General features: G+C 39.0%; 3 protein-coding genes across 3 annotated transcripts in view; all 3 read right to left on the reverse strand.

Moving 5' to 3' along the window:
* Positions 1-2,747: 2,747 nt before the first annotated feature.
* On the reverse strand, positions 2,748-6,956 carry lum (lumican). The gene is made up of 3 exons (XM_044186744.1): positions 6,824-6,956; positions 4,856-5,734; positions 2,748-4,385 (listed from the first exon to the last, which is right to left on the reverse strand). The coding sequence occupies exons 2-3, from the start codon at positions 5,727-5,729 to the stop codon at positions 4,231-4,233; spliced, it is 1,029 nt and encodes a 342-aa protein (XP_044042679.1). The 5' UTR covers positions 5,730-5,734; positions 6,824-6,956; the 3' UTR covers positions 2,748-4,230.
* Positions 6,957-18,298: 11,342 nt separating this feature from the next.
* dcn (decorin) lies at positions 18,299-39,777 on the reverse strand. Its single transcript, XM_044186745.1, has 8 exons — positions 39,159-39,777; positions 30,393-30,625; positions 25,901-26,013; positions 24,638-24,851; positions 23,302-23,415; positions 22,790-22,883; positions 21,399-21,537; positions 18,299-19,773 (listed from the first exon to the last, which is right to left on the reverse strand). Exons 2-8 carry the CDS (start codon positions 30,604-30,606, stop codon positions 19,573-19,575), a joined length of 1,089 nt encoding a protein of 362 aa, XP_044042680.1. The 5' UTR covers positions 30,607-30,625; positions 39,159-39,777; the 3' UTR covers positions 18,299-19,572.
* Positions 39,778-63,298: 23,521 nt separating this feature from the next.
* The window catches only part of LOC122871106, a 9,455-nt gene continuing 4,181 nt past the window's right edge, over positions 63,299-68,572 (reverse strand). The window contains exons 3-4 of the mRNA XM_044185750.1: positions 68,194-68,572; positions 63,299-67,095 (exon numbers count right to left, since the gene is read on the reverse strand). The exon at positions 68,194-68,572 is cut by the window's right edge and continues 1,434 nt beyond it. Coding sequence (XP_044041685.1) covers positions 66,003-67,095; positions 68,194-68,572 — 1,472 coding nt within the window. The 3' untranslated portion in view covers positions 63,299-66,002. The remainder of the gene's footprint in view (positions 67,096-68,193) is intronic.

Below are 68,572 nucleotides of genomic sequence, written 5' to 3' on the forward strand. Positions count from 1 at the left end.
ACACGGCAGCCGGAGCTCCACTCAGGATTTAAATAAGGGCGACTCAGGAGGAAGAGAAGGAAATTGTCCTAGATTGGGAATCGGTACAAATGACCATATAAAAACATGTGAAATGTGAAAAAAGCTGTTAAAACAAACATGTTACATGTTATTATGGAAGTGGCAGTGAGTACACTGCTAATGCTTTTACCTCCCGACTTGTATTAGATGGCATAGGGAAGTGTTGGGTATTTAAATTACCAGCACCTACTGACAGACTACTACTATCTTTCATTCACATATGTGGGTAAGTATAACTGAACTTCACAGCTGGATCTAATTACAAACACCTAACAGGAATCAAATGGGACATCTGGAATCCATTTACATAATAACTATGAATGCCACGTATCTAATCAACTAACCTACCTTTAAATAATATCTGCTCTAATAAGGAACTCTTGACTAAAAAGAAGAATCTAGTAGTTCCAGCACATGTGGTGCACATCAGCCAGGATTATTGGTGTTGTTGATGTGCACAGCTCTAGAAAGGCGCCATTGATACTGTAAAAAGAAGTGACAAGTGAATGTCAAGTATACACCCAAAGACAATGACTATGAAACTTTGCTCCTGATTTATTATCCACAGTGTCAGTGCATCCATATATCACAAGGAACATTTTAGAGGATGTAACAGGGAGTTGTAGTGTAAAGTAGCTTCAAGGGAACATAGTTTTTATGTCATCTCCAGCAGCAATGACAGTTATCTGTCTTTACTGTTTTTTATTATATACAGTTGAGAGGAGGGATGAGAGCAAAAGATCTAAAAGACTAGAACTTGCATTATTTCAAATCTTACGATTCCAAAAAGAGCACAACTTGTGTATTTTGAAAATGGTCTGCTGTGGCTTCCAGACTTCATGGACACTGACTCACTTTGGAACACATGAACTGATAATGAATGGCAGACTTTTTAGGCTTTGACAGTATCCAGTCCAGTATCCTGTCTTTTTCTGATGATGTAGGCACAATTTGGTCCAGTTTGTGGCCATACTAAATAATACAACACTACATGCACAATAGCTTGTTTTGAGCTACAGTTAAATCCACAACACACAATCTCCAATTTACTGTATATAACTGTATTGTGGATTAGTTATAAATGTTCATAAAAAGTTAGAAATATTCAAAATACAGATTGTACAGGAGCTGCTAACTGCACTAACAGATATAGGTTTGGATGGTACCCTTTTGAAAAATGGTGCAGAAACCAAAAGGAATGTGCCGATTTTATTGTTTTATTTCCCCCTGGCACACCATGAAACACACATTTCTCAGACTCCTCCAATTACAAGACTAAGAGCATCTCACCTTCAAGACGGGGCCAAAAATCTGAACACAATTTCCAAGAATTCTTATTCTTCTCTACTTGTTTTGAAGTGACCCACTGAGATGCAAAATAAACAGTAGAGCAAAAATGTCTAGCTTTGGTTTTCTCTACAGGAAAATAACCATGCAGTTGCAAAACCTTTTGATGAACTGGCATGAATCGTTGAAACAGTTCAGTATTGATTGTAAAAGAAAACTTCAAGATTATTTTATCACTTTTGACCACAAGTGGTGGCAACGTGCACACAGAGCCCCTGACAGGCCAAATATGCAGCCTAAAATATATCTTATTGGAAACAGTATACTAGGACAGTGCTCCCTTAAGGAAACTTTAACTGTTTGTAATGAAGCTCCACAGGGAGGCTTTACTGAAAAAATTAAATACTTTGAAATTGTCATGGGACATTTGTGGTTTCTGTCCGAAACAGTTGGAAGGGTAGATTTACACAGAAAGCATCTTAAAGCTGTGGTATTAAGCAAAACCCTGCAACCCCTGCATCCCTCCAGGACCAGCAGTTTTTTGCTTCACTCTGCAGTTACAGTACATTGAAATGTAAGCCAAAGATGATAGCTTCTCTATGTCACTACAGTAAATTAGTGACTTGAGAGATACAATACAATACAGATGAAGAACACAATGTATGGCTCTTTGAAAACAGTTGGGACATGAATGTTAACAGTATATGTGAAACACACCAACAGGACTTGGAAAATAAATACATGGATCTTCCATCCATCTTAAAAACTTTTTTCCTTTTGTAAATCACAGGAAACATTATGACTTCATCCCAAAGATTTAGGCCAGAAAGGAAGATGTTAGCTACCAAAAAAGCAAGTACACTCCACAGAGTAGCAATGTGCAACTAATCATGCCCTTTAGTAATGCTCAGGTAAAATCTGATACAACATATCTTTACTGCTTGATATACTGTATTATCTCTGTGAACTGACTGTAGATTGTATGTTGTTTTATTTGTTCTAGGGTTGGGTACAGTAAATTCACTGTGTAGTCAGTGACATCAATGCAAAGATTTGCATAGAATACCCAAAGTTGGTTACTTAATTTACAGCATAAGTACTACTTTAAAACAAGGCATACTTTATAAATAGTTTATAATGTGTAATTAATGGTTTTATTACACCAGCCAAATGTTTTTGTTGTTTTTTTTTTTACAATTTGGCAACCCCAAAGTTATCTTCATTAGTGGCTAATTATGGATTAATTAATATTTTATATAGGATTTACTAATAATTAATAATCCATTAGTTACAAATTATAAACCATTTATAAAGGATACCTATAAAGATGGCTTTATCACTTTGTTTCCATACATGCTATAAATTAATTACAGCAGTCTTAATAAGCAATATCATACAAATATGTTGGAAATATAGTTTATTCAACTGTGTTTGGTTTCCTCACAGTAATCCAAGAGCAGTTACTGAGTCAAAGGCCACAAAAAATCACGATGAAATGAAAAATGACCTAAACAAAATGTGATATTCTAATAACATAACTTCAATCAACATGACACTGCTGCCAAGTTGACTTTGTATTGGTAAGAAGCATTTATCAAACATGGTAAACAACAACAACAACAACAACAACAACAACAACAACGTAACAATGAAAGCACCTTAACTGCAAAAGCTGTAGTTTATTATCAAAGAATGGTACCAATGGTTGCATGCAAGTAATGCAAATGTTGTATACAAATCAGAAATGTGCATGACAGTGGACAGCTAGGAATTAGGTAAAGTAAAGAAACAATTTGACTCGTGATTTCAAGAAAACATCATACTATCATCTCAAGGTTTAGCTGAGCAAAGTAATTTCAAGGATAACACCAATGTTCTTTAATAAGGTGTCATTTATTCTACTTTTTCACACCAAGTACCTCAGAAACATTCAAGTCCTACTTAAATTGGGCTTAAAGTTATTGCTTTAAGGAATTGGGAAGTTATTTTCAAGAAGAAATGGAAATTTCTTAGTTGGGTATATTTATTTTCTATAAGTCAATCAGTGGGACATCATGCTATTTGCATGAAGGCACCATTTGAATTTGAAGATGGCAGACAATGTCAGACACGAGTAAATAACACCGGCATTTTCCTTAAAACCACTTTGATTCATTCAAGATGTTGAAAATGTGACTGCTGTGTAACTGCTATTTTACATTTGTTCATCATTTCTCACATTAGGCATTATACACTGAAATCTGAGTACACAGTCCGTATTTGCTGGTCCTTCACACAGCAATGGATTAATTATTGTACCCACATTATATTATACATGCTTAACATTGGAACATACAAGACAGACAACAAAATGACACTACAATTGAATTGAGACATTAGAGCCATTGTTTACTCCATTGTGTCTGTATTCAATATAATCAAATGCACATTTGGAATGTTTGAAGTGTGTGTTTGATGTATGATTTAATTTTTATTCATAGAACTTTTTTGGTCATTCACTTTTTTCCCCTTTTTTTCCCTTCATGTTTATTTCAACAATGACAATATTCATGCATATCTAGAGCCAAATATTTGAAACACTTTTTGATGCTTGGTTAATTTAACAATCTGATTGCATATTTTGCAAGATATATTGCAAAAAGATTTGCAAAATTGTTGATAGCTTGTCTTGCGATCTATTGTATCTCAAATTTGCCCAGCTCTTGATTTACTCAAGATATATATTTAATTAATGTAGATGCCATTACAGTACCCCAGATTTGCATACTACTTATGTGCAAGGACATGTGAGTACTATAAAAGGACCCAGAAGGCTTTGGGCTGAGCTGTGCCATGGTAGTAGATAAGGGGGTCATGGAAAGGTCATAGATTTAAGGGAGGTCCTTATTCAAACATGATATCTGAAGCTTGGCGCAGGCAGTTGGAGGAGTCAGGGGGCATGCTGTTGTGTGTGATGTTGTTGGCGTCCAGACGCAGATGCTTCAGGCGGGAATAGTTGAGGGGTCCAATGAACTTGCAGAAACTTGCCAGGTCAAACTCTACAGAGAATCAAAAATGCAGAGAAAGTTATGAAGGTTGGTAGAAAGACCAAATACCTTTCAACCCCCTTACACTGGGGATCAAAGGAACCCTGTGGAGTTTTTGACCACTAATGGCGCTATGGTGCAATGTTTTTATGTGCATGTGCACTGTGGTTTCATGCTATTCTGCTGATCGACAGTCGGTGGCGATAACTCACAAAGAAGCATGGCAATGCGCCTGCAAAGGCAGTGAAGAGAAGAAGACTGCAAGCTAGCAAACATGGATGCAAAACAATGCATGATTTAAAATATTCAAAAAGGACTTGCAAATACTTCTGCTAGACCTAAAGAATACACACAGTGTGTTTTGGTGAGACATAATAATGTAAGCATAATTTTAAGTCCACAGGCCGCCTTTAAGAAACAATGCTTTTCAGAGAGTATCATAAAATACCAATACCAAGTAAAGATTGACAGTTGCCACTCACTGTTGATCTCGTTGGCCTGGAGGTAGAGTTGCTCCAGCTGCTCGTTGATCTCAGGGATGGACTGCAGTTTGTTGAAAGACAGATCCAGCTCCACTAGCGATGACGCATTGAACACTCCAGCAGGGAGTCCGGAGTCCACCAGCTTGTTGTGGGAGATCCTTAGGTACTGCAGTGAGGGCAGCTTGTTCAGGTATCCTGCTCCAACACCATCAATGTCGTTGTAGTCAGCATAGAGGATTTCCAGTGAACTGGGGATTCCGGCTGGCAGCTTCTTCAGCTTGTTGTGGCTCACATCCAGGGACAGCAGCTTCTTTGGCCCTTTGAATGCCCCCGCAATGGCATCAGAGGTAAGCTGATTGTGCTGAAGGTTGATGGAGGTCAAATTCTCTTTGTCGATCAAGAGTCCAGAGGGGAACTTGGACAATTTGTTGTGCATCATCTTCAGCTCATCAAGGGACTTTGAGGGAGGGACGACTGGCTCTGTCAGGTTGTTGTTGCTGAAGAATAGCTTCTCCAGGGCTGTGAGTTTGTCAATTGTGCCCTTTGCTATCTTAGCATTGGTAATCTGGTTGTTGTCAAGTACCAGCCATCGAAGTACATCAGTAACATTATCAAACACACCAGCCTTGATCTCTTCTATCTGGTTGTTCTGGAGGTACAGGTACTTGATCCCTGTTGGGACTATGGGAACAAACTTGAGCTTGCGGTTGTCGCAATACATGGCGCTGGGGAACATGATTGGGCAATCGCATTCTTGATTACAGTTGGGCCCTGAGGGTCCTAGAATGGAAAGAGGCTGGTAGTCGTCGTAATAATCCTGGCACAGGGCTACGCTGACCAATACAGCCAACAGGGGTCCACGGAGAGGAAACATGGCTTCTGGGGATCCAACATACAGAAGGGAAGGAGAGGCATGGAATAAGATAGAACTGTTAGAGGGGTCGAGAGCAACAAATCGATTGATTTGTTTTGTTAGAGCCTGTGTCATAGTTAAAATTCTGGTGGCAACATGGGCATTTTGACAATTTGAACTCATGTTCAGATCAGTCATACATCAAGGATTTATTAATAAAATGAAGAAAATTGAAGGACAAAAGAAATCTAAAACACAATTAAATGCTAAAAAGATCCTCCCTCCTCCCTACATACACCATATTGCCACACCCACTCCCCAGAGTATTATAAAGTATTATATAATCGGCCAAAAGTTCATGTCAACCGATTGGAGACCAATGAGTCCTAGATTCCTTGATTCAAATATCTGTGTTGAGCCACATCATTACAGCTGCAGCTTGAACCAAACTGCATTGCTCCCAGCACCACTTCATCTATCAATTTAATACATTTCTACGTAAACCAGCAATGGGAGCAATAATGCAACACAGATTAGAGAAGAGTGCACAATATATGAACATACAGGAATATTACACCAATCTTCAACATATGTTTTACTTGTGAAACACTAAAAAAAGTGATTTTTGCCCTTTGTTAGGTTTATAAACAACTAAGCCAACACATAGAGCAAGGAACTAAAAACAGCCATATAACTAGTTTAGGATCATAACTGTACAAAAGCAACCCTGCAGCCAATGCAAAACCAGAATGATTAATTCCAGACCCATGAAAAATGCAGACAGAAACTGGATCCAAGTGCAGCAGATTGTTTTCCAAAGTCTAAAGTCACCGAAATCTACGAAACAGTCTTAGAAATGCACTGTAGATCTATGTAAACATGCACGATCTAGGCAAGTACACTGTTGTTGGTTTTCCTAAAACAACATGCAAACCATCAAACTTCTATCACTTATTTTTTATTCCATGCACTGGTATTCTTGTCTTCTCTGTTGCAGCACTAGCCACTGCCCAAAAGCCTAGCAGTGACAGCTGATAATCCCATCCGGAAAACAGAAATAAAGTGGAATAATCAAACAGGAAATCACAAATCCATGCCTCCATATGCAAGCTTACCTGTGGTTCTCTCTCTTCGTGTTCGTGGGGTGGAGGGCCAGTAGGTAAGAACAGTGTTCAAAAACTGGAAGTCTCTGGAGAAAAACACAGAGGGAAAGAAGGAGAGAGGGGGAGGAGAGAGAGAGAGGGGTAGATGGAGAGACAGAGAGGGAAAAAGGGAGGGGGGAGGAGGGGGGGCTTCTTCAGCAAACTGGAGTCAGGTCGTCATATAAATTGAAGATGTCATCCATATGAATGTCTGCTGGAGCATCATCCAAAAACTGCTGTTAACTAACCAAGAGCAGGTGCAACAAGGAACACGAATATTATACCACAAAAAAGGTAAAAAATGTATGATGCTGTTAATATTACCTCCACCTTTTCCACTGTATGTCACCTTTACAAACCACCCGCTTCTAGTGCATTCTGGTAATTGTCCTCCAAACAACCACCCCAAAGTGTGCGCAAGCAAAAACTCAAGTTGAAGTTGGTTTGGCTGTTTGTGGAAAAGTCTTAAGAGTAGGAGAAGCTATGTGTGGAAAAATGAGAAAACGATCTCTGGCAGCCATTTAACCCAGACGCTGGTTATGAAGAAGAATAAATTCAGCTGTACCTCTTGAGCTGTGAATAAGGCTTTGGAAAATCTGACAAAAAGGTTATGAGACGGCTAGAGAAGACTTGCATAACACTTGACACATTTCTTCTCCTGTTTTTGACCAAAGGCATGGCACTGTAACTGTAGGTTAAAGCAGAGCCAATTGATCTCATATGTCTTTGCTATGAATTATTCTACTTTTCATTCTTGTACCCCCACATTTTTCTTCTCCACAAGCCCTGCAATCAGCCTCTGTGTTAAATACTTCTCTATGCAAATAGAGACAAATGAACAAAATGGACCCAAGGTGGTGTTCCACTTATCTGTTAAGTGCAGTTGAGGAAGGGGGTGGGGAAGATAAATGGCCAAATGTTTCTCCCATTTGTTGGTGGACGTCCATCACACCATCAGAGCATGCCGGGAATTGACGCCTGGATTTAATTGGCCACAGCGTGGTCTGTTACTCTACTCACATACCATTCTTGGCCATCTTGGATGCATTTCTTGTGTGTGGAAAACTTTCATAACTCACATTCTTGCTCAAGATATCTGATTTCTCAAGATATGTGAGAAAAAAATGCATTTGCTCCTTGTGCTACTTTTTTTTCTCCCACAGCAGAAAATCAATTTTCTGCAAAATTTTTGTTATTTGACTGCCTTCTTAGAATAATGTCCTTACTTGCATCTGCAGGCTCATGTGATCCACTAAATCATTTATTTCATTGACTTATGTATTTGTAAGAAATAATTCTTTAAAAGAAAAAAAAGTTTTTTGTTTGGGTTTTAATTGCGTAGATTTGGCCATTTGACTTTGATAACATATTACTCAGTAGAGTTCATGCTGTTTTATGATTTTTACTTTTGTATTGTATAAGTTTGAAATCTTAGTAAACCTGGTGCAATGGGTAATAATCTAACACAGCACTGCAAGACATTTTGAGAGTCATTTCATTTTCATGACCTCCCACAGACAGAGTGTAACAAAATGGAAGAGGAATGAGGCATGAAGGGGAGGGTTTAGGCTTGGGTTGATTGAACCAAAGGTTGCTGTTGTGAAACTGTGTTTAGCAGACTCCCCATGCATTTCCAAATCTGCTGAGTAAAATTATAAAAATTATAGGATTGACAAACTATGAGGTTGAAAATAAATGGAATGTTTCTTTAATGTAGATGGCATATTTTTCAAACATGGGAAAAGTGGTTGCAAACAATATGAAGACCAAAACACACTGTTTACACATGTACATAAAGCATCTAAAAACGTCCATAATGAGAAAGAAGTGGTAATTTCCAACAGTCATTCATCCAAACAAACTTAAGGTTTTCTCAGGTTTTTTTGTTGTGAGAAGGTGAAAAATGTCCTACAACTATTTCCTCTCTGTGTAACATTCAGTGAAGCCCTACATTTCATTTTTTTCTGACATTTCTCACTATCTAGAGAGCTTGTGTTTCTGAGTAATAGATACGAGATAACTCCCTCTTTGTACTGCCTGTGTGTCTCTACTGACACTCAGTGATAGAGGACTTTAGAGTCACAGTAGATGCCCCAAAGGCCATGTGAGAAAGTCATTAGTATTGTTGGGTCAATAGTTTAGAACCCCTTAAAGGTCATTTGTACACAATCAATTGAGAAACAATGAAGGTGTTTAACATGTACCAAAAACTTTTTAGAATCTCAGCAAACCTTGAAACCCACTGGGTACTGCGTTCACTCATTTTATCAAGTCATATTTTATCATAAATGTTATCAAATTCTTTAAATGTCTTCTGGTTTCATTTGAACAAACCAAACCAAAGTGTAGTGATATTAGGTTTATTTTAACTTACATGAATAAATCATAGACCTTAAAGTTTCTTACAGTGGTGATCCTTGAGTACCATGGCCCTGCTGATTATTGGTTCTAGTTAGCCAGAGGCACAATCTGTCAGAAAAATGTAAACATTAGAGTAAATTCTAAACCCTGAGTTGAAACCTGTTTATAGCTGACAGTCAGTGTATTGACCTGTCAAACATTAGAAAGCAAACTCCACTGTAAATTCTTCTGATGCCATCTTAGTTATTTTTTACGAGCAATATTTTGGAAACACACAAATACATCATTAATTTTGAATGATGTGGGTCTCTGTCATGTAAAGGGGTGGACCATACTATTAATTCCACTGAGAATCAACACCCCATACTGCAGCTTTCAGCTCACTAAGTTTAAATTGCTGGTCTCTGTCAACTAAAACTGGTTACTTTGCTGTGTCCCAATTCAGGGTCTGTACCCTAACTAATGGTGTGTTTGAATGGCAAGAACAAACAGTGGAGTTAATGTCTTCTATTGTTTACAACTTACTGTAGATTTAGTCTAGCTCTAGACATACTCTATATTTACTATCTTGACACAAAAACCTGATATGAAATAGTCATGTGGTATTTCCTGATTTTAAGAGTTTACAAAGATTTCCTGAACTCTCCGTTAAATAACTGACGGGTACACAATGGCCTTTTTGATGCAGAGGGCTGCAAAGGATGCATTTTTGTTGAATTTATGTCCTCCAAATTCAGGAAAAAGAAGGCTGCACTTTCGAAGAGCTAACCCTTGATTCCAACCCTTGATATAGACCTATACAGTAATACCTGCCCAGTGCAAAGGGCCAAGTTGCTAGTCTTTCATTATAGCTAATGAGCCACACCTGGTGTCATAAGCCCATACAGCCCAGGTGAAACAATTCTTTTTCTCTTTTCTCCAGGTTGGAAGGCACAAATCCTCATTCACTGCAGTCCATTTTAGCCAGCTCCACAACTGATCTGGGGAGAGAGAAGACAGATGTGTTACCTTTGTGACACATATATTGCCAAATGCTTCTTAACACATGAGCGGTACCTGCTATCTTGCATGCTCTCCACCCTAGGTTTCATGCACTTTGTGCAGACGCCACCAACCGACCTTAATACTGCAGTGACTCCAGTTATTAGGAATTAGGCAATTAATTGCAAATGTGTACATACAAATTGTTCATTAAAATCTGCACGAATAGATTATTTGGCCACCTGGGACCAACACAACAAGATGTAAACACTGCACTGACCTTTTATCTCCTTATAAAGTTATAGTGAACAGTTGCCAATTTACACATTCAGCACACACACACCAACATTAGCATTCATTTGGAGTTTGTGTTTCTGGCCACCTGGTAAATGCATATCTAATATTCACTCTCCTATCTAGCTCTGTAGCTGCTAAATGCTCCTCAATGTTCACCAGTCAGTTACTATGTCTGTTTGTTGTTTAGTGCTAGGCAGGCAGTGTACTATTTTTTTAAATTTTTTTGCTGTTTACTGCTGCTGGAAACAAAATTGATTAGAACAGTGAGACTGAACCAAAACAGTAAAGTTTCGGGCCATAAAACTAAAACAATGGGCTTAAAAAGTTAAAATGGTCCATAGAGCTGAGGGGAACTGCAGAGTCGGGTGATAATTCTCTGTGGGTTCATCACCATGAGCACATCTTTCACATTACACATTTTATCCATTGTTGTCAAACTTTTGATTGGAGCCACTTTCAGTAAAGGAGACACTAATTTATGTCTAATGTACTAATATCAAAAAATAACCCTTGATACTTGCTGTCCCTGTACATTTCAAAGAGCAAAGAATGGACAAGCCCCTCAGATACTGAATAAAAAGAGCTTTCTATTGGTCCTGACACAGTTAACATTTGTGCTCTTCATCAGGAAACTGCTCAAAATATTTATTTCTTTGAGGTTGGTGGTTTTTTACCTCTGTTATTGGCAGTGTTTTTATGTGAACCCAGATTTAAGCTGCTCCAGACTGTTTGCAGAGTGGAGGCTGGAAAGGAGACATTTTGTCATTGTGCTTAGCCACTGTGCTTCTTTTTCTTGAATATGTTGATGTCTGCCTTATGCTCTCACATCCTTTCCATTAGGTCAGATGGCAGACATTCGCTTTTAACTCTGTTTTCCTAATACTTTGTTTGTGCTCAAATGTAACTTGTTTAACTTCCCTGTAGTAATGCCAGATAATTCATTATATAAGAACATAAATTCAAGGACACTACGAACATTGTCTTTGGATTTCTTCAATGATGTTTTCTTACATACAGTACATGGGGTGTCCAGGTGGCCTAGACTTTTAGATGCTGACCATGCAATTGCACAATATCAGTTTATAAAATCCATGACAGCTCATGGTCATGAGCTAGTGCAAGTTAACTTTAAGTTAAGTTTTTCTCATTTGGTATCCTGTTTTTAAGTTCACTGATCTGAGTTTTTGTCTTTCTTTTCCAGTTCAGAAAAATGGGGATGCCCCATTATTTTCCACAACTTCTAATTTAAATTATCAACAAAGCAGGAAATGCATGAAAGTCATTGGTGGTGCTTGGACAGTTAGAACATTTCTTGTTGACACATCAAATAAAGGGGAGTTTGAGTGTAGTAATGTGTCCTTTATACAGGATATTATTTCATTTGAACTATGTCCTAAAAATTCCTGTAATACCATGTCCATTGGACAAGACTAACTGGAAGCTGTACTTTTTTATGACAATTTTATGGATGCAATGACATGGCCGTGGGATACTGGATATGTATTTATTTCTACAAGAGGTAAACTATAGACGAAAGCCTTCAGATAAAGGGGAAAAAAGAGATGTGCTTTCCACTAGTGTACACGCAATCAACATTGTGCTCTTCATCTGTAACTTGCTCAGAATGTTTGTTTCTTTGAGGGTTGCTTGCCTTTAACTGTGTTCCTGTCAGTGTTTTTGTGAACTAGAGTGAAGCTTATTGTGGAGGCTGGGAAACACACATGCTGACATTTTGCTTAGTCAGCCTGCTTCCTCCCCCCAAATGTGTTCTCACTGGCTTTTATTACTGTTTTTCTCATGATTTATTTGTCCTATTACAGTAATTTTGTTGAGTTCCTTGTAATAATGCCAAGTGATGGATGACATCCTTCAACAAAAAAAGTTAGAGGTTTGGGTCTGAACAGTTATAAACCTACTCATATTTCAAGTCTGATTTTTGACATTCTCTCTGCACAGATAAAGAATTATGTTCACAGCAAAGCAGTTCTGGTATATGCTCTAATACATCTAAATATTATACTTTAATTGCAGACTTCTTTTCACCATCTTATGTTAACACATGGTATCAGTCTGTGTAAGGTCTATGACATGTAAGAAAAATATTGTTTTTAAAGAAACAAACTTTTTATCATTACCAGAAAACAATCATGGAATTATTCCATGAAGAAGTTGAAATGTCTTTTCAATTAGTTTTATCAAAGGCAAACAAAAGTCAGATATACTGTAAATATAACCGAGATAGATATAACCGTTAGCTAAAACCCTTCCGCTAGTAGCAATCAAGCGGCAACCTCCGGGGCTGAAAAATTAAGCCGATGCGGAAGTGCCAAAAACTGCGGTTCCTCGAATGGCCACTTGAGGCTGGCTCCAAAAATGAGTCAATCTTCATAAGCCCCCATGTTGAAATACCCAACTTCACAGCAGAAATAAACATGTTTACAACCTGGTACAAAAAATGGTTTTGGTCTCTATAGCTAATTTCCCCATTCATGATAACTGTACACGGAGTGATTTTTTTTATATAACTCACCTGTTTGAAGTATATTAAGGCTTAAAGTTATGAATGATTAAGGATGTGGCCGCTTTGAGTGACAGGTAGGTGACCTATCAGGTGGCTAGGTGGTTTCATCAACCAGGCTTCATTCGGCCCATTTTTGGATTAGCTGGAGTCAGGGACTGCCTAGATGGCGACGGCTGGAGCCGCTCATTTTAAGCTTCACAGCGGCTCTTCAGAAACCTATAGGTGATGTCACGGACACTATGTCCATTTTTTATACAGTCTATGGCAGCAATGCAATTGTCCAGTTGGACAACATAAGATGATAGCATGTCCGGCTAACTAGCTTACTACTATTCTTTTTTGCGGTTACAGGGTATGTTAAAAACAACGACTAGCACATCCACTGTGAAGTTGCAAAGTTTAGGCTAATGTTAGCAACTTGGATTTAAGGAAGTTTACACTCCAGCAACATCACCCGAGATAGCGTTATGTTTGCCAATTACATCGGTTAGTCCTCATCCTAAAAGCCATTTCTCTTGTAATGTTAACAGTGAAAATATACAGTTTGAAAACATGTAGGGCCTAAGTAAAGCTAAAGAGGGTTATTGAGGGTTGTTGCTAAATGCCTTAGCAACACGCTGATCTGACGTTTTTATTCAAACTAGGCTAACTGTTATACTACTGTAGGACTAGCTCTGCATTGCGATACAAGAATAATGCTGTTTCTTTATTTCCATGTCTTATATTGTCTTACATTAGACATATGCAGCTTTAGCCTCAGTCTTTTAGCACAGTATCTAGATGTAGCCATCAAGTGTATATTTAAGACCCCTTTTATAGAGTTCTTGTTTTAGAACGAGTCAGCTGTTAACATAAGAATGGAGTCATGGAACTAACGTTCGCTTAATTACTAGCTACCCACCACCAGCTAGCTTGAAAAAAGCTGCTAATGACAGTTGTTATTTTGCAGGCTAGAAATGTGAAGCCTGTTTTAGTCATCCTCTGTCTGTAAAAAAAAGGGACCATTAGTAAAAAGTTCGAGGGGTAAATCTGTCCCGTTATCTTTGTAAACTGTGTATGTGTGGAACAGAAAGCTTGCAGGTGTAGCAACAGTAACTAAGGGGGATGGGCCTTAACAAGTGGTTTCCTCTTCTTCTTTGGAATTAAATCAGATTTGAGTAAATTACACTTTCTCACATTTTCTGTAATGCATGTGATGTTGGGAGACTATTGACATTTTTATTTAGCCCACACTGACCGTATGCAGTACGAAACTATGTCTCATTAGGTTGTGCAGTACTGTATGGACATTGTCTGGCTTGAGGTTTATACAGTCAGTTGTTAGAATGAACCTTTGTCTTTTCTGCATTATAATTATCTGATAATTTTAACTTCAAGGTTTATATTTTTTTTCCAGTGAAAAACACCCGCCTCACAGCATGACTGATTTGCAGGACTAGTGAGCCAACACTGAATATACTGTATATATCATAGATGAAACATAAGATTAAAACTGGCACGTGTGAAAGTGCAATGCAAATTATCTTCCCTGGATTTTTCTTCCTTGTCAGCACCACACACACACACACACACACACACACACACACACACACACACATTCACAGATAAAAATAAATGCAAGCAAATTAACAAAGAAAAAAAACTTTGCAACTAAGATGCACATGCTGTGACAGAGGTACACAGATGGAGATCCAAGCAAGCATATTAGCAAACAGGAATATTCTTGGACTTCTTGGCACAGACACACAGAGGCTTCTAATAAAATCTAAGACAGCACCCAGACACCACCTTCTGTTCCTACCATGTGGCCATGTGGTAAGTACTGCGCTTAAAACAGAGACTCATCCTCAGGCAGGCTAAGTGATTCTCTCACCTTGTCTCTCATGGTCTCACATGTGCTGCAAGAGTGAACCAGCGCTAAAATCAGACTAGAAGATCTGCTTAACACAACAGACCTCTGTATGTTTAAATCACCTACCTGTATCACACAAACCACCTTAGAATTTCCTTACAATCCCTAAATTAAGGGATATAGTGTAAACTACACCAGCTAAGTGTACTGTTTTCATATTAAATGTCTCATACACAGTAATTACAGGGCTTAACAAATTGCTGTGGTGTTGATAAGAGGATTTGATTGAGGAATTTAGTATCATATTGCAGGTAGTCAGACAGGTATGAGCCCAGGTACTTTTTTTTTGTGGCTACATTTGATTAATGTAGTTTGGTTTTGCAGTTTAGCTAACCATCTGCATAAATCTGTGACACATCTGCTTTTCGGCAGGATTTCACCAGTCTGCTTTCGACATGGTGTAGCAGCTCAGGTTACTTTGGTTGCATAAGCGCCACAAGGCAGGCACTTCACCTACACACACACACACACACACACACATACACACTCACATGTGCATGTGAAAACACACTAAGCAGCAATGAGTGTAAGAGTGAATGTGCAAATATGCTCTGAAGTAAGTCGATGGAAACACATTTGCACACAACTGATTTTCTCCAAACTATTTCCTCTCAAACTTTTTTCACATTAATTGAAACCTCGCAGACACACATACATCTCAATCCACATGCACCAACACACATAAATACTGGCAACGGGCCTCAAGCAATAAGTTTAAGTGCTTATGGTTTAGAAGATAGACATCTGTTCAGGAGATCAAGTTGCACCGTGCTTATGCATGTGTGTTTCGGGGGGAGACACAAAGAACATAAAGTGCTATACTAATAACCACCACATGGGGGCAACAGATTGAAGTACATTCAAATTGCAGTACTGCAGTGACTGAGGTGCTGTGATGAGCGCCAGTGCTCAAACACTGATGCTTCTCAGTCTGTCCGTGTCTGAACCGCCGCCCCCCAAGACCCAAGTCATATCATATTCATGTGTGCTTTTTTTTATAGCTTCTTTTTTTGAGCAGGCTGTTTGCATTATTTGTAATTTAACTCTACACAGTTAGTATTTTAAGTGAAGGAAGCAGTTTTCTATGGAGTACCGAAAGTGACAACTTTCACTGTTTAATTTATCAGTAAAGTTGATAAAAAAATTTAAAACTCAATTATACTTTTTCAGTCCAAGCACACGTTCAATCATTCATCATTACCCACGCTATTTTATTTATTTTCTCCATTTTCCTCCCAACATTTCCACTTAATCTCACATTTCCCATTTTCGTGTTGCTTATTTGATAATAAGAATAGTTTGATTGGTCTAGGTGTGTGTCTAACATTAGTGGTGTAGTGAATAAAAAAATAAAGAAACGGAAAACAGTGTCTTGATGGCCAAAAAAGAAAAGAAAAGTTAAAAATAAACAGCTGGTGGCAGTAATGCACTGATACATTTGGTATCAACAGCCCAATTAAAAAGAGAAAACAGTTGTGAGGAAAATTAAAAAAAGGAAAAACTTGTCATAGATATTAATCATGTGGTGGGACCAAAGAAAGGAAAAGCAAGGAGTTAGAAAATAAAAAGAGCTAGTCAAAGATAGTGCAGAAAAATACTGGTATTGTATTTCAGCTTTAGCTTTCTAGGGGTAAATAAAACAAAAATTTACTCCTATGTATTCACTTATTTTGATTAATCAGATAGCATGTTATTGACATTTGTCATTTCTGAGACTCCACACTATACAATATAATGAAAGAATTGGTGAATGCACAAAGTGAGAAAAACTAGATTCTTAGGAGCATTGATCATTAGACACTGTACTACCTGCTTCCAGTGCCAGGAGTCTCAATGGCTACATGTCTCAAGGGAGTTCCATTTCTTTAACCTAATTATTTCCATTACAGTCTCGTAAATGACTGAGGGATTATAAATAACTGGTGGCTCAGAGGCCAGAAATGGTCCTTGTGCAAATATTTTTTTACCTCAGTCCACAAAACCCATCAATATAAGTTAGAGGCTGCAGATGTAGCTAGAAGTGAAGTAATCTACCATAAGTTTGTTTTTTTAACTTTCTTTAGACCCTCCACCCAACTGTTTTCACTCACCATAGGACGTGGATGAGTTGGTACGATGGCTCAGTGATTCACATTGTCTCCCCACAACAAGAAAGTCTATTATCGAAACTGCTGACCTGTGTGGAGTTTGCATGTTCTCCCTGTATCAATTTGATTTCCTCAGGGGCTCACGTTTCCTCCCACAAACCATTGACATGGTGGACTGGAGACTCTAAACTGAATGCGTTGTCTGTCTGTTTGTATATATAGATGCATATATGTCCTGTAAATGTATACAGTACATCTTGTGATGGAGTGTACCCAGACTCTTGGCCAGTACATTCTGGGAATGGCTCCAGCGTGGAGGGAATACAGAAAATAGATGGTTAAACTGCACTTGGAACAAGTTCTGTATGTCACCCATTGGTAATATAATTAATTTTTTCAATCAAAAATAATTCTCAAAGGCTCAGTGGGATTAAATGAACTGTTAAAAATGTTTAGTTTCAGTGTAGTTTGCGATATCAGGACACTGTCATTGATTTAATTTACAATGCTGTTTTAAATAAAGGCAAAGAAGTAGCTAAGACACACCTATTCCTACAAGACTGATACTTGCGGCTCCATGAATTTCATATACTGACTGAATGAACTTGATGAATGGCCCCCATGCTGTAATTTTGTTGGTGACATTGGACGTACAAGAATACGACCCATATTTACTCTCTGATAGGAGTACAGTCTCGATGGTGTGTTGTAACATCTGTAATGTGACTTATTGTTACCAGATGACAGAAACTGGATAAAGTGTCTAATAAAAGTGAAACTAACTGATGACTTTTTAAAGTGCCTTGAGGCCAAAATGTGTTTGAAGCCAGAAGTATGTTTGTATTTCAAAAAGCAGTCGTCAGCTTGGCAGAAACCTTATGAAATATCTGTTGAAATGTGGAAAGAAATGTTGTTTGGGTCTTTACCATAAAATATGCGCCAATATCCCATAAAATAGCACATTTTCTAAACATTTAATTATCTTTGATTGAGTCAACCAAGGTAACCTTATTGAACATTTCAAGCCTTTGTCAAGGTTTACTATCATTAATATGTGCTTGAAGCACTTTCACCTTATGTGTGTGTTTGTTGTGTATACGTATTGGTGAAAGTGTCTCACCTGTTTCTCTGTACATTTTACCTGTGCCTCCTCTTGACCTTGTTCGCCAGGAAGCCGCTGCTCTCTTCGTATTTGTGCTGTAGTTATTGCAGTACCATTCAGTGACAAATCTCCATGCACATTATTGATAAAAATGCAAGTTCTGGTCATTACATCCATCAAAAACAGCTACTTTTTCCATTAGTATTTTTATTTTGTTTAGGACACCTTAGCTGGAGCCCCTGCTCCGGAAAAAAAGAAGAACACCTTTGTAGCTGATATATTAAGTCTGAGCTATGGTAAGTGCTTGTGCCTTTAAGCAATGAGAGGTTTTTATACAGCATTTATATACAGCGTCTATACATACAACATTCACACTAACATGGTTGCAGTGGGCATGCCAGTCCACATACACCCTCCAATTTTTCTTGACTCTTAAAAAAGGAAATAAAGGACAAGGAAACATGGAGAGAAATACATACACACATCAACAAGAAATTCCAGAAAGCACCAGGTTCAAGTTGAAAGGAAAAAAATAAGAGCATGCATATAAATCTTTGGGAATGGCTTCTGTTTAAAACATATATGGTTTATTCTACATTTTTTAGAAGCTATTTTCACCTTATTTTTTATGGATGGAACAAAATACACTAGGAGAGGAACAAGGGATGAAATGTGATAAAGAAAAAACACCCAGAAACTAAATCAACACTGAAGTAAGCACAAGAAATCACAATGTGACAGAAGTCACGGTTGCTTTTATCTCTACTTGAATTGAGTACAATACAAATAGAAACTCAGAGTTCTTTCACAGAGTGCAGCGTGGTAATGTTACACTCTGAATGCTATTCCTAGTACACAGGTAATATCTAGTACATTCTAGTATACCAGTTGTTAAAGGTATTGTAAAACACAAGTGAACCTTTTGCTGCCTGCTCTACAGGCCAGCTCTCTTATAATTCATACAATTGCTAAAGGTCGAGAAAGTTTATCAAACTGGGATTTATAACATTTTCCACTGAGTGAGATTTCAAATCTTTTTGGTTAGGGATCACTTCGGAATTTCAATTTGTCCACTGAATGAATTGCACATATTATGCACAAAAATATGTTACAGCATGTTTCTGAGAACATATTTGCAATGTTAATGCTTGCTTAACTGCTTCTATGAATGATGTGCTATGTGTGAGAGCATCACCATAGTATGCTGGTGTTTGCTGTAAGCTGTGTGTACTACTGTTGCACCAACCTTGAAGCTAAATAATGAATATGATATGTTGTGTTTGAGGTCCATGTCCACTAAAGTTTTGAAATGAGTGCATGGATTAATGACATCATCATTTGTGGGGAGGCAGTGTTGGTAGGGGTCAGTGTTGTGGGGCTGTGGTCAAACACACACGCTTACAAAACTTTCACACACTCATTTACAAACACACACTTCCTCTTAGAGGTGCGCGGGACACTCTACTTCTTCCTGTAGTTGCCAAGCTGAATGGCAGAGCGGTCGAAGACGCAGCGGAAGGTGATTGGCTGAACTTCCCAGTAAGGCACAGGGTTGCTGAACAGGCTGATGCCAGAGTACATGGCCTTCTTGCTGTTGAGGCCAGGAGGACAGAAATCCCCTGTTCCCACAGCAGCAATCTTGTTGACATGGAGGTAGACCACCTAGAGAAAGGATTTAAATAATGACAACCTTCGGTCACTGAGTGGGACGTGCACTGCGATAATTTAGTTTTTCCAAAATAAAGCAGATAAAGAAGGTAATAATAAGTCACCAAGTGAATAATAACAGCTCAAGAAAGCGTTTTCTCTCTCTCTCTCTGTTTAACTAAAAACAGTGGGAAGAGGACATCCTGCATGATCATACTCCAAAATAACAAGGAGTTGATGCACCTTGATGCTTGAGAACAAGCATGACTATAGATGCGTATAAAAAACAGAAGCATATAAAAAGCATATATGAACACAAGAGTGGCTAAAAACAATCATGAAGCTGTGCAGTGTGTTTTGAGCAGAGTAGCCCTCGTCATGCAGCACTGAGGGGGATGAGAAGGATCCTAGAAATAAGAACAAAAGGAGGGAAGTGCTACAGACTCACTGGGACAGACAATATAATGCTAATTACAGATTCCAAAAACACCCAGCTATACATGGAGAAAAGGTCATAACGAATTACACTTGCCATAATATGCAATGGAACATGCAAAGGACAGAAGACAAAGAACAAAAAGAGCTACAAATATAAAAAACATCACAAAAACGTGAAAAACGAAGCACCTCATTAAGTCCCTCTGGGTATGTAGTTCCAAAAATAAAAACCCTACTGAGTACCTGCTTTCAGTAGAACCACATTGTAGTCTCTTAGAGGAGGCTTGACCCTCTAATACTATAACTGTGATGTTGTAGTTTTTGTATTATTTTGTTTTCATATAAAACATCCCAAATTTGAAAGTGTTGGTTGTTATATTAAAGTATTCCCACATTCATATTTAAACCCTCTGTATTTTGGTATGCCATGTTACTACTACTGCAGTGTCCCAATCTGTACTGGGATACTGGGTGTTGCATGAACTGTGCACAACACCTTGTTGGGAGCCATTTCTCCAAACTCTGGGTCATTTCTTTCCATAGTTTGGTTTGTTGTGGCTGCTGAGAACAATGCCATTAAAATTTGGGTGCTCACAAAATAACAGCTAAAAGATGGCTGACAGGTGTTCAGTGCTGCGGTTCATGAGGAGTGAATATATAATCCCAACCAACAACAGGAAATTACCTCAAAAAGGTTTTTATGGGGATGGGATTGATGCAACAGCTACTCAGGCTTGAGAAGCCTAATGAAATGATGTAATAAACTGAAGGCAAACTAAAGTTAAAAGGCCTGGAATCAGGTCTGTTTACACTCCCCCCTACTGCTTAAATCTGTAACATTATAGTATGACAGGCTACCAACACTTTACTCAATAAACAAACTAAATGGATCCATGTGAATTGTATTATGGATGCCTGGGTTGACTTGTAATTGGGTAGTGTGAACCTAAACAAAGCAAATGCAAATATGCAGCATAAGTAAACTTTTCCAGTATGGTTTCTGTCAGAGAAAATGAGCTGTGTGTGATCACATTGTAAGAAAATGAGAAACATAACTGTAATGCTAAAGCAGAGTTAATTTGCTGGAACTAAATGGTTACAAAAACAATCTTCCTGTGATCCTGTTGTGTTTTCAAACCTAGATTAATAACACTGAGATGTACAAGTACTGCAATTATAACATTAATCAAACCAGTATGTACCTGGATGTACTTGTGGTCGGACAGGCCAGGAGGAACACTGGTCAGAGCGTTGTTGTTGAGGTGCAGCTCTCGCAGGTGGGGGACGTTAGCCATTGTGCCATTTTCCACAGAGCTGATCTCATTGAAGCTCAGACCCAGCCTGCAGGAAAAAGCAGCAAGTAGATGAAACATGGAAATGTGCAAATATGTAGAAGAAAAAGGAACACAAGAGCACAAATGGCATGAGTGGAGAAACCAAAATAGTGACATCAATGTTTGTTTCTGGCAGCCAAAATTATCATTAGCTAATAATATAGTGATGAGCATGAGGAAATGAGGATACTGAAAAGAATCTACACCTGACATTGAAGCTATCACTTTCCCAATTTCAGAATTATAAGCAAATGGAAATAAAAATGATCCATTGCTCATATCCTCTCCAGCATACTCTAATCATGCTGCATCAAAGCCCTCTTTGTTCTAGTTTGGTATGCCATCTTTGGCACAATCTGAGCAGTGATCTTATAAACACAGTGTATCCAAATTTTATGAGCAAACCAGTTATTTTCATTATTCAAAAACTACTATTTAGGTCTTAGGTTTTGTTATACAGTAAATCATAGAAGCGGTAATAGCAGAACTAGCCAAGTTCCAAGTAAAGCTAAAGAATGAAAACATGAGATAGCATGAAAAACTGTGATATAACATTTACAGAATAAGAAATGCATGTTGTCATGTTTCCAAAGAGGAGTTTTAAAGCCAGACTGTGTAACTTTTGAGAGATGAAATAAGCAATCTTCGACTTACAAATGAAAATCTAAGCAGCAATAAAGCGCAACTTGCTAAATACACTCAGGGGTTTTGCCACTACAACCTTACTTAGACTGGAATGACCAGTAACCTATGGTGACTAATGTTAGCAAGCTTTAGATAGATACAGTACAGCTGTGTAAGTGACATTATTGAAGTTGAAATAACACAAACTTCCTCTTACAAATAAAAAGCTGAATTTATAAGTAATAAAATGCACCTTGCTGAATTCAATACAGGTTATTTTTTTTGCTACAATTATACTTGGTCTGGATCAGTAGCTTGCTGTGGCTAATGTTAGCAAACTTGATATAGAGCTGTGTAACTGACATTATTCAGTCAATTTAATGACTTTATGGATCTCTACTGGTGATACGTGGCTCAGATAAACATTCATGACTATAGAACAAAGAAGTAAACGCACTGTATGTCACAAAGAGACATGATTCAGGAAATTAAGGGAAATTCAATGCACAATTATATATGTAATTGCCATTTGTGGCCACAGTGGCTGCTGTTCAACAATAGTTACATAGTCTTGCTTTAAATCTTAAAGTCAAAAAAGAAATGATACGGTTAACAAAAATCATAATTCTTATTACTTGGCCAGGTTCTTCAGGCCCTTGAGGTTGTCAGCCGTCACCTTGGTGATCTTGTTTCCATCCAGGTGGAGCTCAGACAGAGAGCTGGGCAGACCTGGCAACCCACAAGACAAGGATTACCACCATGACCAAAGAGATAATTTAACTAACATCTACCTTAGAAGCTTATATGACATTATAAAGCCACTTTCACATAGAAACCGTTAATTTGCAACATTAAATTTCACCTCAAGTGCAGATCAACTATCAAGGAGTGGTTGTTTCCAAAGGATCCTTATTCATGGATGTATCATTTTACTAGACATGTTCCCACCCTGAGTTTTGAATTACTATGCAGTACAGTTTGTGTGTTTTTTCACATCGAGCCCATTGTTTCACTGTAGACTTAAATCCAAGCATGCATTCTTTTGAGAGAAGATGGTTGTTTTTGGCTGAGCCTGACTGGATAAGACTTGGATTAAGCCAAATGCCCTTATTTAGGAATTATTTGTGGAAATAGATCAGAGCTTTACCTTTGGGGATCTCTGTGATGTTAGTGTCTGCAATCCGAATGTAAGAGACCCTTTTCAGGTCAGCAAAAGCACCGGCATCGATTCCTGCGCTCTTCAGAGGGTTGGACCCGAGTTCTGAAAAAAATGAATGAAAGCTCACAATTGAGAGCACAGAAAGAAAGAAGAGAAAGAAAGAGCGAACAGCAGTAATGGATCACGTCTATGAAGTTAATTCCTCTCCTGGTGTGTTACGGGAACATAGAGCTGAGTCATGAGTAAACAAAGAGAATAGCTTGTTTTTGCAAAGCAGCCTTTCTCTATGCCAGATTCCCTGATTTGTCATGGATCATAATTCTCATATCATTGCATTTTAAGTGATTGAATCCACACTCTGAGCTTTAGTTGAGCAATAACAGAATGACACTTTTTAATTTGTGGAACAGGAAGTCGGAGATGAGTTGTCAACGTGACAAGTGGAGCAAAAGGACGGGAAGGAGGATAGAGGACAAATAATCTGTGGGTCTTTTGTGAAAAACCCCCAAAACAAAACATGTGCGGTGTAATCATGCATTAACAGGCTACCACAGTCTGTAGCAGTCTCATCACTTCCAGACTGTGATGTGTAAATCTTGTCGCAACAGTGAAATGCCAAGAAGCAAACTTTCCTTTCTTTCCAAACAAAAATCTATCAAATTTACCATTCACACGCCAGTACGTACTTGAACAATAAATTAAATGACTGGATAAAATAACTGGATAAAATGTTTACTGAAGGCCACAGTTTGTTTCAGCTGTTGAAGTGCACCAGTGTGACTTGCGTATAGTTTGCAAACACTTATTTTCACACATTCCAGTGGGTCTATTGTTTGCCCTGAAAAATTTGGAGCTCTACTGAGTATATGCAGAGGTGTATATTTCAATAAATTCTCAAATAATCCTCAACTTATTTCTGTAGCACTTTGATCAACATTATACAGGCTTAAAGAGAATCTTTACATGTTTATCTGCACTGTAATAGCTCTTCCCATGAAAGTGCAAAGGTAGAAATGCAGCAAGTAATGTATGTAGCCCCATCTGTGACCTCATTCATCACATATCAATGCCAACAGAAAACAGCCATACAGAAAAAAATCTAAAGCTTGTTTTACCTATTTTCCAAAAGCAGGTTGCATCTTCAGAGGCATTGACAAGTGCAGATGTTTAAATTGAATATTTAATATCATTCCGAAGAGAGGAACCTTGTTTGTCATGATATTACCAGAAAACTTGGCACAGAAAATATGTACCATCCACTGTCATGCCTCCAAATAAATATCTGCATTTTTAAACAAATCAGAAAGTGTTTTTATTTTCATACCCATGACGATGACATGGGACATGCCCTGGAAGGAGGCCTTTTTGATCTTGGTGATCTCGTTCTCGTGGATGCGCAGCTCCTGCAGGCTCTTGGGCATGTTGGCGGGCATGTCCTTTAGCATGTTCTTAGACAAATAGAGACGCTGCAGCTTGGTCAGAGGGCTGAGGGCCTTGGCGTGGATGATAGTGATTTTGTTGTTCACCAGGATCAGAGCCTATAAGGAAAAATGCCAGGGAGATGAGGTAGTATTGTTAAATACTATTTTTTATTCTTTCTGCATGGTGTAGTGGAGTTTTTACCACTATCTCCACAACACTTTGGGGTAGTGGAAACACTGCATCAAAAGATGAATTCAAGGAATTCAGTCTGGCATTTTTATAGCACTCTGTTCTTGTTCAAATTCACATCAGTGTTTAAAGTTCTATTATTATGGAAGTTAAACTTTATTTGAAATTTTTCACCTTAGTGGCTTTGACTGTTTTGACTGTTTTTTCTTCCACTCAGAAACATTCACTGCTACAAATGCACCATGATACAGTAAAAAATCTGTACTTTCCAGTTGAGATTCTACAAAAACAAGACATTTTGAGCTCAGCAGCTGTTAGATACTCCAACCCGGTCCATGTGCTGTCAAGATGGAGGGCCAAGTTCAAGTCCACTCTGGAGTTATCCCCAATGCATTTTCAGAGGAATCTCACTCCTGCTTTTCCACTCTCATGTAAGCACACGCAAGGCAATGTGAGGTATGTGGTCCATTTCCTTAAGAGGCCAGTTACATTACAGTGGAAACAGCTCTGGCTGTCAGATAGAGGTATTTATTGCAAGCAAAAAAGCTACAGGAGTTTGAAGGTGTGAGGGTGTAAGGCCTTACGGGTGAATAGTTTCCATGTACCTGGTGACTTGGGTGTTAAGGTGATGGTAAAGGTGGGAGGAAAAGAGTATGGGTGGATATATGGAGGAAGATGAATAGAGTTTTGGGATGGGAGGTGAAGTGTGGTCCATGTTTTATACTAAATTGCTTTTGTCATTAGTAATTAGTAATGCATTAGTTATGGTACACAAAATTGTAAGTAGTTGCTAAGGAATGAGTGGGGAACGAATTAGGCACGACCCGACAATGAATTAATCACTTAAAAACAAAATGTTTCCCCACGGAGATCTTCAAGGGTTCACAGTGATACGGTTACATAAGAACACATTGCATAACGTTAGGAATAATACACAGACATGAAGATGTACACATGGAAGTAAAATGTCTCTTACATGCAGTCCTTTGAGGTTCTTGAAGTCATTCTCCTTGATCTCAGTGATCTTGTTGTTCTGCAGGTCCAGCAGGGTGGTGTCGTCTGGGATGTCCCCAGGAACTGCCTTCAGACCTGAATTTTATGAGACATTGTTTAATTAGATGTAGGGTATGAGGGTTCGAAGTATACACATGCAATAAATCCATCAGAATGATGGATGATGGAAAATTGAGTTTGAGATGGGGTGGTGATGCGAGGTTAACCACACACTGAACTCAACAGGAAATGGACACAAAATGGTTACCTATTCGTCTCCATGACCATGGTTAGAGTAGGTCTATTGTAGTTAAAGGCCCTGAAAATATATTATATAACATACAGTTTCTTACTTTACGCAATGAACACAACATATCCTGCCAAAGTTGGAACAGTTTCGTTAATTTCACTTGAGAGATTGTCGTATCTGTGTTTTTGTCCTTGCTTTTGTCATTAGTTTGAAGTGGGAAGGGTTTAGCAACATCTAAATCAAAATATGATGACAACTGTTTGGTTGTTTGTTTATGCTGCTAGCACTGTCCGTCAAGTCTGATTAAACCATGCCGCACAGGCCTGATTACGCAGACTGAGTGTTAAACTCTTAGTGAATAGTAACTAAGGATGTTTTTTTCTGAACTCAAACTTTGATTGTTGCTTATTTAGAAACCAAGTTTTCAGGGGCTTTAAGCTTTTAAGAACTGTTACAGACTGCACACATGCAAAGAGACAGAGAATCAAACATAGATTAGTAGGAGAGAGCAACCGAGTTTACAGTAGTGACACGCTGTCTGTTTTGTCTGCTTTGTCAATGTAGCATACATCATAAAGTCTCAATGATAGGAACTTAGAGCAGAATGGGTTTTACGGTGACATTCCAAAGGGACCAAATAACAGTTTGATGTGCTCTGAGGCACACATGGGGGAAATGGACCTTAAAACAAATTTCCTTTGGACTAAGTAAGCGACTGCATACCTGGACACTGAGCTCACGCTAAATCGTTTTGCTTGGACTTCATCATGGCACGTCATCGTGGACGTAACACAGAAAATGGCATCTGTAGTGAAAGACTGTTTGGTTGAGTGGACAGTTTTTAAAAAATTGAGTGAAGGCAGCTGGGAGTTATGCTCTTTGTCCGTAGTAACACAAAAAATCCATTCATAATGGGCAGTTTACATTTCAGTGGAAGAGGTGTGGAATAACCTGTTTAACAAAGAGGCTTAAACTCTATCTCCAGTCCACATACGTATGTCTGGACACAGTTTGTCCTAAAAGTTTGTGACGACTTCTCTTCGGCTCATCCAAACATTACTTCCAGCTAGGCTTACTTTTCTGTCAGCTTTTCCAACTCGGCAGTGGATGACCCACAAACCATCACAGCTGTTTGTGGTCACCGCCATCATTACAGCACCACACTGTATACCGGTACCTCTATACAGTACTTGCACACACATTCTTTTTTATGGTCTTCTCTAAAAGTCAGACTATCTCAGCCTTTGCTGCTTCAATTTTGAATATTTTTTTTTTCTTGCAAGCAACTTGTGCAAAACTAAATAGCTGGAATGCCCTTTTAAAAGACATTTTCTAGCATTGTAAACAGCAGTCTTGTACAAACAAAGTCATCTTTTGATGCGTCAAGTGACATCCAGTTACTGCAACACTACAGCTTTTCAGACAAATACTTGACGTCACATAAAACAAAATTATTAGCGCTGTAATAAAAATCAGTGCGATGATGACTCTAACTGGAACTGACTAGTACATATAAATAATTTGAATGTCATGCTTCGGTCAGCATCTCACTTTTCAGCTGACAGCAACTTTGCAGGAAATGAACAAGAAAAATAGGACATTAAGCCTCGCCTCCGCTATTTTAGTCACTATTAATCACTCCATTTTAAAGCAAAGTGATTGCGATATCAAGCATATGATTGCTTTGGACTGGACTCATGTTCAGCACTTCCAAGCATTAATGACAGTGTTTATGTAATGTCCTCTCCTTGTCTGGTGCTGTGGCCGGGAAATACAAGTTTATCTGGCTGTATCAGCAAAGGCGTGACTGGTTCATGGGAATTGAGTAAATTTGGATTTTTTTGGTATGCAGAAGTGTGGTAAGATGTACACCTACACACACACCACACATTACACAGCTTGAAAGATACATTTTTAATTAGAGAAGCTGCTGATTGTGCGATTGGGTAAAGCTTAATACTTGTAACCAAGAACAAAAGGCTGTTGTGTCAGTCTATGGATCGGTAAAACCTCTTTCTAACAGAGTTTGCAAATATAATCACAACTCATTTGAACCCTAGGCAAAATTTTCTCTCCTGAATGTTTTAGCTGTCATCCTGCCAGCTGCAAACTCACAGAGAAAAATCCACAGCTACAAAAGCAACAAGGTGCTTCGGGATGGTGAGCAGACTCCTCAGTCTTGCCCAGGCCTGTGTGTGTGTGTCCAAATATATACATAAAAGTTTTAATCCTGTGTGTGTCTAAATGTGGGAGTGTGTGTTTGCGCTCATGCCAGCAGGTCTGGGGAACAGATGGAGGCTTGGGCCCAACAGTGCTGATGCAGGAGTTGAGAATTCAGCCATGGAGCTGTGTCTCCGGGGAAAGTGCTGCTGCTGACTGGGGCCCCGGCTGGAGGACTGATGTAATGGAACCGACCTTTTCCTGAACATCACTATCTCCAACTGTCTGTTGCTCTGAATGCCTGTCTGTCGCTCTGACTGTCTGTCTGTTGCTATGACTGTTGAGCCACTTGCCTGTCTGTCTGCATGCTTTGCTTACGCTTTCTTTTACACTTTTTTTGTTGCCCTGAATCTGTAAACGCTCTTTCATTTCACCGTCTCAACCCTGAACCTCTTAAGCTTACTAAACCAAAGTGGTTATGAGCTGGTTATGTCAGTCTACTCCTTTTTTAATTTTATCCTCCCAGTTTGTCCATCTGTGTCACTCCCCCTCTCCTTCATCTGTCTCCTTGAAGCTCGCGCCACTTCCTTTCCAAACAAAAGCAGAGCCAAAAAACCCAATCAAACCCAATTGCGTAGCAAAGCACTTTTAAGCAATATACAAAAAAATTTGAGGTCAGGGACTTTTCCATGACAAAGTTTGTGAGATGACTCAAAGCTGTTGTATATGCTATACATCAGATTAGACAAACAGACTGGATAAGCTCCAAACACCTAAAATGACAATTGAGTAAATTGTTGTGACTGTGCTGAATTAAAAAGAAGACAAAGTAATTGTAATCTTTCAAACATGGTGAGTAAGCTTTAGATTGAGAAACAAGTTTTGGAACATTTCAGCTTGTTAAAACTAGGATTTGTTCAGGACTTTCCTATGCCCAGACTAACCTGTAATCTCCACAAACAATTTGCCCAGAAAAGGCAAATAATGTATTTGTTACAGGAAGCGAAATATGGCACACAGCATCTGTGAGCATTTAAGGTATCAGCAATGGTATCATGTTCTCTGGAGGACATAATATATCCCTCAACTGACCCTGTGGGTTTGCATGGACAGTGGAGACGGCTGAGCTTGTGAAGTCATTGTCTTTTTCAGCTCTTAAAAACCAGTAATTTCACATAAAAGTACATTTAAACTGCTGCAGACACCCATCCGACCTCAGCATCTGATCCATCAAAGTGAGCTCATTTGTTTGGAATCCAGGCCAGAAAACCAAATGGAGGAGTGGACGAAGAAAATGGATGTAAACAAGAAGCTTGTTACATTTAGTCTGAACATTACAATTAAAAATCAAGTCACACTGATTCATTTTAGAGATTATGGGCTACATGTAGCATCAGTACGAATGAGCAAGATGACTAATAATCTTTACTGGTTTTGAAGTTGTGTTTCTCAAAATTAAAAACACATTTATGTATGCTGTCCTCGCTCAATCTAGCTGTGCTCACAGACTGCCTGCCTCAGCCTGGGAATCATCCTCGCTTCAGGGAGCTTCCCTCCACACACCTGGTTACTCTTTCAACTTGTTTGTACAATAATCCAAAGACCAACCACTTTAACGCCTTCTTTCATGCTTTGGGTCCAGAATCTCTTGTGTATTATAACAATCAGCCTTTCCAGTTTCTCAAAAATGTGGATTTGTTGCTTTTCTCTCGTACATCATTGTGAAACTGAATATCTTTGAGTTTTGGACTGGTGGTTGGACAGGCAAAATGATTAATTAATCAAGAAAATAATGGCTGAGTTCTAGTCCTAATATATTCAGGTAAAAATTATAAAATATGCATCAATATATTACAGTACAGTAGCTATTCTTCCATTCATAAATACTGGTGTAGGTGTGTGTGAGTAGTTTGATACACATTTATCTTAAAAACTGGGGCTTTATGCATCACACAGGATACTGCCACCTGTTTCTTTGTATGCTGAAAAGAATCTCACACACATTGAGAATGTATGCAGGATTATACACAACTATATGACCCATCAGTGGGAGGTCTTGTCTTACCGAGGTCAGAGCACTGGATCACGCGTAGGTGGCACTGGCATCTGAAAGGGCACTTGGGTCCATCAGGCATGGGATGGGAGCCTAAATCTGGAGTCTCTTCAGGCAAACCTGATCCCACCTCATCTTCCATCATGAAGTCTAGGAAGCCTGATTGGCGGAAGGGCAGAGCCCAGCAGGCTGTGACCAGGAGCAGAGAGAGACAGGCTGACCTCATGGTGCTGCTAGCAGGGAGCCTGGAGGATGAGAGGACACAGTTCAAAGGTTTGGGTGGATACACTTTCAAAATAGTCTGTCTATGATTAGTTTTTAAAACAGCTATACTCTGTTTAACTGTCTGTTTCTGATTCACTGTAATATTCAGAAGGAAAGTAGGCAAAGAGAAGGGAGAAAACAGATTTTCACTGTGGCAGTGAATCAAAGGAATCAAGAGAGAACGACAGTGTGAGAAAGACAAAACAAGAGATTGATTGAAGTCCGGAGAGGCCAAGGGGCGAAGGTGAGAGGTGGAGGGCTAGAAGCTAAGCACTTGGGTGTAAGAATTTAGTGAGGTTGGTCAAATAAACTATTTAACTGGTCAGTTTTAGGCAGAAGGTGAAAGGTGATAGAGCCTTATTACTTTGTCAGAAGGGACAAGCCGTGGGGGTTCCTAATGATTATGTTACTAAGGAATACTAACAAAAAACAAGGCAAACAAAAAAGACCTATTCCAAAAGTACTGATACTTTGGTCTGAAAAATGTAATTCTGGCAATCCTGTTTCTAACTGTGGTTTGCAAGATTTTTTTCTGATGTACCGGCAAGCTCAGCTCGTACAGCAGCTCAGATGAACTCAGGTATCCCTTCATCAATACTGTCATGCTTCAAATATGTTCAAGCAATTTTAAACTGGAATTTAACACTATTAATCATAAAAAAGAGAATATTGTTACAATACTGTTTTTACACAATTGGACTGCAATATTTAGGTCAGTTTGGTCAAGTTTGCATAATTACCAGTTGGAGTGGCAGAAGCTGGATGTTTAAACCATTTATCCATTACCTTTAGGTATTCAAACCATTTATCATTACTTTTAGCGAAGTATTTGAACAGCTTTTTTGCACTGACTAACGAGTAGTTTGCACACACTCTCAGTCGCGAGTGTAGTGTTTAGATGTTACAGGTGACTATGTGGATTTATTTTTAATCACTTTTTTTTTTTCAAATCAGTTGAGCTACTCCACAATTTTTCCACCTACCCCCTGCAACTGGAGACCTACCTACCTTACCTGTTTAAGAATCACTGTACTATAAGCACACAGTGTACCAATATTTTGCTGTTGGTTCATTGTTAAAGGATTTGTTTTCCTTCTGGAAATGTTCTGGATACCATACTAAAATGTGCCTATGTAATTTGCAACAGAGAAAGAAAGAAATGTTGGTTGCTGTATAAGTAACATCTGCATTAGCTTTTACAGTAATACACAGGGGAAATTTCATGGCTGCCACTGTATACCATTGTACTACATTTTCTATTCAAAAGTAATGAATCACAGTGATTATTTGTTTTCCATTAAAGTACTGTATCATTGGTGTGCGTCAAAAATATAATGGAGGAGCCTGTATCTACTGTACTATTGGAGTCACAGGGAGAATCCTGCTGCCTTGTGCAGTCTTCTATTTCTAAACACAACCACAATCCAGTTGACACACTCTCTCTCAGAGATCCACACAGACTCCCTGACCTTTTACACACACACGCACACACACACACATGAGTCTCAGAGACCCAGCAATCTGCTTGTCATGCATATAGCCAGAAGTTGCTCCTTCCCTCTTGGTGCCACAATAATTGAAGGGCGGATTTGAGCCGCAGTTGCTAACAAATGATTTGGGAGCAGCTGGTCTGCAGCGGACCTTGACCTGAACATCATGACCAGGATGATGAAACAACCCAAAACCATCAGTTGGCCAGAGCTGAAAGTGACTCTGGGCCGGTTTATATGGTCTATGTGCATGTGTATGATGCCTATGTGCTGTGTCTTTGTTTACCTCCTGTTATTTGAGTGCATATTTGCATGTTTTTAGGTGCGAATAAAACAACAGTTTGTGTTTTTAAGTGTATTAAAACAAGTGCACAAGTTGTATGTATACCTCTATATGTGCACATATTGTATCTGAGTAAAAGTAATAAATGCACAGGTTTAAATCTTTCAAAGGTTTTCACCAGTGCATGTCTTTGAGAATGAGAGAGAAAGCAAGAGATAGAGATGTGCTGATGTAGTGTAAATTCAGGTTAAGGTTATGTCAGGTCACAGGGATCACAGCTTAGAGGGACTCTCAACACAAGCAGTAATTATAGTCCCTGTCCACAAAGCCACTACTTTGACACACTGTACAGCGGCTACAGTGCTTGCATACAGTATGACCAAGCTTGAAATCACTTCCATTCAGAAGGGAATTGAGTTGGATGGGATAGCTCTGGCTCTTAATGTTTCTTTTTTACTCTTGTTCTGTTGCTATGAAGTGGAAAAACCTGAAAATCACTCAAAAGGGTGATTTCATAATTCGGCACTTAGAACTTGAAATTGTGTGATGCAATGTTTAATGTCTAAATGCAGTTTTCCATGCAAAACATCTGCCATTTTGTCTCACTTGGAAACATAGAGTATGTACTGTAGCGGGAGGCGTTGAAACAAAGAGCTATGGTCTGAACATACAGTAGATCCAGAGGACAAGTTGTTCCAGTCTTCTCGACAGACTGTGCAATCTTGGCTGTGTCAGGCTCTCTTATCTAAGCGCAGCTGAAAGCTCAATCCAACGAAAACCTTGTCTGCAGATTTGGCAGCAGCATTCTGCTGTCGTTTAGGATTTAGAGATGTAAAGCACTCCTGGGTTAGTGCTTGTAGATGCCTTTGATGGTTTGTTTTATCTGTTTGTTAGATGCCAGATGGGTTGGGCATGTCTTGTAGTATGATACATTAATTGCCAACTTGTGTACTCCTCTCATCTGGCACATCTTGCAGGCTGGAACATTCAGAATTATTTACAAAGTCAGTGTACCAGCTCTGTAGGAACAGCAATGCACACAATAACAGAGGTTTCACTGCGGATTGCTGAACCTTATCTTCCTGCTTTGACCCATGGCCACAAGCACATAAACAGATATACATGCATATGTGCTTTGGTGCAGGATTTCAGATGGCCCTGTATGTGCCCTGCCATCAATCCATCAACCTTTGTCCATAAACGTTTCAGCAGCTTTTAATTTGAGCCAGACAGGGAAAAAGAAGAGAGAGTCATCTCAAACTAAGCTCTATGAGCATTTAATGGCTTCAGCATTACTGTAAAGACAAGAATTACCGCTACTTTGTGAGTCATAATCAGGCCAAGGAGTTGTTGATGATGAGATTTTGAAATGTAACCAGGAAAAAGGAGATTTTCAGGGATTATTGTTTGGGACATTAACTAACAATTTGTGACCACAGCTGGAGAATAAACTACTATAAGTGGTATTATTATTATTAAGTTAGGGGGTTTTGGATTTGGAGATGCAGGGCTGTACATTGTGGAGATTTATTGCTATGTGTCAACATTAGAGTGGTGAAATAATGGGTACATGGTCAAGCAAGATTGGTCTGTGAACATGAAGGTCACTCCAAATTCAGAACAAGGAATTATGGTCAACAGCAATCTTTTTTTAAAAGTTGAAATTCAAGGCTTTTCACAACTTTCACAGCTGGGATGAGTCTCTGAAGACAATGCATGAGACAACCTGCTGGGCCCCAGGCGTCGGTTCTTTCATTACCAGTCTGCTCAGATGTGTCCACAGGCCCTGCAGGATGGCCTGTTCTAAGAAGATGCTCCCACCTCCATACAGACACAGACACATATACACACCTAAAGAATCTATTTAATAGATGACACAGGCTCCTCAAACACACTTGTATGTGCGCCCATGCTAAACCCAGAGGGCTGCCAGCCGAGCATGCTTGAACATGACTTGACCATGTAAAATCTACATCATCAGTATCAGCATTTCTAAATCCCCTCAAAGAAGATGCATCTTGCTTTTAAGGGGTTAAAAGGTATTCGCCTTATTGTTTTCACTTCACAGAGGAATCCTAGTGATCACACCAAGCTGGAAATCAAACCATGATGTTACAAAAGGTTTCATTTAGTGCCCTGCAGCTTAGAAAACATGATCTGACCTTTTTCTAAAATTTTGAGAAATTTTGATATATTTTTGCAGTTGTTTTTTGTTTGTATCTCCACTTGTTTCTAGTAATTATTACAGACAGACCATGTTCAGCCTATAATTTACTAATAGCATTCCTTTTAAAACAGTGGTTTTAATATTAGGGTTTTGGGTATACCAATTGTCAAATCAAACATCTGTGTTTTTTGCATTATAAATTATTCTCTCCAAAGTTCTTTTCATAATTTATCAGTTCAGTGTGGCTTCATTCGGGGAACATGGCCAGTATCACGTTGTGGTACGGCTGTATGCTAGCTTACAAGAAAATGGGACAGGCTTTATTCACAAGAAGTGGACTGACACTAATCAGTGCAAATGTGGCACACAGTCTTGTTTCATACTAATAGACTTTTAAGAACCATGACTATTGCTGTAAAAACCTTCAGACAAATGCAAAATTTGACGCATAAGGACAACAAAAGGAGGTCATCCTGGGGTAAAAAGAAGCTGAACTTCACACAGTGTTAGAGAGACATTCACCCCACAGTGTCTCACTGGAGAAGGATGTATCTGATGAATTTTAATTTTAAAAAGTTCATCAAAGTTCTTATGTTAATATGTAATGTAAGTCATTTCATTCTGAACTTCATTCATTGGTGAATCAGGAAAATAAATGTTAATTTCACTGCACTGAGACAAATGATGGTCCAAGGCTTTCAGAAGAGTTTAAAATGGCTTAGAATGGTCAGCAGATGCCTGTTGTAAGTACTACACATGAAACTATGGTAGCTAAAGAAAAGATGTATCAAAAAGTAAAAAGCACAAACTGAAACCTGGGATTCATCATCCCATGTCTGACCAAGAAAAAAGGGGTGGAGGTTGACATTTCCTGTGGCGGCGGCATCCTTGTCAATTCCCCTGTGTCCCTCTTTTGTCTCATCTCTCTCTTCCCTCCCTCCACTCTCCCCCAAGTCTGGCCCCAGTATTACTAATGATTCCCAGACAGGAAGCAGAGCTTGCATGAGGGAGTAGAGTAATTTTCCCTCCTTTGCTTTGCCACTTTCTCCTCTTTGTCACTGCCTTTCATTGAAACTTTCGATCTTAGAAAATCAATGAGATACCCGTAGAACTTCTGCAACTACTGCAGCATGAAAGGAACAGATCTGAATATTATGCACCATGGTGTCTTGATTTTAGCAAATCAAATCATGTTGCAATGAAGGAAACAATATAAAGCAGACACCAACTACCATCCCACCTTCCACCCCTGTCCGCTACCTCCCCCCTCCCCTCTAACTCTCCACAGGCCTGCGTCTGCCTCTGCAGAGCATCTGTCAGCAATGAATCACTGGAAAGTATTTACATGGCCACAGGACGTTTAAAACACGTGTGGCCCTTTTAACCCATCAGCAAATTAATGTGAGCTCCCCTCCCACGTGGTTACATAAACACATATGCTCAGGCACATAAGCATGATCGATAATAATGCTGCCATGCAAAAAAATGTGTGATTTTATGAGCTCTTCCTTTGGCAGTGGTGTGAGGAGTTGGTGGTCGTCAATAAATTTCTGATATATCGGGGGGTTTTGTGAGTGAGAACATGTGTATCTGAAAATATGCAAAGACACGGCCAACAAACAATTTCAGAGCCAAAACGTTCTTGAAACAGGAGTTAGGCCAAATCAGTCTTGTCTGGAAAATAGCCGTCCATGCTCCCATGTCTGTCTGCATGGGAAATGTCTGGCTTCAAGATTGCCCAAGACAATCTTTTGACCACTACAATCAATATAATTTCTTTATGCAGAAAAAAGAAAAAAGTGTCAGAGCCATGGCTATTATTGAAAGATCATTTTAGGGTCTTTAAAGCATGCCTGTTGTTTGGAGCCATAGCATGAGAAAGCCAGCGAGTGGTTAAACCACATTTCAGCTGTTCCATGAGAAGAGCTGTCGGTCTGCCATCAACCTCAGTCCCATTATCAACAGTCTGCGCTGCACAGACGTGGACGAACTGCTCAACCTTCTCTCCCTTTCTTCTCTTTCCATCTCCTCCTCCCTTTTTGTGCTCTTTCCTTCTCTCCCCAGCTTCTCTCCAGAACGCTGCTGCAAGGCTGTTGACCAGGTCAGGCAGGTCGACTCAAATACATCCATCTTATCTTCTTTACATTGGCTTCCCATCAGGTTCAGGATTCATTTTAAGGTTCTTGTTTTCACATATAGAGCCCTGCATGGTCAGGCATCTGTGTACATATATGACCCCTTCACCTTTACATAACCAGTAGCTCACTCAGGTCTTCTGAGCAGGGCTTACTGGTTGTCACTCGCGCCTGACTGAAAACAAAAGGTGATCGTGCCTTTGAAGTGGTGGCACAGACACTGTGGAACGCTCTTCCTATATGTTCTGCGGTCTCTGTTGATGCCTTTAAAAAGCAGCTCTCCTATTTAAACAGGCCTTTGTCTTGCCTCGTGTTGTCTAGTACTTGTAATCTTGTGTTTTTAAGGTTTGTTGTTGCTTATGTTTTTATTTTTATTGTTTGATTCTTTTATTGTTTCTTATGGTGCTATTGCCTATGTTTTATTGTTGTTTCTTTTACTGTTTTTGTGATCGTATTTTAATAATTTTACTGTTGTGAAGCACTTTGTGACCTTGCTCTGTAAAAGGTGCTATACTGAATAAACTTTACTTACTTACTTTACTTACTCTCCCATAGCTTATGTTATTTTCTTTCTCTGTCTGACCCTTAAAACATTGGCCAGAAAGAATGACATGTGGAACTTTCTGGTATTCCAGTGAGCAAAAGGGGGAAAAAAGCCTTCATGGCTGATGTCCATTCAATTCCATTGTTCTTTTGCTCTTTTTGACCCAGAAAGTTGAAGTCCAGATGGAAAAAATGCAGCCCCAGAGTGCAAATCTGGGCCTTGTCTCCTCCAAACCTTCCGTTCACTCATTCTTGGTAAATGTTAAACATCTGCTCAGCGCAACTCAAAAGTATGAACTGAAGTACTTTTATTGCTCTGAGTGTATTTTAGTGTAGTGTTTGCCACTTTTAGCCTCTATTCTAATCTAAATCCCACTTTATATTCTGTTTTGTTTGTCTCAGTTTTTCCTTTGTTCATTTTCACTCTGGTCCTTTCAATGCAATTCAGTGCAGCTGAGCCTTTTTAGGTTTTTTCCCTGCTGGCAAAAAGGATGTAATGAGTTAGCTGAGAGTTGTGTGGTGGCTTGCCTGGAAGCCTTCAGACCTCTCTTTGATAGAGGAAGCTGTACCATTATGGGATTAATGGCACTGCGCATTGCCAGGTACAGCTTTTTTTCATCTCCTCTTCAAAGCCTCTCACTTTAAGTTGCCCCTAGCAATTTGGGACCTGTTCTGCTCCTGTGAAAACACAGCAGCAAGCGCCATGGTGGGCAGAGACGGTTCATATTGAGAAGAAACAGGGCCACAGAGTAGACAGATAAGAGATTGGGGTTAAAATGGTCTGCTTGCAGTCTCAAATGAACTGCTCAAATGGAAAGTGAGAGAGGTAGCAGAAACAACTTTTCCAAATCAAAGTCTTGACAAGCAATAATGGGCTGAATCAACACAAAGAAATCCTCATTGTTGTTTCAGCTTTTTTTCCCCCCTCATTTGCTTGTAGACTGCCCAAACGCCACAGGGAAAGAAACAAAGAATGAAAGAAAGCTAAACAAAGAGAGAAAAGGAACAAATTAATGCAACAAATCATAATCTTTTCCACTGATGTTAGCAAATGATGACAAAAACAAGAAACAAACAACTAAAGTAGAAAGTAGAAAATCTAAATTTTCTGACTTCCCCTCACTCAAACCCTTGTCTTTATGCAAGCATTACAAATCTGATTCACTTTGCCATGTATAAAACTAACACACTCACAAAACTAGCTTGAGGAATGCACTTCCATATGGGTTACATCCAAAAAAAGTATCCAAACACTTGGTCAATTGTCACAAACAGCAACAAATTAAAACACTAACATTGTAAACTGAGAAACTGCTGAAAACATCGCATGGCACACAGTGGTGGATACTTTGGAGGTGGGCCAACGATGGGCCAGAAGAATTATTTTTTTTGGCAGAGGAGTGAGATACCAGCATCTACTGCACTACCACACCCCCTTCCTAGCCTTTCCACTGAGCTGTATGCAGATTGGACTGGAAATGATTAAGGTCCCTCATCACAAAGCTAAGAGAGCTGTGGGAACAAGACCTGGCAACATATTCGGAATATACACAACACACATGAATGTATGAAGAAGTGAATAAAACATACTCAAATCCACTTTAATAGAAAGACAGACATATGCTCAAATGTAACTGCAAAAAAAGCACAAGCAGTAATTGTATCTTTATAAAATAACATCGTCAGAAAATAATGTGACTTTTAAATCATGAATAATGATTTTGTCATGAGTCCATTTATGCAAAAAGTCACAATGCAGCAAAAACCAAGCCATTCTCTCAAGACTATTCTCCACCTCTTTAAAGATTTGTGAGACCTAACTCCTAATTCCTAACCTCACTTCACCCATTATTACCCATAGTTTTCTCCCCTCTCAGAGTTAAAGGATTAACCTACCTGTTCTCAGCAAGCAAGGCAAAGAGAGTAGAAGTGGGCGAGATGAGCTTGACTCCCAAAAATCCAGTCGAGTGGGGGGATGAGACTGTGAAGTGGCTGCGAGGGCCTATGGGGTAATTGGACTCGGAGCGCGTGTAGCCAAGATCAAGCAGGTGTGCTCTGTCACAACAAGGGGAGGAGAGAGAGAGAGAGAGGGCAAGAGAGGAAGAGAGACAGAGGAGAGAGAGAGGAGAGAGATAGAAGGAGGGAGGGGTCCAACCGCCGAGCTCCTCTCAGGACTGAAACAATTGGTGGAGAACTTGCCCCGCTCTTGCTGCGTGCTCCAAAAACAGCTGGAAATGGAGAAGGGAGGAAGAAAAAAGAGGGAGAGAGAGAGGCGGAAAAGGGAGACAGAGAGCGGGAGCAATGAGAGAAAAGGAGGAAGGAGAAGAAGAGAAAGAGGCAGAGAGTTGGAGTTTAAGGCAATAAGCAGTGATTCAGCTGGCAGCCACCTTCACTGTGACATCTGGTAATGATAGGTCCGGTGTGGAGCTCAGCAGAGAACGCTGCACACAAACTCTCTTTCGCCTTTTATCACACTCTCTCTGTCATTCATCCTCATTCAGCCCCCATATTGACTACCCCTAGGAAAAAACAAAACACACACACACACACACACACACACACACACAGACACACACACACACACACTTTTGTTTAATGTATTCAGATTGGCACCTCCCCCCAGTAAACCTCCTTCTCTGTTTTAACCCCATTCCCCAAATTTTGTTTAGGTTTGTTTGAGTTGCCTCAGTGGACTATTGGGTCTATTTGACTTTATTGGCCAAAAAACAGAGGAGGAGGCACTTTTGGGGACTATGTGAGAGGTAGAAGGCTCCCATTCTTAGTCCTTATGGTCTTTTTTTCAACCCTATCGACAGAAAAGAATGTTGATGATTCTGCCAAACCGGTTATGATTAATAAGAAGACTAATGCTACCGACTCTGTGAGACTGTACTTAGGCACAGCAGTGCTTTGAGCTAAATGTTAATGTCAGCAAGCTAACATGCTCACAATGACAATGCTAACCAATGTTTACCATGTTCACCATCTTAGTTTAGCATGCTAACATTTGCTAATTAGCACTAAACACAAAGTATAGCTGAGGTTGATGGGAATGTCATTCGTTTTGCAGCTATTTCGTCATAAACCAAAGCATTGGACAAATTAAAAATTTTACCTGATGATGGCACTAAATGAAATGTCAGGGAATCACAAAAGGTATTACAATTCATCCTGAGGGGGACATGAATCACTGTACCCTAATTTCATGGGAATCCATTCAATGGTTGTCAAGCATTTCACTCAAAACCACAAATGTGAACCTCATGGTGGCACTAGAGGAAAAGTCAGGGGATCTTAAAAGTCATTGGGATTCATCCTCTGGAAACCATGACTGTCTGTACCAACTTTTGTCATCCAGTAGATGTAGAGGTATTTCACTGGATAAGTGAAAACTTTGCCTTGCTGAATCATGAGGTGAATCAACCAATATGGACGAAATTCAAAGGGACACTTGGCTGCCTTTTTAGAATCGACTATATCTTATTTCCACTCTCTAATGAGCACAGTTGCTTTAAATCTGGACTTTGCGCTAGCTGGATAGGACCTGCCAAAGCTGGATCTAATCAGTGTGTCTGTGTGTGAGAGGGGGGGTCGTTGTCCTGTTTTTTAACCCTAAGTGAACCAGGCCTCATCTTATCATCATGACAGGAAGGCTTTGTGGTGGCCAAGTGTTTAGAGAGACTGTGTCATGCTGTTGCAGGAAGGTCAGAAGTTGAACTTCTGCATTAGCCAATGTCTCCATCAGCAGCCATGTGTCCAGTTCCTTGTTGTTATTCACTCTGGGTCATAAAACCAGCTTTTGAACTTTGCATGGAAATGATGATACATGGATAAAGTCTTTGTATCAGTAATTTATGTTCTTGTGTAAATCCAGACTTAGTTCCACTTTGATACCTCTAATGAAGTCTGACATTTCCAAACAGTCAGCACTCATGGATTTGTGTCATAAACTGAATTTACTGAAGGTGCAGTCCCAAGTTGAGATGACACATTTGAGGGACATCTTTCTAAATCATATTTGATCCAAAAAGATCTTTTTGAAAGATCTTTTTGAAGCAGATTTGATTCGAAAGGTTGACACTAGTATTTGCACAACATTATACCAATAGTTATATTACAGCAGGAATCTGTTTGCTGTTGTACAGAGTTCTTTTTAAGTGAGTGTAAGCAGTACAAGGGAGGTTAATCACCTGTGAACACCTGATTGAAGCTGTTGAATCCTTTCAGATTGTTTACTTCAATCAAATCTGTGTTACAGCGCTTCTCTTCTTGTGTCTTTATTGAACTCTTGATTTTGATCAAAAGGACAATCGCTGGATGAGTTTTAGCACGAAAGAAAGACTTTATACCTCTATCAGCTGCTCTCTTTATCTGTTTTCTCTCCATCGTTTGGTCTCTTTCCTCAAGACTAAAAAGGATCAGATGGCAGAAGAGCAGGTTCCATCCTGTCTGACTTTTCCTCTCTCAACTTGACTGTCTTTCCCAGCAGAAGGCAAAGGGCAGACCACACACGCAGTGGGCCCAAGTGTCTCGAAATGGTCCATCTTGGTCTCAAGAAGACTCCTCTTTTGGATGGATAAGCACTATGTTTTTTCAGGTTTTTGTACATAATAATGACCTTAGCTAACACTCATTTTGTCGCCTGGGGTTGAAGTAATCCTTAGACTTAGAGAAGCTCAAACTGAATCCACAGACAAAGGAATTAGAAGAGAAAAAGCGTAGCATGGAAAGAGGTCAGAGGCCAGGAGGATTGCAGCATAATGTCAAATATTGGATAGAGCCAAGTGTCCAACATAAATGGTGACATCATACCTGGCACATTCTACAATAATGGGATCGAGAGGAGAAAAAAACATCCTTCAATCTTAGACAGATGATGGAAAGCAGGCCCCTTATAATAGAGTGAGGAGGCAGTTTTGCCATGACACGTGGCTGTGAAGATGTAGACGTGTTGTGGAGATCTAACCTGCGACCTTCTTACCCGGTGGCCTCTGCAGAAGCGTCTTTGGGAGAAACCCTGAAACTTGTAGCTGGAACTGACATTCCTAAGGCAGACAAGAATAGAATACCTTTATGGGGAATCAAAAGAGTTTCATATTACAAACACTTAAATTACAGCTATCCTACCACCTTTGTTCTCAGGTGTTAATATCCCACTGCAGAAACAAAAGAAGCAGAGAGACAGAAGTTTCAAAAGGACAGTAAAGGGTATGATGGGATCAAAAGGGGAAAAACAAGAGACAGGCTTAGGGACGTCAAAACAAGAGAAATGAATCAAAGAGAGAGTTAGAAGAGAGCGGGGTCAAGGAAATTTACTTTTTTTTAAAGTGGGATTTCAGGAAGCCTAAAGTTTCATGTGTGTGTCTAGAAGTGAGAAATGAAAAAGTGGGGGAAGATGAGCAGGAGTTTGCAGGTCTTATCACATGTACTTAGAAGATAAGAGGTTTTAGAGAGAGGTCAAAGGATCCATACAAAGTTGTGACCTCAGTATCTTTTCGTTTTGCTGTAAACTACAGAGGATTTGCCAAAAGCAAAAGGGCAATGTCATCTAGATGTTGACAGTTGTGATTCTCTGGGCAGAAAAAGGTCCTTAATCTTTGAGCTCGCCTTAAGAAAGCTACAGGTTTGATGTGTGCACTTGATATCAGGAGGATACCGTTTGAAATATAGTAATATAGTAAGTTATTTGGATTATATTGCTATATTATATTGATTTGTTTGTGTGGAAAAAGTGGCATATAGAAACATATTGAGACTTCTGTAGGTTTGTTGGCCTGTGCCGACACGCTTGGCTAAGGAGCCTAACCTGCACCTCATTGCCCCATCACTCAACATGCAAACACACACACATACACCATTTTCTGAAAAGAGCTGTAGGCTATATCTTCGCTCTGTTTCACATCTATATATCCACTGTATCTCTCTATAATTAGGAAATCTCCACACCATTTATACAACTTCTTTTCTGTAAAAAGAGAATGTTTTTCCCATTGTCTCTTAAATCTCACACTTTCCAAGTCAACCTATACTACAGGACCATTCAAAACACCACTTATTACCTCTCTCACACAAACTCCGTCTCTACTAGTGTATTACAAATGATTGGGCAGAAACAAAACCATTTAAGGGTCATTAAAGTCAGACAATGACGCTCTAAAGTGAAATGATGTTTGAGAATGTTCATGACAAAACATTTACAGTGATGTAAAAAAAGCTATTACGGGTTATATCCATAGGTCTGGGCAGGTTTGATTTATGGTAGCTAGACAAAGGGTGTGGTTCGTAAAAGAGACGTAGCCTCTGGGAATGTCTAGATGAATAACTTGTTTAAACACCTTGCCCTCTGTTAGTATTTCATTTTAATGCATGTATTAATTAGATTGAATCTCTTTTTTGAAATATAACAGAAATTTGACAGCAGTTCTAAATCTAAAAACTACTGGAAAGAATTCAGTTTGGTAAAGATTCTTCCACCTTCATAAAACATTTTGAAATCATGTTGAGTTTACTACTCGAGTATAGTCCTACTGCAATGGCTTTTGTGAGGAGTTGGACAGATAGAGAATTAAACATATTCTAACAATTCAACACTATGATAGTATTGGCCTCTGTGCAGCCTCACTGCCTTGCTCAAGAGTACTTTGATGACCGCTATTAGGTAAAGGGAAGGCTAGTCGTATGTTTGTTGTTTGTCCAATATTATATCAACTGCTGGTGGACATAAACTGGTGGCATTTCCATTAAAAGCCCTCTTCTCCATAGCTATATAGTTTACATACTGTAACAAGACAGCTGTGCAACCCACAAAGTCACCAACTCTGGGAAAAAATCCTTGTCATGTTCTCATATACCGAGAATGACCCGGCATGTAGTTTGTGGTCAGCTAGACAGCTAACTCTACTTCACAGTAACAAGCTAAAATGATGTTTAATTTAGAGAGTCAGTGCAAGGGGAGCCTTGATGTGGCTTGATTTACCAGTGAAGGGGGATGTGATGGACTCTGAATTGCTGCATGTGTGAAACTGTAAAGCCAGATGGCACATAATGGAGTCCTCAGTTTCCAAGTATGGTTCAACTACGTAAATTTTTCATTAAAATACCAGAGAATTAACATTTAGCATGCTTTTTAAATAATACTTCCCAGTTGTAAATATTTTAAATGGATATAAAAATACCTAAATTACCTGTTCACTGCATTATATCTTTATAGTCAACCTGTACATTAGTAACATTCCTGTACAAAGAGACTTTTGTTTCTCTGTCACATGCTTGTCATTCTCAATGACAAACCAACGGAAGCCTTTAAAGTGCAGGACTATACACACAAATCCCATCCCAGACTCTCTAAGTATTTTACCAGCAGTGAGGTGGAGGAGCTCTGTCATTCCCATCTCTGACTGGAGTGTCTCAGCCGTGATGGACAAAGCAGACCCTGCACACACATGCATGCTCACACACACACACACACACACACACACACACACACACAAACAAATAAATGCAGAGCAGAGGCACCAATGCAGAGCAGAGGCACCAATGATGGCAGTGACAGGCTGACAATTGGGTTCTGGGCCAGCGGTACTGTGGGAAATGACCTTATTTGGACCAATCAAAGTGAGGCTGTGTGTTGATACTTCAATTCATATGATAATCACACTGGAGGAATCCTGTCAGTTTGGTTCACTGTTTACAGTCTTTCCTTTGAGTCACGAGGGGCCACACACACTCACTCTCACTCCCTCACTCACTTACTCACTCACACACACACACACACACACACACACACACACACACACACACACACACACACACACACACACACACCAGTCAACTGCCAGCTTTAATGGGTATTTTTCATGTTTGAGGTGAGATGAGTGCCATGCTGCCAGTCTGATAAACCATTACTGCAAAATAAAAAGCAGTCACTCTACCATTAGTGGCCTAGTGAATTTTTTTAACTGGAGAGTCAAAGTCTCAAAGGCCATGCTGTTTCCATTAGCAGCCATTAATCTTCCAATACTTGACCCTTAGTATCCAACTCTGCAGTAAAATGGACACTAACATGAAGGCTGAAAACCCCAGTGAATGAATAGGAGATAAGCTGAAAATAATACTTTGGAGGACACGCTGCAATAGTACAGATCTGACTCTTCGTTCTGTCATTTTTAGGAATTTACTCAAATTAGTCCCACTGAATGTGTGAGAAGGTGGATGGCAACAATGCTGATTAGCATCTCCGTAAACCCTAGGGAACGTTCATCACCTATTGTCATAATAATGTACACTCACACAAAGGTCTTTTCAGGGAGGCGACTCTGGCATTCACTATTCCTCCTCACTCACCCCTTGGCCCCACAAGGCTCTAGAACAACAAAAAAAAAGCACACAGGCGACGGAAACACTCGCTCAAGTGGTGTTTTGGTATAAACGTGGCCATTCAGGGCCGACAGGACTTTTTGTCTCCATGGTGACAGACTCCTGCTCGGTGGAAAGCGAAGTGAAAGAGGGAACACTTCACAACCGGCCAAGTTTACATCGCGCCCTGTAATAAAGGAGAGGGATATGGTGAAATAGGCAAACACAGCTGCCTGGCTCATGAGCAGCATAACATTAAAACATTGATTAATTGTGACTGCATGGTTTAAAAAAAGAGGGGAAGGATCTGGGTTATTATAGATCGAGCATTTACTAACCTAGCCTGTAGAATAAAAGGAGAAAATAAGAACAAATATGAGTTAATGTGCAGTCTTCAGGCAGTACTGTCTGCCCAGAGCAGCCTTCACATAATAAAATCATAATCATCATAGTCTCATTATAAATACCTAGTCAAACACAGCTGCCTGGCAGTGGAGTATTATGGCATTAGAGCACTGATTTAATGTGATTGCATGGTTTTAAATATGGAAGTGGGATTAGAGTTTATGAATAACAACAACAGCAGTTTTGCAATGTAAAATGGAATATTTGCTAAAGCAGACATTTAAAAAGAGTTTACAAAGTAGATTAATTATAAAGAACCTTGCAAAGAAATTAATTTTACCTACCTCATCATTATGTGGATCGTTTATTCAGGTTAGTCTCTAGTCTTTGCAGCCTACTTTTGTGCCAATTCAAACCTTTATGGATTTAGAATTAGCTGCAAGGAATAAGTGGGTGTACAGTCCGTACCGTCTAAATATGCTGCAAGGCTGGGCTGGAACTTCAGTCCACACATCCAGTCTTATCAACACGACCAGAATGGAATGAATGCATCAAGTAATTAAACAAATCACATCTTGTTAATGTGATATGAGCATGAATCAAAAGGAAGTGATGATGATTTAATGATTAAAGCCACATCACATCTCTGTTTGCTTTTGTGATGAGAAGTGCCTGCAGTGTTGGATCGAATTTCTATGTAAACTTTTGATTCTTTTAAACTTCCTCCATCAAAATTATTGGAATTATTACAGACAGCAATACTGGTTTTATTCAAAACAAAATACATTTTGTAATCTGTGTCATTTTTACAGGCAATCTTCCTTTTAAAAATTTGGACCTGGAATAATACAGTCTGCATCTTCTACAATTCAGTAAATGCACAGTTATGAAGGCAATTTTTCACTATGAGTGAAACTGCTTTCTTTGTAAGTAATGTTTTATTTTCTGGATATTTCAAAGCACTTTTCAATATGTAGTTTTGCCTGTTGACAGTTACTAACAATGAGAGCCAGTAAAACTGCCTGAGTAGCTGTGATGGGCATGAATACACATGACAGCTTAAGGAGGTTCACTGCCTATGAACTAAGGCCATACAATTATATGCAGTATATACTGGAAAATGTCTATATTCATTTAGGGGGAATCCTACTGTTGTAAAGAAAAATTCAGCAGTTTTAAATGCACTATTGCAACTTTATTACTACCAATGCTAAAAAATGAATTAAATGTTACTGTGGCTGGAGGTCAGCAGGAATATAAGCTTATTAAAAGAAAATACACACATCCATTGGCAGGTGTTAATTTATGGTATTCCTCAACCTAACAACAAAAAACCCACACTTTCTGTTTCAACACTTTGAGGCAGCTATTCCACAAAGAAGAAATACATTTTATAGCATTTTTACACCACAAGGGGATTACGTCGAAGACGCACAATTAAAAGAAAGGCAGTAAATTGACACTAAAATACCGTGAGAGTGCTTGTGTGAAGGTCAAAGTGACCAATTGTTTTTCTTATTTAATGACGTCATTAACTTTAATTTGAAGCAATGTGGTTTGCGTTACCAAACTCTAATTGTAACCTTGACCAGAGCTGCTTTATTCCCCTATAAGCTTAGCTGCCAGTTACCCTTTTCATATGACAAACACAAACATTTGGTGTGCAATCTGTGCTGCTGTCAAATAATCCTTTCAGTGCGGCGGAATATAATTTTCTCATTACTCATTTTCATAAATCTGCAATCCATAGTCCATCCTCGTTTAGTGAAGCCCTGCACCATAAGTTGCTGTAAGTACAAGTGTTCACTGGGCGTTCGAGAGACTTCATTAATCTCTTGTGTGGGTCTGGATATGTTTGGTGGGCATTTTTCTTTCTTTCCATTTCAGTCTGTTTCTGATTTACTGGGCTGAGGTGAGCAGCCAAGCAGCTCCCTTGTCTGCCAACAAAGCGACTGCAACTCTCCCAGAGCCGTTTGGGTTGAAACAGCAAGTATGATATGTTAGCTGCCAAGTTTTTAAATGAAAAGAGCTTTGAGATATACATATCTACATTTTCCCCTCAATCTTATAATTAGATGTCATGGAAACAAAACAAAGTGTAGCGTTAACACACTGGTGCATTTATAGTTGATGATGACCCCAAAAACTCTGTACCTGCTAAATGCTACACGCTAGTATGTCTATATGAAGGTTTTATAGAGTGCCAGTGCCAGCTCCATTATTAATGGTATAAACACACCAGAATGGAAAATCTATAGGCATCTAAGCCTAGAAGTCTTTGGAAAAGTTTTATATTGTATATTCATGAGGCACTACAACATTCAACTGATTCTTTATAGATCTCTGTGGTGGAAAGGAATCACTGACTTGTGCCTTAAGTATCAAAATGAAACTTCTACAACTCCAGCAAAGGTCAAATGGCTCAAGTAACAGTCCTGGTTGGGAGCAGTGATGGAGGATTAATACAGCATCACATGATATCAAACAGCCTGGGATAGATTTCAGGTTATGCTCCTCTACCATTACCTAACATCAAATGCATGTTTTATAATTGTGTCCTTACTGTTGAGCCATTTAATTCACAGACCATCAAAGCATCCAACATCAAGGGAGTGTCATGAAAATACTGTGTGATCAAATTTGATAACAGTTCATTCACTCAGAAATGGACACAAAATATTACAAATGAGAAGCTGGTTTCAAATTATTTTTCAGCTGTGAGGAATCAGTTTTCTCCACATTAAAACCTCCCTTTTATTAAGGCTTTTAATAAAAGGAAGGATTAAAGGTGGTTCACTATGTTGAGTTTCATTCTAACATTGGAAAAATACAGACCATTCTATCCACATGTGTATATCTCTATTTACTCTCTCTATTTCTTCTCTTACATAAAGTATTTGTTTATGTGCACATTTCCTCTGCATGTTCAAACGTATTTTCCCCAGTGTCAGCAAAGCGAACATGATTGCTAATGGTCCAGACTTAAATTATGGTATCCCACTGAGAAGCTTCATTAATCCATTATGACAGAGCACATACAGTACCTAGGCAGCACCTAGTCAGCATTTTGTGAGGGTGGGGAATCCACCTAAACAGGACAAATTCTGTCAGAATCACTCATGTCACCAAAAATAAAGATGGCATTGCACTTTGAAGTGCTGCAGCAACTCAGCATATGAGCATGAGATACAAACATGATGCACAAAGCATTACAAATAATTACTCATGGGTCCAAAAACACCCAAATCTCTGGGCTCACCTGATAGAGCGTGCGCCCCATGTACCAAGGCTGAGTCCTTACCATAGCAGGGAGAAATCCAGCCAGTGGCCCTTTCACGTCATCCCCTCTCTCTTTCCCCCTTTCCTATCTTCAACTACAGTATAAACAAAGGCAAAAAACCACATCCAAAGCTGCACATAGAGAAAAATCAAAGGCTTATGCAAATAGCAGCATAAATACAGCATTACATAAAATACAGTACCTCCAACAGCAACAGGAGCCAATAAACAAGTCATATATGGTAAATACGAGCATGAAGGCCTTTAAACAAGCTGCCAAATCAGTGCGGTGAGATGGTATGGTGTGCTTGTGGTTAGCTAGCTGTCAGCTGACACAGTGTACTGTGATATGTGAACTGGAGGGTCCTGCCAAAATGAATTCATTCATGACCAGTTATGATATATGGATCAGAGGAGATCACTGCTATGCAAGTACACAAACAAACAACTCATTTTCGAACGAACGAGTAATTTTATAATGTGTACTGTTAGATTATGTCTATTTTGTAACCCCGTGGACTTTTAAAACTTGCTTTGTAACATATTAAACATCTTAAACAAATAATAACCATAATATTGTTTTTATCTAATAATAGCCCATTTTGATGTCCATCCAAGTGAAGGGAATAAAGGGAGTTTCCAGTCCTTCTGCATCGTCTATTTAAATTTTCCTCTCAGTTTTCAAGACCAGGTGAATCTGTCTTAACGTTTCAGTTCATATTTAATAGCTATGATGCGATGGGTTGAGCAAAAATTTGACATGATTTCAAGGAATGTTGATGCCGTAAATGCTTGAATGGCATCTATTCTGCAAAGCTTGGCTTGGATCAAGGTTACATATCAAAAGACAGCAAGTCTGAGATGAAATAGACTTTGCAGATTGATTGATTTATGATATTTTTTACCCAGGTGTGTTTTTTAAAATGAAAGTTGTCATCTATGGCACAGAAGTAAGCATGAAATAGGAAAATGCCAATTTGTTTTAGCCTCCATGCCTTCAAACCGCAAAAAGCTCTTTTTCAGATGTTCGCTAATGACTTTAAGAAGGTTATTAAGTTTCTTACATTTAAAAATGTACATGTTAGCAGAACAGTGAATGGTATCACCACATGCAGTACACTATGTTAAGTCTTTATATCACTTTCTGTCTCACTGGAACATGTTTTCACATGTAACTATGACATATTTTGTGTGAATGCAACTTTTTCTTTATACTAGATGAAAGATTTACGTCCTTTGGAATGTGGTGAGAATATAAGAGTGCTTTAGTGGAAACATTCAGACTGGCTGTATAACGGGTGATGTCTTCACCAGGCGATCCAAAGCGCTCGGTTGTCATTTGGCCAGGCCTGAGGCAGAAAGTCTTTGACTGGGACAGACATTACCAACCAAACCCCACCATTCACTCTGTTACTTTGGAGGAAACACAACTGCCAAATAACTAGAAAAACAGGTGATGGCATTACACATACACACTCTCTTGGATGGTAGTATTAAGCATTGTTTAATGTACCATTCCAACGGACACAAGTCCTGTCTGGCCAGTGCAATTGTTTGTGTGAAGGGCAAACCAGTTGTTTCTTAAAATGTCAAATCTTCAGCATAACACAAATACAGTATTACATAAAATACGGTACCCCAACCAGCAAATGGCAGAGGACATGGATTCTAAACAAGCTGTCAGCAAGACGAGACCAAAATGTTCCTGAATCTGAACAACAGCATATGTAACTTCTGTCTATTATCCATTTGCAGCAGGAGGCTGGTGGAGGAAAACATTTTGTGCAAATAACAGAAGGACCATAAAGAATTATAATAAAAACGAAAAATAACACAGTATTCCCCTCAAGTCAACAACCTAGTTTCCTAATTCTCATAATTTCCATGGCATTCACTGAATGTTGAAGATATTGTAATGATCAAGTTGCAACTTGTTTTTGACAAACAACTCAAAAAGCTGCGTTAAAACAATGTTTAAACTAACAACGTATCAATAAGTCAACTTTGGAGATGCTGGTAGGTGGATTTTAATACCTTTGGGCATAGCCTTTTTCTCCTGCTTCTAGTGATTGTGCTAACTTTACTGGCTGCTGGCTATAGATATCTAGTGTACAGAATGTCAAACTATTCCTTTAAAAATCTTCTCCAACTGGTCAGTTTCTCTATTTTTTATCTCTTCCACTATGATTGGATTTTATAAGACAATTACTGAGCCACAATAGTAATTAGTTAGCCATAATGGCTTTTAGCTTATTCACATTTATTTTTTAAATAGGGTTTTGGATCCCTATGTTTTTTCCACCCACCTCCTGCTCCTCCTCTTCTTTCCTAGAAGTATCGACAGTGGATCTCAGAAATCAGACCCACAGCAGCCAAAATGTCCAGGTAGGTTTAAAATCAGCCGTGCATTTAGGATTTTTATGGATGCCTTTAGTTTATTTCACCTTATCTTTGCTGTTTCAGTGGAATCCTTGAATTTGGGTTTCTGTATGAGTGCCATGACTGACTGTTCCTGCCTGGTTATTGCAAGCCGAACACTGCAGGCCCTACTGATTTTATCACTGACTTGGCGAAGCATTTGCTACATTTGGCTAAAATCTCAGCGGATCCACTGGAAAATTCTTACCAAACATCGAACTTGAACCATTATACAACAACACTGAAAGTGAAGCCTGTCTTGATCTATTCATAGATCTGAATAACTGACTCCTGCTCTTGGAACAAGGGGCAGTTACAGGGAGTAAAAGGAACAAATTAGATGATATCAAAATATGAAGTAAACTGCAGTTTTGACTATTTTCTCATTGTTGCTCTTAATAGTCAGTGTCTTAAACTAAACAAATATCTAAACTTTTGAAACTTAAACATTTTCCTGCCTCTTGTTCAGACATGTCCATACCAACACACTTAGATGTGGTATCTGGACTACATAGTCCTTATACGCCATCATGGTGTCCACACCCTGCACTGGCAGGAGCAGTATGTGTCAGGGCTTTTGGTGAATAGATGGTGAAGAAAGATGGTTGACCATCTATTCACCAAAAGCCCTGACACATGCTCAAGCCAGATGAGTCTTAAGTGCCAGTGTTGATCCTAACTGAACAGACAGTGCCGGGTAACTCTCTTCACTAGACAAAACACTTCCTTTGTATACGTCAGAGGCCTGTTTCCAGCCAGACTGACACTAAGACAGACAGACAGGCACTGTTTGTATCCTGAGAAAGGTTCTCCGGTTTCATCCACATTTATCATTTAGTGTGCCAGAGGAGTAGCAGTCCAACTTCCCGTTTTAGCTTTTAAGTTTATTTCTTCAGAGTGTGTGGTAGGAACCTGCAGGCTTGTTGCAGAACAGTATGTGAGGATGAAAGCGCTCAAAAACATAAACAGGAGACACTTCTTGTCTTTGTTATTTGCTATTTCTGTGAATAAAATGAATATTATGGCTTATTTTTTCACAACACAAGCGACAGAATGAAATGATGTTTGTGTAATGTGATTGGGATTCTTCATTTTCAGTGTTTTTACTCGAAATGGCATGCTTACATTTCACTCCCAATTCCTCAGTGACATCACAGCATAACTATGAAGCCATGGCCCATCTCACTTATTGCTCCACATGCATCCACACTTCATGAATTCCACAACTCATAAGGGGTAGAAAAGGGATTAGTAGACCCCCTCGATATTCCATGTGATTGCATTTCGGGTGGAAGTAACAGTTTGTACAGTGACACAAGGGAACACTCACCAGAAGACGGAAAGAGCTTTCGAGTGCTTGTAATGTGTAAGACACATGTTAAGGTCAACTACAAAACAGTGATGGATACTGGACCGAGTTTGTTGTGCAGAGGAGAAAGTAGAGGAAGGGAGTAGCAGAACAAGGCGAAACAGGAGGGAAAAAGGATAAGCAGACGGAGAGAGTGTTGGTGGAGCCAATTAGGTGTTGGCCACATCTGTTCTCTCCCAGACTCTTGATAATTTATCTGTGGTCAATGGCAGACCAGCTTTTCATGGAACGGATGAGATGTGGTCAGACTTTTCTCCAATGTTCTCATGAAGCTTTCCAAAACGCTGTGAACACTCCAAAACTTTAAAAAGTCCATGTGTATTTCAGTGTAAGATGAAATTAAATATGCTTGGAGCGGCCATCTCTGACCAACTCACTGGTGCTGTAGCAGCCAACGTATGGCAGGGAATCAGAGGGTCGGAAGCCAATGGCTTAGTCTAGAATTGTATTCATTTCTGATCCAGAACTTCTGCCTGACTGGTTGAATCTGGATATTTTAGCTCTTAAAAGACCAGCAGGCCAGAGGATCATTCAGTTGCTCTTGGATCAGTCTAAGTTTACTCTAGAGTCTGCACCCATTCTTTCCACATACTTCACATTTTCACATCCAAGTTTGCGTGGCTTTGCAGTGTCTATCCTGTTTATAGTCTACTACTGATGGGAAAGATGACTACACAAAAGCAGAGGTGTGGTCACAATGTTTCCACCTTAAAACTGTCTGTATTGGGAACTCTGACAGGATTAACTTAAAATGTAAGATGGAGGCGTTCTCCTCCTCTACCAGGCTTTAAAACACTCCTGCAATGCAACAAATACACAAATGCAAGAAGATACCTAAACAGATTTGATGAAATTTAAGCAAGTAGTTTATTATTTATTTAAATGTTTTCCTCTTGTTATACATTATACCATTTTGCAGTCACCCTAGGCCAGTCTGCATTATGAGAGGCCTTGACCATTGAGAGTTTGAGGTAATGGATGACAGTGGAGCTGAGTCAGATAACATCATGTTTTGGTTCAAAATCAAGGAAATCTGGAAAGCTACAATTGGTGGTTAGACCGCAGGAACAAAGTGGTGTGAGCTGTACACTACCTGCCCAGCACCAAACGACAGACAAACTATTTTAGCAACTAGCTTGTGAACATTGCGTAGCATTTAGCAGCAGATTATTTTCATCTGGGGATAGTGGAGACCTAAAGAGAGTGAATATTTGTCAAATGGCCAGAAACATGACTTTGAAGAAATTATAATGTTGCTCTGTGTCATGGATGAGTAAATTGGAAACTGTTTGCTAACAATAAAACTTAAGGTGATAATTTCAATTTTGTGTTTACAGCTTGCCCCCAAATGCCCCCCAAAACATTATTGCTGCTTTAAATGCAGATTTGTGTTGTGGACATTGTTGAGACTCATTCTGCATAAACTGAGAAAGTGACAAGACAAACAACGTTCATTTAGATTAAGTTTTTTGGTTTTGTTCATAAAATTTTAACTTCTCTAGTAGTAGAAAACTCAACCATACTAATTTTAACTTAGCTTAACTTTAACTTAACTTGAGACAAGGCAGTGGTTTGTCTCAAGTTCACTAAAACATGAACCCAGTATGCCACAAAAGAGCATTGTACTCACAACACTAATACTGACAGATCCAAACCACATAATGTATTTTTTGGACACCAGTGTTGTGGTGTAGCAATTTTTATTTGATTTGATAGTGCTTTTGTCAGCATTACAACAAAAGTTACAGCAATAGCAAGATTTTGATGAAAGTCTCCAAAATGTAAGGGTGGTTCAACAGGTGTCAATAGGGAAAAAGACACTACAAACCGTAAATGTTTGGACCTGAACCACAGTCACAGTCAAGAAAAACTAAATGATCCACTGGCGTGAGATGTAAGACATCCAGGTCACCCACTGGGGTGTTTCCCCATAATCCCTCTGTAACATTCCTTATTTGAGAGACTGATGATCCTAGAAGAGAAAAATGGGCAGATGTTGAACTTGGCTATAGCATTTTCACACAAAACATGGATGAAATATCTGATTTAAATAACCTCCAGTATCTGTGAACTGTTGTACAACTGCTGTAAATTGTTTGGCAACAGGTCACCATTTCACTAAACCTGGCACAAACAGCTGGCCTGTCCATAAATCCTTTTTGAAAATGCACACTAACTCGAGGCTCAAGATTTATGATGAGTTGGTCACTATGCTTTGTTAATGCATTTGGAAACTGTTCATTTATAAATTAGGCATCTCACTTTAATTGTAATAATGATTGTGAGTAAAAAACGTTGATTATGTTAATGACTTATTTAGAAACATTGTTAATTTCAGTAGTGTTATCTGAACAGAATTTACTGTAAGATAAATGACTGTGAAGTCCACATGTTAAATGTCTTTATTTGTTTCTTGAAATGTCTATAAACGTGATATTGTGGAAAGATACTAAAGTTCAGGCTGCAATAGTTGGATGCGATTGTGATAAAATACGACTCTCTAAAAAATAAAGTTGACTTATTAGAGTGGATAACTTTGTTTCAGTGTGGGACATCACTCACTGGTCTGGCCTTGTGTTTATGATAGTTAGTTGTCACAAGTTTGACACATCTGTTTTCTGTCTCCCATCTCCTTCTTTCTGGAAACTTTTCCCCCTGATGAAGAGTTAAGTGTATTATGTTGTTGCCAAGAATTGCTTCAGTCCCTGCTGATGCAGCAAGTGAAGTGAGTCTTTGAAAAGGGGATCAAAGTTGCCGTGACCTCGGGTGAATGTGTGCAATTGGGGTTACAATGTTAAGTCCGCCACTTTGATCCAAACTGAAATATCTCAACATCTATTGGATGGATTGCCATGAAATTTGACACAGACATTCATGATCCCCAGAGGATAAGGCCTATGACTTTTCCTCTTTTTCTCTTCCTCATGGTGGCCATGAGGTTACTGGTACTGTATATTGGATGAATTGACATGACACTTGCTACAGACATTCTTTCATTTTCCTATGACTTTTCATCTAGCGCCATCATCAGGTCAAATTCTTAATTTGTCCACTACATGACGAAATCCCTGCAAAACTAATGACATTCCTATCAGCCTCAGCTGTACTTTGCGTTTAGTGTTAATTAGCAAATGTCAGCATGCTAACATACTAAACTAAGATGGTGACCATGGTAAACATTATACTAAACATCAGCATGTTGGTATTGTGAGCATGTTAGCATGCTGATGTTAGCATTTAGCTCAAACTTCTAATGTGCCTGCTGAGTATAGCCTCACAGAGCCCCTAGCATGGCTGTAGACTCTTGGTCTTGTTAAAGCAATGTCATGTAGACTGTTTAGGACAATGGGTGCAGTGTATACATTAATGTATTCATACAGATATTATTTGCATTATGTCCTCCAGCTGACATAGGAATATTCTGATGATCTAGTTGGTCAGTTGTGTTTTTGTTAACATTATGGGAAATTTGTAAATCACACAAATCTGATCAGTTGTTGAGAAGTAAATTAGCCATGACAATCTTTTGGACAAGGTGAAACAGCAGACTCTGTTCATAGGTTCATACACACCGCTCCACTCTGTGTCTAGACTTGCCTCCTTCTCATCCAAGCATGCAGTCACCCGTGCCCCTCGTTTGCCAATCTTCCTTAGCTTGTGTCACATCCCCTACTGCTCACATTAAAGCTGTGTAATACCTGCTGTGATCAGAGGAAGAAATCACCTCTAATTTGCCATTATGTTGCCAGTGCTACTAATTCACTTTATGGCTGTCAAATTAGAGGCAAAACAGGAAGTAAAGCCAACTCTCATGTCAGATGTTTCAGTGCTATGTGATGACAGAAAATGATTTGTGGTGTCAGATGATTTGTTGACTACTGTATGAAGCCCTTGTAATGTATTTGGGTCATGCAATGTGGTGCTGCAGCAGCTGAGGTCCAGAAAAATGTTGTGCAAGTGGCCCTGGATAGTTCTTAGTAGTTCTTTCCCTACATCCCCTTTAATGACTCAATTGGCTTTGTCTGCCTCACTTTCTGCTCATTGACATTCAAAACAGACATCAGTAAAAATGGGAGTGGGGGAATGATTGCTTAGGTAATGTCTACTGCTTAGCATGGAAAACCCTGTGTTTGAGTTCTCATCCTCAGGAGACAAGCACAAGTGAAAAATCCTTCATAATTATTTATTTGAATTGCTCATTGTACTTGTACTCTCACTGACTGTCTCTTTATTCCACTATTTTAGGCTCTTAGAACAATGTTTTGTTATTAGTGACCTGGTTTGCCTCATTCTAACCTGTCTAGACTTTGATTAAGGGTGTTACCATGGTAATAGCCAGTGCAGGAAGCAGAAGAAACAGGGGAAGTGCTTCCTGCAGTGACCTGGTTTATAGTTTTTGAGTGTCCTGTGCCTGAGGCAGACAGATGGTTGAGGACAAAAAAGTGAGTTGCATAAGACCACCTGAATTGCCAATGGCTTGCAGAGTGAAAAGTGATCAACACAAATTGGCTCATTCAGATGACACAGATAGAGAGATAGTGATATTTTATTACATTATGAAAACGAAATACTCTTCCTAAATAGGAGATACTAAATTGGTCCATTAATGAACCTTATAAAATGTATTACAAGCACCAAGTGGAATGCCATTAAAGCCCGTCTGTGGTTTTTACTTGTTTTTATTCACGTTTGGTGGACACCTGAAGGCTTAAGGGGATTTCAGTTTCACTGGCCTGTGAGTGTGAAGCCAGGAATCTTCAGGAAGTCAATTGGGAAGATTAACCTTTGACTGATTGCTATCAAAGCAGAAGAAGATGAAGTCTGTTGTGACTGGACAGACATTTCAGGTGGATTTTTACAGAGATGGGTCAACCCCTGATCTGTACATGAACTAAATGAAGAGTTTTGCTTCAAATCTTGACACCAACTATTTGAAACAAGGCACACATACACTCACAGTAATAAACAACACAAATTTAAAACAGATAAAGATCATAATGTGTAAGGTCTTCTACAGCAGTACCATCTTCACAGTTACTGACAATACATTGTAGAAATACAGATAAAGAGAATGAACAGTTAAAGCACATTCAGTCAAAGCATTTACAGACAGTAAATTAGAGATTATAGAGAACAGCTTTGAAGTTACAAAGGTACTCAAATTCTTAGGTGGCTTTACAGATTATTCCAACAGAAAAACCAATCTATCCTAAATCAGTTGTGGGTATGGCCTTAATAAAACATCAACAAATCATTGGGGTGAGTTAAGTATGGACCAGAGTTCCAGAGCAGAAAAGAAGAGATATAAGATGCCAATTTTCAAAAGGTCTCATTTGTAGACGAGTAAATAACCACTGGTGATTACATGTGGAGGCAAGCAACTTGAAATTGACTTCTGAAATGTTCCAAGAGGGGATTTAGACTACATAAATTCAGATGGATGGATTTCAAAGTCAAACATTTCAGTGTTGATTACATTTCATTATGTATGGCCATTATTTGCTTCCATAATTACACATCTCAATCTGGGATGACCACATAATACATATAAAGTGTAAAATTTAGATGTAAGTATCTAATCGAGAGTACGACATTGAGTATCGATATCAGATTTAATAAATTCTTTGGCCCTCTCAATATTAAAACCTATCACAGTGGTGATAGGCAAATTATTGTAATCTGTGAAAATTATGAACAGGATGACTTGCAAGTACCAGTGTAATGTTATCAAGAGTGTCTTGCAGTGCATTACAAGAAGAGATATAATAATGTCCCGAATGGAAATTTAATTTTTAAAATAAGCTACACAACATAGGACAGTATCATCTGCATAAAGATGCATTTGACAAATCTTGCATGGAAGAGAACATTTTTATACTCTAAATGGTGAACAGCACAGGGACCAAAATGGAATCCTGTGACACACCTAACCAGCAGGGATTTAGATTGTGTGTTCACAATCTTCACAAACTCGGTCTGATAAACAGCTCTGGAAACAGTTCCAGGCAGTCCGTCGGAAGCAGACGGAGGATTATTTTCATGAACGTAAGGAATTGTCCACTGTATCATAAGTTTTTGATTTACAAATAAATAAGGCAAAAGTTTCTCTTTGTCTAAAAAAGAAATTAAATTCTTTAAAACTAATGTAACAGCAGAGGACAGTGCTATCACTGGCTCCAAAACCAGACTGATGTAGACTTCAAGTGGCTCCAAGAAGAGAGACTTTAGCTAATTATTGGCTGATGATTGCAGGATTTCTGAAAAGCAGAACTTGGAAGTTGGACAACAGTTAAAACAGGTCACTACAATCAAAACGCGGGCGAAATATGCAAGATGTAATGGAAAGATAAAATATTAATGTATAGTAATACACTCAATAATACTTGATGCAAATAGACAAAGAAGAAAGGAACCAAGTCATCCTCATCCTGAATGGATAACAGAGACCCCAGCTTGGCACCATGCACATACAGTAATTGCTATTTGCAGGAGTCCCTGTGCAAACAGTCTCAAACAAATGGCTAACGGCAGGAAAATCTGTTGAAAGCTAAACAGATATTGATTTAATACTTGGAGGTTGAGAGTTGGCAGCTTTATGTTATGTAAATTTAACTGCCATCTAGTATTAGCCAGGTCTAAGATGGAACCTGTGAGCAAGTCCTAGTAGTATTCCTGACTTGGCAGGTCTGACTATTGTGCATTTATTTCCAAAATAAAAACAAGTTGAAAATAAATATCAAGCCATTATATTTCATTACTTCCTATAACCTTGCAAATAATCTTTCATTTGGGTGTTTTGATTGAGCATGCAAGGTTCTCTGTTACTGGAAATTATGTTTGAAGCCTTTGAAGTCTCGTGTTTGAAGTCTCCTGACTGGCAGGTAGTTTTGGTTGAGATTTATAATCTATAGTATTTAAATGAATGATTGTGCAACCCACAAAACAGTAAGCAACAGTTTTAACAGGAAAGCAAAGAAGGAAAATATTTAAGAATTAATTCCAGTACATTGGTGCTGGCAAGTAAAGGATCTCTATTTAAAATGTTACATCTCTATAGTCTCACAAACTCTTTGCTTTCTCTAAATAGCCACCTGATAAATGTAGATGTAGACCTCTTTTCAGCTGTTTTAGCTGATTTATTGTCTTTATATGGCTGATTCAAGTGTATTCAGGATTGTAACAAGAAGCTACAGAGACTAATGTGCTCTGCTCAGCTCAAGCTTTAGAGCAAGATATGCAGCCTTTCTGCAAAATAGGAACACTCATAGGCCCCCTTGTGGAGCCCCTGAATAACAGAGTGCATATGTGTGCAGTGTGTGCATGTATGTGTGTAATGGCAGTGGAGAGGCTTCACTGGATATCTTCATTAAACGTGTGTTTGTGTAGATTTATATATGCAAAGCTGTACAATTTGACAATACACACCATGCTATTTCTGCACTGCGCTTGTGCCTGACCAAGTGCAAAATCTGTGAACTGTATGCTCCTGCATGCATGTGTGTTGTCAGTGCAGGTCCAGACCAGAAGCAGATGATGGGCTGTATGTGTGTGTGTCTAGAGGTCCCTCTGGCTCCCATGGTTTCTCTCTCTATCCCCTCCTCCCTCTCATTCTCCCCTCCTTCTTTCCCTTTTCCCTTTCACCCCCCTTCTCTCAACTAACTCAAGCGCCACCTCCCTCTCACACATGTAATAGCACTCTGCTCTGAGTCTGAGGCAGCCATTTTAACCCTTCACTAGGACTTGCACTAAATCCTTGTGCGATCAAGCTTGAGTTTCAGAGGAGAGTGAAGTCATTGGGGTCAGTCTTAACTTTGGAGTTCAGGTTTAAGGTTTAAAGTTAAATGAGAGAGCTGAGATAGCTGAATGTTTGTTTGTGTGGGTGTGTGTGTGAAAAAGAGACACAGATGGGCAAACGTCTCTATACCAGCAAAATTGCATCTGTATGTGTGTGCCTTTCTTACAACTGGATTCAATTACTGTATGTGAAAAATAACAGCCACAAATTATATGCTGTCAATCACAACCGTCATTGAAACATATCCACTTCCCATTTATATGTTTTCTATAAAGTTCTTGCCGCAGCTCATGAAACTTTTAACATACAAGTTCAAATTTCACTCAGTTGCTTCTTAGAATCGCAGCATTTATGTTTACAAGCTATTGATGCAGGCCAAAAAAATGTATGTTAAAAATTTTGAATTTTAACAAAATTGACTAATTTCCAGCTATTTTTCAGCTTGTGATGCATCATGAGAAGGAGGCCTCCAAGATTCATAAATATGATAAAGAGGAACGTCAGCTGAATAGCACCACAACTGTCTGCTTTCTGTTCATCTGGCTGGCTCACATGTAGGGTGTGGTTTAATATCCTGTTCCCTCTGTTCTTTTGTCTTTCTATTCTCTCCTAGCGTGGTCTGATTCCTGTTAGAGCTCACTGAATGTGGTCAGCAAGAATCACAAAAAGGGCTCAAATGATGTATTTACACCTATAGGAGTTTATGAGTGAATTGTTGACATTACAAAAGAAATAAAATAATATAAACAAAATATACAAAAAATGACTTTACTTTTAAATGTTAGCTTGGAAAGCAATGAATAAACAGCAAGACTATTTGTCTTTGCATGACTGTGATGCCTTTACAAATCACCGCAGAAATACTAAAGATGTTTAAGTATTAGCACTTCATGCATTCTGAAGAGCTGTGCCATCTCCCTCTAAGGAGAAGAGTGACGGGTGATTAATGGCATTGTGGTTTTGGCATGAGCATTATATCTGATCGCACCGCCTTATAAGTCACATCTGAGTGAAAGAGATTTAGAGAAAGGCAAAAGGTTTTTTATATTTGAGGCAGAAAATCAAATGAAAGACCCAGAAAGATTAAGGTTACATAAGAATGTAACCAACACAGGTAACTCCTGAGAGAGGTTGGCAGTAAGCAAGCGCCCTTACTACTACTAACTACCTGCAAACCTCCTGTTGGGATAAGCTTAAATATCAGACTCCATCCAGGATAGGCTACAGAGGTACACAAATAAATCTGCCAAACTACTTAAATGAGCACATGGATTCAGACTCTGTCAAGGGAGCAGTTCACATGATTACGTATGCGACTCCCATGTACACACACCAGACGACTCTGGAAACAAGTGTGTGCGCACAGCTAGCGTATACACATGTATGTATGCACATATGCATGAATGGACACACAGTCCTATCTTATGTGATTGAGTGAAAAGAAGAAAATGTGCAAGAGGAAAAAAAGAGAGAAAAAAGAAACAGAAGGAGAAGAAGAATGAGAAAAAGGAGACACAAAGAGGGGAGAAGAGTTTCCAGTGGATCCAGGTGGACATGTGGTGTTGTGATATGGGGTCAGGGTCCTGCTGGACCGTAGGGAGGTGCTGGTGAGCTCCCCGCCCAGCCAAAGCTCTTCCCTTCTGGACACGCGGTGAGCCAGTGGAGCCTGGATTCATCCTTCAAGCTCTCCCTCCTCCCCTTCACTTCACTTCACTTTCTCTTCACCCCCCTTGTCCTCCCTCCTTCCAGCCCTCCCTCTCGCCCTCCTCCTCCTGCGCTTCTTACTCAGGCACTATGGGTGCAGTGCCACGTTGCTGAGTGAACTTACTAGAGTGAGGGAGAGAGGGAAAAAAAGAGAGAAAAGTGCTAAGCACCTCCACGTGGGCTAATCCTTTTTCTCCACTTCTGTCTTCTTTCTGCTTTCCTCTTATAGGAAAAATCTGCTTCTTCACTTATCATTTCTTATGTATATTTTTTCCCAGTCTTGTGGTCAAGTCAACTACTCTCACATTATTGCAAAAGAAGTTCATAAACATTTTTGCTTCTCTGTGAAAATCTTATGACTCATGCCTGTGTGTGCAGATGCGTGTGTGCGCTTGCATTGCTGAGTTTCCAGTCTGGTGTGAGCTTTAAATACACCATTTTCCCCACAAGATAAACTTCCTGAAGCATATGCATTTTAATTGCCACAATTTCTTATTTGGCAACTGGAAAAGAGCCAAATTCAAGCTCCTAAAATTTTTCTGTATCTCGTTTTACACACTTGAAAACAGAGGTAGGTCTTATCAAAGCTGTTTTCTTATGCATTATTGCCATCTAGTGGATATTTTGTTAACACATTTACATTTCATAACTGAGTCATATATTGGCATGTTTACAGAGACCTAACTGCATGGGAGCTTTGTAAGAAGAAACATGTGGAGCTACTACAGGTACATGCTGCACTAGCAAATAAACACATGTTAGTCTTGAAAATCTTCTGACACATGTCATTTTTCTTGTTTATTCATGACATAGGTACATCATTTCATATTCTTCATTGTTATTGTTCTTTACACCCCTGTATCATAGAAACCAAACTGAATTTTATCTTGCAGGTTGGATTAATAAAAAGTTGTTTAACTTGTAAAATTTTGTGGGTTTAATAACATATATTTCAGGTGCATTTTAGTCTTCATGTGTAACATCATGTCACCATTTGTATGAGTTTATTTGTTCCACACTTTTTCTTGAAACCCCTTTTTGAACCATAGACTGCTGACTCTCTCTCGCTCTCTCTCTCTCTCTCTCTCTCTCGATGTAACTGAGCAGGACAAATCATTTATATGAAATGTTCTTCTCTCTTGAAACACACCTCTTTTAGTAAGTTGCTAGCTCAGAGGAAGGATGAGGGAGCTGTACACCTATAACTTTGATAAAATCTTCGATTTTTCATTGTGTGCATCAAAATGTTAGCACATATTGTCATCTTCAGAAAAAAAAACCTCAAAAGGCATCTGAGCAAACTATGTAGAGTAAAGGACAGGTGATACCAATCAGTGAGCTCATCAACATGAACATAGAAGTAGAGTCCATAGAGAGGGCATTCAGCAACAAGTATACAAAAGAATACAAAATACCAGCATGCATCCCAGTCACACATACAAAATGTCAGGTTAAGTTAAGAAAGAGCAAGGATTAATTTAAATATCTTGAAGTCTGATCATCTCAAATGGTTTCTATAATGTTCTTGTGTCTTTGGGAATTCACACCCAATGAAAACGTGTCCTCTGTGATTATCAATGCAGGTCCTTTCAATACATTTACTGGGGGGACAATATTAACTTTCTTGGCTTTTTGTCACTTGGCTTTTTAAATTTTGAAACGTGCATTTTATGTGTGCTGTTTTGAAAGGGATGCATTAATATGTTTCCTTGTAGCCTTATCTTGTCTATATTGTTTTATATATATTATATGCAGCCAAATGTTTTTTCATTCTGTAATTTTTGCTCTTTGATTCTTTGTATTGTACATTTATTTGTATATTTACTTAACACAAAAGCTTTGTTTACTCAACCTTAAATATTGTATGTGTGAGTTGGATGCATTTCGGTATTCTGTTGTAAACCTATTTCTTCATTAATGTGTGCATCCAGATGTTTTTCTACTTTTTCTTCTACAATGTTTACTCTGTGATTTTGTATTTTGTGTTTGCTATTTCCTACAACGTGGACATATGTATGACGGAAGGCTCTATGGAATCTATCTCTATGTTCATGTTGATTGCTCCCTGATTTGAATCACCTGTCCTATATTCTATATATATATCACTCAGAAGATTTGCTGGGCTTTTCTCCTTATTAAGACATTATGTGGGGGAACCTTGATTCATAGAAGACAAACACAAAATTTCTCAAGCAGCCATCTTTAGATGCCCAAAAATCATTTTTATTTTTTAGAAAAAAGCTTAGACACAGAACCTAATTATCATGGCACATGTTCTCCGATTTTGCAGCCTAATAACCATTATTGCTTGTTTGTACAAGGACTATTATAGATAAACTTTATTATACCCACAATAAGTTTACAATATTTACACAATTAACTAAACATCAAGTTATATATATATGTTGATTGCAATCAGTGAGTTCACAGGAAAATTAATGAACATTGAAGCAGTCAGTGGAGAGGTTTACAAGTTTACAAATTTATACCATTAACTAAGAATCAATATATATATATATATATATATATATATATATATATATATATATATATATAAAACTGCAAGCAATTCTCCAAAGAAAGCAGTTTTAGCAAGTTTTCAGATTGATTTCCTAATTTAAGGAGTTTATTTAGGGAGTTATTCGTTTCACTGTGAACACTTTAAATGTGCTTGAGAAATAATCCATCCCATCAACATGTGTATTCTTTTGTCATAGTGTGAGCAGGGATGTTTTGAAAACTCTCCCTGTTGGTGGAACTGCAGAGAGAACCCCTAAACCCATCTAAAATTCACATCTACCTTTTCACACTATCCATGTCTGCTTATTATAAGCACTCTTAATTTAATTTTCTGTCAGATGAAACAAATGCTGTTCGGCAGCTGACTACTCAAATATACCACCAGGAATAGATTAGAGATATAAAATTAAGATGAATGAATGAAGAATGCGTCTATGATTACAATGCTTGCTAGTCATACAAGTTTCAAGTTTCTACTCTAAGTGAGTTTGATTTTACTGCAATAAATGGAAACCAAACATTGCCTGGAAATTATTCTAAATAGTCCTGTTTGGAAAATGGTCATGAGGAAACCACCAGTGAGGTCCATAATAGTCTGAAGTTTGGCAGTCACATAATTTTTGTTACTGATAACTTTGTTAGACTATTCCTGTTGCATGTACAATAATCCATTGGTCTCCAACCCTTAAAGCAAGGAAGAGAATTAATGTAATTAAAAACAGCTAAAGAGTGAGGCTTGGGCAGGTTACACACAATAAATTTAAGTTCACACAATAAATATATATTTCACTCAGTTGGCAGTTTCACCATTGGTTTCTGGCATAGCAATCGCATTCACCACAGGTATTGGATAATGCTTACAAAGTAAGGGAGGAAGGACCTTAATCATGCATATATTTTTATACTTGTGCATAAATTGTCCTAGCAGCACAGTTGTATGTTTTCCTCTGAATATTCAGTAGAAGTGCATCACCTGGAATCCCCGTAAGCATCGGAAAGCCTGTGCATCCAACTTCCCCATATCGATTAAATTGTGTTCCAACTGCACTCGTACAAGCCCGCTGAGACTTTTGTTACCCCAGCAGAAAGCATCACGAGGCACTGATTGAATCTTGTTGTGTGTGAGTGCTACTGAGTGCAGAGCCTGTGGCAGTTGTCTGGGCACCTGGCGCAAGGTGTTGTGGCACAAGTCTAACTGGTGCAGAACGGCTAATGTCCTGAATGCCCCTGGTGCCACTTTGAAGATTTTATTCCTTGCTAAACCCAGGTGTTCCAGGTTTTTCAAGGTGCTGAGAGCCGCTTTCTTTATGGAAGATATGAGGTTGCACTCCAGATTTAGAGTTTTAAGTGAGTGAGGAAGGTGTTGTGGCACTTGTTTTAGTCTGTTCCCCTGTAAGTTAAGGCTTTCCAAGTGAGTTGCATTGAGAAGGGACTCCCTGAGAAGACCTTTGTTTGTCAGTCTGTTTGCACTCAGATCTAACACCACCAGCTCTGATATCCCGTTGAAGGCTCCTCCCCGGAACTGCTCAATGAGGTTCCCTTTGAGGTAGAACTCCTTGATAGACAGTGGTAAGCCCAGAGGAACCGATGTTAACTGGTTGTGATCCAGGTTCAGTGTGCGCAGGTTGCACAAAGGAGAGAGTACTGCATTAGGAAGAGATTCTGATCCATTCCCCAGGGTATTGTTGCTGAGGCTCAAAACCAAGAGGCCGGGACACCGGGCCCAGGCTGCCTCAGACATCACACTCAGCTGGTTATTGTCCAATCGAAGCTCCTCGAGAGAAACTGGAAGGTCAGTTGGAACGCTTTCTAGGAGGTTCCTATCCAGGTAGAGGCGCCTTAGAGCTGGGACCCCCTCAAAGGCCCCCTCTATGGCACTATCTGTGAGCTGATTGTTGCTCAACACTAGGAACTCCATAGAGACATATTCATTGAGCAGGTCCAGCTGGATGCTGCTGATGTGGTTATTCATAAGGAGAATGTAGCGAGCATTATAGGGAATACCGTAAGGGACATTATCCACACCTTTGTCTGAACACTGGACCACTCTGGAACAAAATACATAATAAGAATAAGCATGCATATTGATCTTCAAATCTTTCTAAAACAAGTTCTCCCAATCAACACACTAGTGCCATAACACCTAAAACATCAGGGCTGCAACCATCATTTTCATTAAATCAATTGTTTAGAAAATCGTATTTGCTTTCCTGCTGAGCTTTAGATGAGAAGATTGATACCACTCATGTTTGTACAGTAAATATGAAGCTATCATCAGCAGCTGGTTAGCTTAGCTTAGCAATAAGACTGGAAACAGAGGGAAATAGCTAGCCTGGCTCTGTCCAAAGGTAACAAATCTGCCTACCAGCACCTCCAAATCTCACTAATTAACATGTTAGGCCTGTATCTTCTTTGTTTAATCCTTAGAGTCTAAGAAATCCTGGAATCTCCACTGGTTGCCTGGCAACCTCACAGTGGTGACAAGATCTAGGAAGTTACTGCATCCAGCCAAGAAATAGTCAGGCACATAAACCCTTGGAATAAACAAACAAAATATAATGTGTTAATTAGTGAGCTTTAGAGGTGCTGGTAGGCAGATTTTGTTATCTTTAGACAGAGCCAGGCTATCTGTTTTCAGTCTTTTGTGCTAAGCTAAGCTAGCCAGCTGCTTCATATTTACTGTACAGATATGAGAGTGGTATCAATCTTCTCATCTAACTCTTGGCAAGAAAGCAAATGAGAGTATTTCTCAAAATGTTTAACTATTCCTTAACTAATTTATCAGTTTTTTTTTCATTAATTGGTTAACAGTTTGGTAAAATGTCAGGAAATAGTGAAAAATGCCCATAGAAAGTTCCCAGAGCTTAAGGTGACACCTTTAAAGTTGTTGGTTATAGTCTGACCAACAGTCTAAAACCCCAAAATATACATTTTAAAAATATATAAGACAGAAAAAGGCAGCAAATTCTCACACTGAAGAATATAAAAGCAGTGAATCTCTAGACTGACTAATCGGTTAATTATTATACTATTCATTACAGACCTACAAAACATCACTTAATGTAGTTTAGTATAGAAATGTATAGTAATATACATTTAAATTCATTCTTCAGTCAATCAATTATTCGATATCCTTAATGTCTTACCTTCCATAGCAGGCGCACTCAGGAGGACAGTAGTTATCCATAAAGTAAGGAAAATGTGTTGGCATGATGACCTCCTTTTTCTTCTTTGATGGTTTTTGGGTTTTATTGTCCTTTTTCGTTTTCTTTTCCTTGGACTTCTTAATTGTCTTATTTTTACTACTTCTATTGATTTTCGTTGGCCTCACTGAAGGTGTTTTGGCAGTTGTCCGCTGCAGTTTGGCTGAAGGTTTGGACATTTGTGGTTGAGGAGGAGATGCCATATTTTGCCTCACTGTAAGTTTGGTGTCATTTTCCATCAGTTTAACTGTTTTGGGTTTGCCTGTGGGCTGTGTCATGTTTGGTTTATGTGTAAGCTCCACCGGTTCAGTAGTGGGATTAT

This window comes from Siniperca chuatsi, linkage group LG23, assembly GCF_020085105.1.
Source record: "Siniperca chuatsi isolate FFG_IHB_CAS linkage group LG23, ASM2008510v1, whole genome shotgun sequence".
Lineage (NCBI taxonomy): Eukaryota > Metazoa > Chordata > Actinopteri > Centrarchiformes > Sinipercidae > Siniperca > Siniperca chuatsi.

Coding starts and splice junctions, on each gene's coding strand:
- lum (XM_044186744.1), bottom strand. CDS start 5,729: ATGTTTCCTCTCCGTGGACCCCTGTTGGCTGTATTGGTCAGCGTAGCC. Junction 4,386..4,855: donor CCAGGCCAACGAGATCAACA/GTGAGTGGCAAC, acceptor GATTCTCTGTAG/AGTTTGACCTGGCAAGTTTC.
- dcn (XM_044186745.1), bottom strand. CDS start 30,606: ATGAGGTCAGCCTGTCTCTCTCTGCTCCTGGTCACAGCCTGCTGGGCT. Junction 22,884..23,301: donor CATCACAGAGATCCCCAAAG/GTAAAGCTCTGA, acceptor GTGGGTTGCCAG/GTCTGCCCAGCTCTCTGTCT. Junction 21,538..22,789: donor GGCCTGAAGAACCTGGCCAA/GTAATAAGAATT, acceptor TTTTTCCTGCAG/GCTGGGTCTGAGCTTCAATG.